This window comes from Ovis aries, chromosome 9 (assembly GCF_016772045.2).
Source record: "Ovis aries strain OAR_USU_Benz2616 breed Rambouillet chromosome 9, ARS-UI_Ramb_v3.0, whole genome shotgun sequence".
Classification (NCBI taxonomy): Eukaryota; Metazoa; Chordata; class Mammalia; order Artiodactyla; family Bovidae; genus Ovis; species Ovis aries.
This window is the reverse complement of record NC_056062.1, coordinates 93783502-93855235: the sequence shown is the minus strand read 5'-3', so window position 1 is coordinate 93855235 and position 71734 is coordinate 93783502. Positions and strand designations below refer to the sequence as shown.

The following is a 71734-nucleotide window of genomic DNA, read 5'->3' as shown; positions in this document are numbered from 1 at the left end:
TTTTCTCCCTCTACCCCATACATATTAAAAAGCAGAGACATTACTTTTCCTACAAAGATCCGTCTAGTCAAGGCTGTGGTTTTTCCAGTGGTCATGTATGGGTGTGAGAGTTGGACTGTGAAGAAGGCTGAGCGCCGAAGAATTGATGCTTTTGAACTGTGGTGTTGGAGAAGACTCTTGAGAGTCCCTTGGACTGCAAGGAGATCCAACCAGTCCATTCTAAAGGAGGTCAGTCCTGAGTGTTCATTGGAAGGACTGATGCTTAAGCTGAAACTCCAGTACTTTGGCCACCTCATGCGGAGAGTTGACTCATTGGAAAAGACTCTGATGCTGGGAGGGATTGGGGGCAGGAGGAGAAGGGGACGACCAAGGATGAGATGGCTGGATGGCATCACTGACTCGATGGACGTGAGTCTGAGTGAACTCCGGGAGTTGGTGATGGACAGGGAGGCCTGGCGTGCTGCGATTCATGGGGTTGCAGAGAGTCGGACACGACTGAGTGACTGAACTGAACTGAACTGTGTTCCCAGTACATAGAAACAGAATGCTGTTGAATGCCTGCATGACAGGATGGATGAATCTGAGCTCTCTAAGATTTCTACCACCCATTTTCTGCTGGAGGCTACCTACTTGTTGCCCATCCCTGCATCTGTCAATAGACGGCTCCTTGTTAAATGTCCACAGCAACTAGTCCTGATCGCTCACACACCCGCCCGTACTCTGTGCCTCTTCCCGCCACCAGCATCCCTCTTTCACTCAACCCAGTCTCTCTTTCCAGCTTGCTGGTGAGAACAAGCTTTGCACGTAACCATTTAAGGTTATGCCTCACAGTCCCCAGCTCCTCCCTGGAGTTTTGTGCTAACAGAAACCTTTTCCAAATCTCATTATTATGATTAAGTGCACACTTTTTCCTACCGAATGTCTAAAATATATTTCGAGCCACATGGAACCATTTTTAAACCCAATGTTTTCTCAAGAAGCCCTGATTCCCCTTCATGTTACCAGTCTCCAGAACTTGCTTTATAAGAAATCAAAGGAAAAGGAAAATTTATGTAGATATGTCAACCAGTTTTAGGCTAAAAATAGTTATAGTTACTTCTAGAAGCCTATAGATTTTAAAACCAGGCTATTCCACATCAAGAAATCTCACTTATTATTTCTGAGCTCTAGATAACCTCCATTTTCCTAATAAACTGTAGCAGGATGGAAGTCAGATGGCGTCTGGGCCGCCTGACAGTTCAGTGGTCAAGCATCCTCCTGCTAACACAGGGGACGTAGGTTCGATCCCCTGGAGGAGGAAATGGCAACCCACTCCAGTATTCTCGCCTGGGAAATTCTGTGGACAGAGGAGCCTGGCAGGCTGTGGTCCATGGGGACGCAAAGGGACACGACTTAGCGACTGAACATCAACTAGATGGCTTCCACGGACAGACACAGAGTATCCACTCTGCAGAGCTCAGGTTAACTATGAGACTGGCTTTCCTTGGGTGAAAGATAGCTGATAGGCAGTCGAGCTCCCTGGGCCCATGTCAGAATGGAGGAGTTTTGAGCTGATTCAAGATAGAAAAATGCATTTAGCCAGTTTCCGTAGGAATTATTGTCAAAAGACTTAGAGGAGAGTTATTTGAGCTTGGACCCTCTAAGTATCTCTTCTCTGGTTCTCTAGAAGCAGGAACTGGTGTGACCAATAAAGGTGATTTACTGAAGGAGCACCTTTCAGGAAGATCCTATTAAAAAAAGACAAAAAAAAAAAACAAGGGAAGAAGGAAGGAGCCAAGATAAACTCTCAGGGTATTAATAAAGTCTAGTCTTGGGGCCCGCAGGGCCCACAGAACATCAGAGACTCCGTAGTAAAGCCAAGGTCAGTCTTTTGTACTTGTGTGTCAACCAGGAAGATGTGTACCTTCCCGGACAGATGACTTTCCTTGCCTGAGTTGGGGAAAGGCAGCTGTGAGCTCCCGACAGTGAATACTCAGAGCAGTGGGGCAGGGGTACACAGGAAAAGAGAAACCAATGTGTTTTGACCACCTTCTACCAGGCACCCCACTAGGTGCTTCGCATATGTGGTCTTGTGAAATCTTCCTAAAGCTACTATATCCCCATTCTACAAATAGTTGGCTGAGGCTCACATTTATTCTTGGCTCTGTAGTGGATCTCGTTGTCTGGTCACCAAGGTGTGTCTGACTCTTCGAGACCCCATGGACTGCAGCATGCCATGTCCCCGTCCATCACCATCTCCCAGAGTTTACTCAAGTTCATGTCCGTTGAGTCGGTGATACCATACAACATCTCATCCTCTGTCGCCCTCTTCTCCTTCTGTCCTCAATCTTTCCCAGCATCAGGGTCGTGGACACAGTGGGTGACCACAACCCGAATTCATGTTCTGTTATCTTTGACTGGGTTCAAAGCCATTTGGGTCAGAAATAGAGTCAATATATTGAGAATATGTCCCCAACGTATCATGAGAGGTACAACATTAACTGGAAATCTAAAACCTGTAAATAGCAAAACTTCTAGACTTTCTATAATGTTGTTATATTATTTTTTGACATCTGTCTTTAAAGCCTTCATTCTGTATTTACTACGTGCATGATCTTTGCCAAGTTACCTAACTATTGGCAGTCTGGGTTTCTTGATCTGTGAAATAGGACTTCTGATAACATTACCCTATTAAGGTCATTATGCAGCATTATTTATTATCTTATTTAGATAGTATATATGTAAAGAACTTTTTAAACTAAATATCATGCTCTAAATAATAGTTTTACTGAAAATGAAATTTTGTGTTCATAGAGCTTTGCAAATATTTTTTATATTTCATAGTGCTCATATTTATTCTGTCTAAATGCCCAAACTCTACTAAACTGATATAGTGCAAGGCGTTGAGGATGTGGATTTAAGTGATTTGAATTAAGTCACCCAGGAAGTATTGGCACTTAAGGATCTGAACGTGGTTCTCTTTGACCTCAAAGCTTATGTGATTCATGTAATAATGTCTAGAAATGGAAATTGCTGATGTGTTTATCCAAAGTCTCACAAGGAAAATTAAAAATGAAAGTCAACTCTGCAAGGATAGGGCATTGCTGGCTTTAATCTAAGTGTCCATGTTCTCGGCTAAGGAAAGAAAGGTGTGTAGACGTGTGTATGTGTACGTGTGTGCATTGAGTGTAGGAAAGAAACGTGTATAAAAATAAGTTCTTCCGTGGAGCGGATGACCAAGGAGAAAGGGACAAAGTGCAGTTCTCGTTCTGGAATCAAGTCTTCAGACAGCTGTAACTCAACATTTAAGGAGCCTCCCCTTTGACAGATAAGAAGGGCTGCTGGCTTGTTCACGCCAGGGCTGGTCCAGCGCTCAGCTGGGCTGCATGGCTGGTGATGTGGAACCCCTTTGAAATGAGATTTGTTCCCCTTCAACTGTTATTCTATTATTCTTACGAATTCTTTTCTTCCCCGGAAAGCCACAGCCTTGGGTTTTGCTTCAATCATACAGACCGACGTGGCAACGGAAGAGGGCAGACTATGGCTACAGATTCAGTAGGAAACGGTTATAGAAAGGCTCCAGACCTCTGGGAGGACGACCTTTCACTTTGGTCTGTTCTCCAAAGAGAAAGAAAATGCCATCTCCTCGGAATGGGGGATGTGAGATGTATTTCCCTTCTCTGGATTGTGCTCAGAAACCGTGGGGCAGCCTTTCGCTCGCCAGACGCCCGGTGTTGCCAGAGCAGGGTGCCCAGGGCCGCGTGGCAGCTTCTGCCTTGCCACCCGTCTGCTTTACAGCCTGCCACGTGGCCCACTTCCACCCTCTTTTCTCAAACGAGTGATAAAGTGAACATGACCAGTAACGGGGCAGTTTGAAATCACGTGCAATGAGAAGACCTCAGCATCTCACCTGGGCTAAGCCTATCCCAGGTGGAAACTTGGCCCTAATCACAAGGACACAGTATTGTGCCCAATTGCTCGGTCGTGTCCAACTCAGTGATGCCACGGACCGTAGCCCGCCAGGCTCCTCCGTCCATGGGGTTCTCCAGGCAAGAATACTGGAGTGGGTTGCCATTTCCTTCTCCTGGGGATCTTCCCGACCCGGGGATCGAACCAAGGTCTCCCGCATTGCAGGCAGACGCTTTGCCATCTAAGCTGCCAGGGAAGCCCTTTCGCTTAGGTTTGCCGTATCCAATAGCTCTCCAGGCAGGGTTACTAACGTAATGTGGGTATACCTGGACACGAATGTGCTCATTTTCCTCAGAGGTGAAAAGTGAAAGTGTTAGTTGCTCTTGTCTGGCTCGGCGACCCCATGAACTGTAGCCTGCCAGGTTCCTCAGTCCATGGAATTCTTGGGACTTCCCTGGTGGCTCAGATGGTGAAGAATCTGCCTGCAACGCAGGAAACCTGAGTTGGATCCCTGGTTAGGAGGATCTCCTGGAGAAGGGAATGCAACCCACTCCAGTGTTCTTGCCTGGAGAATCCCACGGCCTGAGGAACCGGGCATGTGACAGGGCATGGGGTCCCGAAGAGCTGGACGCGACTGGCACTTCCACCTGGGGCTTCCCTGGTGGCTCAGATGGTAACAAATCTGCCTGCAGTGCAGGAGACCCAGGTTCAATCCCTGGGCCAGGAAGATCCCCTGGAGAAGGGCATGGCTACCCCACTCCAGTGTTCTTGCCTGGGGCATTTCCATGGACAGAGGCTGCAGTCCACGGGGTCCCAAAGAGTCGGACGCGACTGAGTGACCAATGTTTTCTGCAGATGAGGTAACTTAATCCCAGATGGTCTGAACAAGTTTCCCAAGAACACATTTTCCAGATTTCTGGCCCCAGTGACACCTAAGCCCAGGGTCCTTTCTCCGTCAGATTTGTCTCTTCCCCAGACCCCCATTCCTGTCATGCCAATGACGTGTGAAAAGGGTCTCTAAGTTAGCTCTTTTCCATGACCTTTTTTTCCAGCTAAATTTCCCCCGTCAGTGGCTTACGGACTTGGCAGGCCCCCAGGGGGTTCTTCTGTGGGGCTGGAGGTGTGGGTGTTGGTGACTCCAGGGTGCGCGGGTTAACTCTTTGGATGCACTGTTGAACAGGCTCTTTGGATAACAGCAGTCTTTGGCCTCAGGAGCTTCCAAGCAAAGGAAGGAAAAGGCATGAGTTTCAGAACGAGCTGCTGCACAGAATGGGTGCCCCAGGTACCGACTGTTTATTAGGACTTTAATAGTTGTAAACTAATCTCAAACAGACATGGAGGCCAAGACTACGGGGACAGCCTGCTTTCACCCTAGTTTCCTGGAGTTTAGGACATTTTCCAGTTTTGGTGCTCAGAAGTTTGGGATCAGTCTAGAGGTTACGGTTATTTTCAAAGCTTTAAGCAGACCCTAGCCTGTCCTTGGGTCTTTCCCTTGATCAAGTTAGTGTTATTTTATTTATGTCTCATATGTTTTATTCGTTTTGGCTTTAAATTCATTTTCCTACTCTTATCTTTTTTAAAAGGCAACTTAACTGGGGTATCGTTTACATATAATAAATGCACCATTAAAGTGCAGTTTGATGAGACTTTAGTACACACCCATGTAGCCATCACCTCGGTTAAGACACAGGGTATTTTCACTCACCCAGAAAGTTCTCTTATATTCTTTTGCAGTCATTCCCTCCCTATAGTGAGGGGCACTCACTATAAAATTTCTATCACCATTACTTTTGCCTGTTCTCAAAGTTGATATGAATAGAATCACACATTATGAACTCTAAGGTCTATTTTCTTTTACTCATAATTTCTTTTGAGACCCATCCATATTTTCACGTCTGGCAGCAGTTATTATTCTTTTCCTAACTTCAATATAATATTTTAAAAATGAAGTATAGCTGGCTTACAATGTTGCGTTAGTTTCTGTGTACAGCAAAGTGGTTCAGTCTTATCTACTTCTCTTTTATATGCTTTTCCACTGTGGTTTATCACAGGATACGGAAGCTGGTTCCTTGTGCCGGACAGGAGGGCCTGTTGCATCTCCACTCTGCGGTCAGCGATCCGCCTCTGTTAACCCCAGTCTCCTACTTGGCCCCTCCCCAGCCGTCCTCTCCCTCGGCACCCACAAGTCTGATCTGTGTCTGTATGACAGAACTTAATTCTAAGTTTATATAATTTATTAAATGCTGAAATAATTTATACTTGTTGGGAGTTGGTAAAAATATTACTTCCAGGTTCTTCTTATATTAACATCTGGGAAATAAATGAATTTCTGCTAACCCGTATGTACACACATCTCTGCTCATGTCTGAATCGATCAGTCTGTATGTGTGTGTACACACAGACATGAGTAGATACGCAGATTCTAAGGTGCACACACATTGGGAGAAACCTGAGGTCACGTGGCGTCTCTGATTCCAACCCGGTGGTCTCACAGGGCTCATTCTAACATCTCGCCTTTGTTAACTTGCAGCTTCTTTTCTGTGACAGTGAGAAACCTGTCTCTCACCATCGACAGTTTATTGACTAAACTGTTCAGTCTCAGTCTACATGTAAAGTTGTTTCGGAATGGTTATTCATATCCCTGCAAGAAACGAAAATTTCAACCAGAGTACAGAGTGCAGTTTCCCCTACATGCCGTATATGTCAAAACAGTTTCTTTTCCTACAGGTGTGTTGAGAAGTGATTCCTCCCAGACCGACTTTTTGACAAAGATATTTAGGCCAGTTTATTTCTTCCCCTTCCCCTCCAGTTGGGTTATGCCATTCATCTGTAATAAAGTTAAATTCACTTGTTGCAGCCTGCATTTAATCTTCCTTCCTCCCCACTGTCCTGGTTGAGTGTTTCCATTTTGCATGTGGTAAAAACGAGTCTCTACTGGTCTAGTGCGTCGAGTTGTTAAAAGTGTAGTCATGTGCCCACCACCACAGTACTGTCATCTCAGCAGTGATGTCACACTAGCAGGCCACTGTTTTTCAGTAATATTCCATTGAAAAAATCTACCATAATTTATCTATTTAGAGAAATTTATTTACCCATTTAGAGATGGTTAGATGGCATCACCAACTCAAAGGCTGTGAGTCTGAGCAACCTCTGGGAGACAGGGAAGAACAGGGGAGCTTGGCGTGCTGCAGTCCGTGGGGTCACAGAGGAACGCGACTCAGTGGCCGAACAACAACAGTCTCACCCTTTACTTCTTGCTGGACACCTGGTTTGTCCCCCCCAGCTTGGCCCTTCCAGACATAGTTGCAGTAAACTTCTGATGCAAGCCTTTTTGTGGACACAAGCTTTTGTTTATTTTGGTTAGAGTCCTAGAAGCGGAGTTGCCAGAATATAAGGAAAGACGATGTCTACTTAAAAAAAAAAAAAACTTTTCCAAAGTGCTTGTGCAATTCCATATTGACTAGTGATGATGGACGAACATTCCAGCTGCTCCACATCACCACCATTCTGCTCCAGAAGGGTTATTCTCAGCCATTCTCAGACCAGAACGCTCTGCCACACGGCTTTAGCTTGTACGTCCTGCTGGCTGGCGATGTCGCGCACACTCTGATGGCTGCTGGCCTGTGCCCACCGTCACACCTACAGAGCCAGCCGTCATTCACACGTTGAGAAGAGACACGCAGCTTGCGGAGGTAGGGCGTGGGCGTCGCTGAGAGCCCGTGACTCTGCTTGCACAAGTGGTATGGACGTGCCGGAGTGTGCTAACCACGCGCTTGTTAAAGGGCATCTGGGCTGTTTCTCGCTCAATTATGTGTAAAGTGTGAACATCTGGGCGCTGCTTTCTGTTTTATGCTCATGTTTTCGTTTCTCTGGGGTAAATGGATAGAAGTGCCATTACTGGTTTTTTGACCCATTGGATATTCAAGAGTGTGTTCAATTTCATCGTATATTAGGTCTCATGTTAGGTAGTTTACTCTGCCGCAGGCTGATGTAACTGTTCTGAGCACATTTAAGGCAGGCTAGGCCGAGCTTTGATGTTCAGTAGGTGTATTCAATCCATTTTGGCTCAAGTATTTTCAGTTTATGATTGTTTACAGGGATGTGACCCCGTCAGCTGGTGCTGGTGGTAAAGAATCCGCCTGCCAACAGAGGAGACGCAGGTTCGACCCCTGGGTCGGGAAGCTCCCCGGAGGAGGGCACAGCCACGCACTCCAGTATTGCTGCCTGGAGACTCCCGTGGGCAGAGGAGCCCAGTGGGCTGCCGTCCCCAGGGTCGCAGTTGGACGGGACTGAAGTGAAGGCACACGGGCCCCATCGGGTGCCACAGAAGATCTGCATTTTGCTCTTTTACCTACATACCAAGCTCTGTACTTAAACGACCTTTATTTCATTCCTAAAAGTTGTCTTGTTCTTTTCCCCAAGTATATCCGCTCATTATCTGTGTACATTTTACCCTGGTTTCCCAGGTGGCTCTGGTGGTGAAGAACCTGCCTGCCGGTGCAGGAGATATGAGAGACGCGGGATCCGTCTGTGGGTCGGGAAGGTCCCCTCGTGGAGGGCGTGGCAATCCGCTCCAGGATTCTTGCCTGGAGAATCCCATGGACAGAGGAGCCTAGCAGGCTACAGTCGTGGGGTGGCAGAGTCGGACGTGACTGAAGTGACTAAGTATGCAACTTTCACCCTAGCTGTATTTAAACAGTTTACATCTAGCTATTTTGTTTCTTGTGTCTGACAGTTCTGAGATCTGAGGTCCTAAGGTGTCTAAATTTTTGCTTCCTGCAATTTTCACTGGTGGTGGCTTATCCCGTGTTTGGTGACTTTTGACTATAAACTCACAGATGGTTGATTTTAACCTGTGGGCACTCCAACGTCTAAGTTAAGAATGCTGTCCTTCAGAGAAGATTCCCATTTGTTCAGCCACTCTACCCTCTCTCGTGGTCTTTGGTAAATGCAGATTCTAAGGCCCACCTTCCCTATCCTCCTGTTCCAAAGCTAGTCTTCTGATTCATTGAACACGTTGAATGCAATGTATGGAATACGCGGGAGATATATCCTTAAGAAAGCCTCAGGATTTACTGGTTAGTCCCTCAACCATCACAGCTCTTTTTAAACAGAGACCTGGGGATTTCTTCTTCCACTTAGAAAGCACATTCTTACGCAGGGTTGACTGTTTTGTCTGGAACAGGCCGTCAATAGTGGAAACGTACCCACCGTTCCTTTACATTTTCTCGGTATATGCTCTTCCTAAATTGGCTTATTCAGGACTTCCCCGCCAGTCCAGTCACTGAGACTCCAAGCTCCCAGAGCAAGGGGCATGGATTTGATCCCTGGTCATCGAACTAAGATCCCATAAGCCGCACAGCATGGCCAACTACTTCTACTGCTACTAAGTCGTTTCAGTCGTGTCCGACTCTGTGCGACCCCATGGACGGCAGCCTACCAGGCTCCTCTGTCCGTGGGATTTTCCAGGCAAGAGTACGGAGTGGGGTGCCACTGCCTCCTCTGCAGCATGGCCCACCCCCCACCCCCCACCCCTAAACTGGCTTTCTCCTCCCCTAAGTCCAGCGAAGCCCTCCCCCTAAGTCCGGCGACTGGCCCCAGTTGTTTCCAAGTGCCTGCACTGCTGCTTTTTTTGCAGACTTATTCTTCTGCTCTGTTACTTCTGTAAAATGCCCAAAGGTACTTTTTGTCACCTTAGGTTATAAATAGACAAACGAGCTATGTACCACCTCTTAGTTACTTTCCCCTACCTATGTACACCTCAGCACAGTGCCTGCCTCCTAATAAATGCTGGTTGAAAATGTTCTATCTTCGATATTTTCTGTCAAACTGGTTTGTGTAGAGTTGGAGATAATGTTTTGTTTAGTGAAGAATTTGCTGGAGGTAGAGGGAAAATGGGGAGTTGAGTTTTCTTAGCAAACATTCCAAATATGACTGTTGGCGGAAGGATTTCTGAGTGGCAGGCAGAATGGAGATAAGGGGTAGGAAGTTTAAATGTTAATTTTCTTTCAAAAGGCATGCATAGCTAAACAAACAACCGTGGGTCATAAAGAGATTTTTGTTTTCAAAACTGGCTTTTGCCCTGAGGTTAATCACGGCACAGCGAATAACGTGAACGTAACTATGATGCCCCCTAGTGGCCATTTTCTGCCAGCGCAGAGGACAGAGTGGAGGGGGTCTTCAGCAAATAGACACGCCGGGAATTCTGAAATGTAGATATTCTGTTCTTTAAGCCAAATTTATCCACTCAGAAATCTAAAAAAGATTTCACTTTCTCCAGAAAGCAGTCACTCATAAAAGAACAAACTATGGCTGAACAAAACCCATTCTCTTGAAAAATAATTAATACATACCAATTTTTTTTCCCCACCAAAATATTGACATTTACTGCTTCACAGTCAGAAAACTGACTGACTCAGGATCCTTGCTCCCAAAGAGCTCAGAGTATTGTGGGGATACAGATATACAAACAAAAACTCTTACTTACTGAGACAAATTCAATATGGGTTTGCATACAATCCGAAAGAAGAGGTGAGCCAAAGACAGGGCAGACAGGCAGTGACCTTTGGCTTATGTTTTGGAGGTTGAGTCTGGTAGGCGGGGGAATTCCAGGCAGATGGAGCTTGGGTGGGAAGCCTCCTCTGGCACTTTCTGGTGGTGGCTTGATCGCAGGTTGCCTGTGGGGCTTCGGCCAAAAGCAGCTGGAAGGGGCGAGTCCAACAGTGCAAGGATGCGGGCATCAGTGAGGGATTGGGGTTTGCGTGTTGGAAGTGACGGATCAGAGAGAAATTTAATCTGGTGAGTGGTGGTGGTGGCGGTTTACTTGCTACGTCGTGTTTGACTTGCAACTGTAGCTGCAGCCCACCAGGCTCCTCTGACCGTGAGATTCCCCAGGCCAGAACACTGGAGTGGGCTTCCACCTTCCACCTCCTCCTCCAGGGACCTTCCTGACCTAGGGATGGAACCCGGGTCTCCTGCACTGCAGGCGGCTTCTTTACTGACTGAGCCACAGGGAAGCCCAGGTGTGTGTTACATGGGCTTCCACCGCAGGATCCTTGCCTGGGGAGAGACTGGATCTGAGAACATGCTTTTTTGGGCTGCGCTGGGTCTCCGTTGCAGCACGCAGGCCCCTCTGTCGCTGCGGGCAGGCGTCTCTCTAGTGGGCCTCACTGCCTCACAGCAGGGGGATCTCACCTGGGTCTCAGTCGAGGAGGCAGGCTCCTCTGTCACTGCGGGCAGGCGTCTCTCTGGTTGTGGACTTGGCTGCCCCACAGCAGGGGGATCTTGGCTCCCTGAAGAGGGCTTGAACCCGAGTCCCCTGAATTGCAAGGGGGTGGAGATTCTTAACCACCGGACCATCACAGGAGTCCTTTTTTTTTTTTTTTCATATTTATGTGAGTGATTAGATTTTAAGTGAGAGATCTGGGTGTTAGCGTGGAGGAGAGACTGGAGGGGGCTCTAGTGACTCAAGACTACTGCAGTAATTCCAGAGGTAACTGCCCAGGTGTCGCAGGAGACGCGGAACTGGAGAAAATTCCAGAGAGACTTCCGGATACATCTGCACACAGCTGGTGGCCAGCTGCGTGTAGGAGGTGAGAGGCACGGGAGGGTAAAAATATCACCTGTCTGCCTGGGTAAAATACTATTAACTAAGAGAAAAAATGTAAGCAGAGGAACAGATGGGAGCAGGGATTGAGTTTATTTGGAGACACGCTCGGTATGAGACATCTGCAACACACTGAGAGGGATTTCACTCGGCCTCTGGAAGCATGAGTCTGGAGCTCGGGAGAGAGAATTCTAGAATGATGCTATCTATTCGCGGAATTCCCCAGCCTTTGAGTGTGGCTGACTTAAAGAGCCGCATCCATTAAACAGAAAAGAAAGGAAGTGATAGGGATACTTCAGGGACTGGGTTACAAGAGGCACAGCCGTTTCCTGCTTGCCTCCGCTCTCGGTTCACTTCCGGGGGAAGGCAGGCGCCAGGCGCTGAGGACACTCAGCCTCGAAGATGGAGAGGAAGGCAACCCTCCCGCCGCCAGACAGCAGGAGCTGCCACCAGCAGCCGCATGCACGAGACTGAGGAGGCGCTTCAGCCCCCGTCGGACTCTGAGACACTGCAGCTCCGGTCGAGTCTCGACTGCAAGCTCGCGGAAGACCCTCGGGGCAGGATGCTGGCCAAGGCGCCGGGGCTCCTGACGCTAGGACTGTGGCATAATAAGCAGGCCCCACCGGACGCTACCAGGCCCGGGGACAACGCGTTCTGTGCAACAGGAAAGCGACACACGCGGCCCCACGCAGGCGCGAGAACGGCGTCTCTGGCTCAGCGGGCTCTCCTCTGCTCTCACTGCGGCCACTGTCCACTTAAAACAAAAGCGCGGCCCTGGAGCGGGGAGCGGCGCGGCGAGTTCTGTTTGGTGGCGTCACTGGAGCGGCATGGTAATATGAAATGTGAACAGGAAGGGTCGGGTGAGATATAAACAGGATGACCAGATAGTTCTTATGTCCAAACCCGAAGTAAAATCACACAGCGATCAGCTCGCTTCTTTCCGTAGCAGCTAGGAATCACCGCCTTCAGAGCGCCCACTCTTCCTCTGCTTGCTTTTGGATTGCCCCCTATTTGACAGGCTCCATGTGGGGTGCCACACTGATGAAGAGAGCAAGGTTTTCTGCTCCAGGCAGTATTCATTATATGCTTCTTACAAATTTAATGTACTATGGCTTTTGAAACTAAAAAAAACTTTTTCCAAAAAGTTAACTGTCTCATTAGGAATGCATATACACAGAAACAGTGAGTCATAATTTCACAGGCTCATAAATACTTAGAAACTCGAAACTGCTACCTATTTGCAGTTGATGTGATAACCTGTCTCACCAACTGCCTGTGAACTTTCCCAGAGGACATCCTTACCACACAGACATTTTTAAAACAATGGACTATTTCATCCACTCTTGCACACCTACTCTTAGTAAAACACAGAACAAGCTGTAGTTTTTAAATATGGACGCTGAAAGCAATTTACACCAATCATATTGTTCAAGTGAAACAGAAGTCCTGAATTTTGTAATACCGTGAGTGCATCAGAAACCTGGAGAGGCGCAACCGTGACTGAATGTGTGAAGCTGTCAGAGTTAATCTTCATCATCCCTTTGAAGAGGTATGATCTGAATTTCTCTGGCTATCCTTTCTGCTAATGTTTTACTGCTTGAAGCAATTACTCTTCGTGACATCAAATCAAATGGTCCACCTAAAATCAAATATGGAAAATGGTTATATCTTGTAAAAAATAATTCCTATAGAACAAGCATAGCAGTATGTACTATGGTTGATCATAACATTTAATATTTTCTATTATCTTGAAAACACACTACACTGTGTCATAAGCACAATGTTTAAGCTTCGCTAATACGTAATGAGTCTCTAAGCATCCTTTAGAGACCCGTTTTGAAGGGAGCGGGGTCTGAGCCCTGCCGTCCTCCTCTCCCCTTTGATGGAACCTATCGACAGAAAACCCGAGGCCAGGGATTCGCACACTGCTCTCCTGCCCAGCTCCTTCATTCTTTGCTGCTTTTCTCCCAGACTGCTGGTAAACTGTTTTAACCCAGGTTCACTCTTTACTTTTAAACATGTCGTCATCAGTGCAGAGAAAGCATGTAACCCCCACAGGGCCAAGGCAGAAAGTGAGGGTGGAGGAAGCCCATACTCAGCTGCCGCCGCAGTCACCACTCAGAGGGACCTTGGTACGGCCTCAGATCCGGTGCCTTTCCAGGCTTTTCCTATAGCCTCTCAAGAGTTCCTGGTACTCATAGTTGAAGAGGCTTGAAAGTGAGAGTGCAAGTCGCCCAGCTGTGTGTGACTCTTTGTGACCCCATGGACTATACAGTCCTTGGAATCCTCCAGGCCAGAATACTGGGGTGAGCAGCTTTTCCCTTCCCTAGGGGAATCTTCCCCACCCACAGATTGAACCCGGGTCTCCTGCATTGCAGGCAGATTTTTTACCAGCTGAGCCACCAGGGAAGCCCTGAAGAGGTTTAGCCATTTATTATTATTAATTGTACACTACCATTAGCTTCTCATTTTTGCCTCTGTCTCCCAATATCTGCTATTTTGATTCTGCAGAAAATTACATGGTTTGTGTTGCCTGATGAGCTGAAGTGTAAACATCAAAAAAAATAGTAAAGGGAAACATTTAAAGATACATCTAAAAAAAAATGCCATATTTGGAGTACAGTCCCATAGGTATGGGAAGAAAACAAAGCCTTCCTGTTCCGCAGTTTTACCTGTGACATCCAGGAGCACTCCGCCAGCTTCAGTCACGATGATGCCGGCACCCGCAACATCCCAGCAGTGGATCCCCATTTCATAATAAGCGTCCGCAGCCCCAGAGGCCACCAGGCACATGTTCAGAGCTGCTGTTCCAACACCCCGGATCCTAACAGACAAGACGGGAAAACATAAATCTTCAAAGAAGGCATTCCTCCTTAGCTGCAGTTTCAAGTGGGGACTGAGATCACTTGAACCAATCTACAGACTGTTAAAAAAAAAGGGTGGTACTTAATTTTAAAATCAAAATACGTAAAACCTAATTATCATGATACACTACATAAATGACAGAATGAAGCCTAACAAAGCAATCATGTGTAAGAAAAACATTAAAATGATGATACTTTGGGAAGAAAACCACTGAAGAAAATGCACTAATTCCGCCACCGTGGCATGCATGCTTTGTCACTGTGGTCTACATCTGGGGACGAGCGCCCCACAATACAAGCCGTCTGCAGGAGTTTCATGCAAGTGTGCCCCTGGCCACCCCCAGCAGCGCAGGCATCGGCGTGTGTGCCCAGGAGGTGACGGCCCCACTGGGCTCTGCTGACACTGAGGCCTGCCCACGAGGCCTGCTTCAGGTCTGCCTTCTCACTGAACCTTGTCCTTGGAAATACACCAAGTTAGGGTAAGTATAGACATCACTTTATTAGCCATTATAGTAATAACTGATTCAGGAAAGAATCATCAATAAATGCTAAAACGACTGATATTTACACATCAAAGTATCTCCCTATAAGATACATAATAATTACGACGGGAAGGATGGCAAGATCACTACCAAGTGATCAAAGTTAGCATCCAGTAATGGGACAAAGGGCATCCCTGGTGGCTCAGCTGGTAAAGAATCTGCCTGCAATGCAGGAGACCTGGGTTCATCCCAGGGTTGGGGGATTCCCTGGAGGAGGGCATGACAACCCGCTGCAGTATTCTTGCCTGGAGAATTCCACGGACAGAGAAGCCTGGTGGGCCACAGTCCGTGGGGTCACAAAGAGTTGGACACGACTGAGCCACACACACACACACACACATACACACACACACGCCTGGTGGGCTACAGTCCATGGGGTCACAAAGAGTTGGACACGACTGAGCCACACACACACACACACACACACACACACGCCTGGTGGGCTACAGTCCATGGGGTCACAAAGAGTTGGACACGACTGAGCCACACACACACACACACACACACACACACACACGCCTGGTGGGCTACAGTCCATGGGGTCACAAAGAGTTGGACACGACTGAGACACACACACACCCACACACACCCACACCCGCACACCCACCCACACACACCCACACACCCACACACACCCACCCCAGAACAAAGGTACCCTGTGTCTCCTGACAAAATGGACTGAGAAGGAGGACATAACAGAGCTTCGGCTGCATTCCTGCCAAAAGTGCCTAACCCAAATCTAATCAAGAGGAAATCCAACAAACTCAAATCAGAAGGCATGCTGTAAAGCAGCTGCCCTACATTTTTCAAAAACGTCAAGGTCATAAAAGATAGAGGCTAAGCAACTGTTCCAGATTAAAAGGCATTGATGAGGGCTTCCCTGGTGGCTCAATGGTAAAGAATCTGCCTGCCAATGCAGGGATACAGGTTCGATCCTTGGTCCGGGAAGACCCCACGTGCCAAGGAGCAACTAAGCCTAAGCGCCGCAGCCCCTGAGCCAGGCTCTAGAGCCTGGGAGCTGCAACTCCTTCACCCGTGCAGGGCTGTGCGTCCGGACCAGAGGAGGCCCCGCAGGGAGGGGCCCTGCACCCCTGTGGAGAGCAGCCCCCTCGCCACAGCCAAGACCCAGCACAGCCGAATCCTATGAATCTCAAAAAAAAAGCTTGATGAGAATGACACTTAGAGTGCAGCATATGATTCTGGCTTGGACCTTGGATTAGAATTCTTTCAAAATTTAATTGTCACTGTATTAGCCAATGGATCAAAGCTAATTTCCTGATCTTTATAACTGTGCTGTGGTTATCTCAGTGTATGTCCTTTATCAAAAATACACACACGGAAGTATTTAAGAAAAAGGAGTCGCCATGTGTGTAAATTGACTACTTTCAAATGGTTTTTACTACAACCTCTTTTTTTAATTGTTTGAAAATGAAAGTGAAAATCACTTAGTCATGTCTGTCTGACTCTCCATGGAATTCTCCAGGCCAGAATACTGGAATGGGTTGCCATTTCCTTCTCCAGGGGATCTTCCCAACCCAGGGATCAAACCTAGGTCTGCCGCATTGCAGGCAGATGCTTTACCCTCTAAGCCACCAGGAAGTCCTCTGAAAATAAAGCAGTCAGGATTGTTCACTGAGACCCTTCATTATTTTTTTAAAAATAAGAGGATTTTACATGTCAGTAATATTGTATGATACATGGAATCTAATTTAAAAAAATTGAGACAAATGAACTTATTCACAAAACAGAAACAGACAGATACTGAAAGCAAGCTTATGGTCCACAGGGGAAACATGGGGGAGGCATCAATCAGGGCTGAGATGAACACACACCACTGTATGTAAGACAGACAACCAACAAGGGCCTACTGTCTAGCACAGCGAAGTCTACTCAATCTTCTGGGATAACCCATGTGAGAAAAGAACCTAAACAAGAATGAATATGAATGTGTGTAACTGAATCACTTTGCTATACCCCTGAAACGAAATTAACTATACTCCAATACAATTAAAATTAAAAAAGAAATAATGTGGTATCTGTTTTGTATCTAAAAAATAAACGTAAACTAGTACTGTGCCTAGTACATCCTTCATGCCAGTACAATTTAACAACAAAAAAGGACCAGAATTACATGATGCCCTTGATTTTCAAATACATTTTACTGCCTACAGTTTTATTATATATCAAAATTAAGAACTAGCAACTCCAAAAATGTCCATAGATATATAAACCCAAATCAACATTATGGCTTTTTTCAGTTATCAAGAATGGTGCACTTGCCCCACTTTCTCAGGGGAAATGTGATAGTTCATATCTCACATCATAGAAAGAAAATACCAAGGTCTTCCACAAATCATCTCTCGGCATTCTATTCAGACACAGAACCTTGGGCTGGAAGACCAACGCTTCTGCCTACTTCTGATGAATCTCAACAGCTCTCTGGCAAGACGTCTTTTGATCAGTAAGTATAATCTTTTATGGGTAAGTATTACTAAAGATAGTACTTAATTGCCAAACAATTGAGGCTGTGGCCTAGATTTTGCAAATGTGTTCTGTCTGAATCCTATGTTAGTCTGATCCTTCTTTACAGTTAGGATGGTATAGAGCTAAAAAGAATCTATCCATCTTCAGAATCACAAAGATTTGAGTTTGCTCCCCTGCTCAGTGGCTTAAAAGCTGTAATTTTGAAAGAAGTTTCTTCTTCAAGTTTTACTCTTGTCATCGGAATGGGGATAACTGACTTGGCTATGGCTGCAATGACTAGAAACAACAGAAGCAAAGTGGCCAGCAGATTCGAGGGCCTCAAAAGAGGAGCCATGTCATGATCAAGTCACTCCCTAAAGTAACACACAAGAAACATCACTGAAGTAAAAAATATAGTGCATTTCGTTAAATGAACCCCCAAAAAGTTAATAAAAGGAAACTGATCCATAATGATTTACTCTGCCTCATAAATCTCACTGACAATTAATATACAGTTATACTTCAATTTGCCAACATCCTCTGGATCATGGAAAAAGCAAGAGAGTTCCAGAAAAACATCTATTTCTGCTTTATTGACTATGCCAAAGCCTTTGACTGTGGATCACAATAAACTGTGGAAAATTCTAAGAGAGATGGGAATACCAGACCACCTGACCTGCCTCTTGAGAAATCTGTATGCAGGTCAGGAAGCAATAGTTAGAACTGGATGGAACAACAGATTGGTTCCAAATAGGAAAAGGAGTACGTCAAGGCTGTATATTGTCACCCTGCTTATTTAACTTCTATGCAGAGTACATCATGAGAAACGCTGGATTGGAAGAAACACAAGCTGGAATCAAGATTGCCGGGAGAAATCTCAATAACCTCAGATATGCAGATGACGCCACCCTTATGGCAGAATGTGAAGAGAAACTCAAAAGCCTCTTGATGAAAGTGAAAGAGGAGAGTGAAAAAGTTGGCTTAAAGCTCAACATTGAGAAAATGAAGATCATGGCATCCGGTCCCATCACTTCATGGGAAATAGATGGGAAACAGTGTCAGACTTTATTTTTTGGGGGGCTCCAAAATCACTGCAGATGGTGACTGCAGCCATGAAATTAAAAGACGCTTACTCTTTGGAAGAAAGGTTATGAGCAACCTAGATAGCATATTCAAAAGCAGAGACATTACTTTGCCAACTAAGGTCCGTCTAGTCAAGGCTATGGTTTTTCCTGTGGTCATGTATGGATGTGAGAGTTGGACTGTGAAGGAGGCTGAGCACCAAAGAATTGATGCTTTTGAACTGTGGTGTTGGAGAAGACTCTTTGAGTCCCTTGGACAGCAAAGAGATCCAACCAGTCCATTCTGAAGGAGATCAGCCCTGGGGTTTCTTTGGAAGGAATGATGCTAAAGCTGAAACTCCAGTACTTTGGCCACCTCATGTGAAGGGTTTACTCATTGGAAAAGACTCTGATGCTGGGAGGGATTGGGGGCAGGAGGAGAAGGGGACGACCGAGGATGAGATGGCTGGATGGCATCACCGACTTGATGGACGTGAGCCTGAGTGAACTCTAGGAGTTGGTGATGGACAGGGAGGCCTGGCGTGCTGCGATTCATGGGGTCTCAAAGAGTCGGACACGACTGAGCAACTGAACTGAACTGAACTGATACTTCAATTTAAAATAAAGGAGGTGGTGAGCTTCCCTGATGATCTAGTGGTAAAGAATCCACCTGCCAATACAGGGGATGCGGGTTCAATCCCTGGTCTGGGAAGACCCCACATGCCATGGAGCAACTAAGCCTGGAAACCACCATGACTGACTCACGTTCCAGAGCCCAAGAGCCACAACTACTGAAGCCCATGAGCCCCAGCCCCTGAGCCCGGGTGCCGTAAAGCCCGTATGCCACAGCCCCTGAGCCCGTGTGCCCCAGAGCCTGTGGCCCGCCGTGGAGAGCAGCCCCGCTCGTCACAACTAGAGAAAGCCTGAGCACGGCAATGAAGACCCAGCACCGCCAGAAATAAATGAATAAGTCTTTAAAAAGTAAAAGAAATGAAAAATCCTGAGAAATGAAAGAGAAAATGACATGCCAATCCCCGCCTCCTACACCTGACAGAGATTCGTAACAGAAACTACACAAAACAGAGCTAATGAAGAAAGAACCAGGAACCCAGATCCCAAAGTGAACAGAGACGGGAAGAAGGAGACACAGCTGCACGCAACTACAGTGAGACACCAACCACCCTAGTAATAAAGTGTGTGGGCTTTTCCGGCTGATAGAGTTGCTCTGCCAAAGGAAAAGTAAGCCCAGAAGTGAATGAAATAAAAGGAGAAAATAATATAAGAGATAATAGAACTCAGAAATGAAGGGGAGTGAAAAAAGACAAAACTTTATCAAAAATTAAGACTGAATCACAAGGTACCCTTAAAGAGAACAGATGCAAATGAAAACTTGAAAAAGAGCAGTGAGAAAAAACTAAAAGAAAGTAAAAAGGGCCAGAGAGAAAGTAACAGAAGAGAGGATACAAAGGAGGCTGAATGCTCCTGCTGGGGTCTTTGAAGAAGAAAAAGAAAACAGTATAAGTGAACTAATATTTAAAATTCAAGAAACTTGCCAGAAAAAAAGAAAAGAGACATTAATCTACCGATTAAAGGGAGAAAACCATCCCACAACAAGCAACTCTAAGAACTCCAAGATATACCCTTATAAAAGTGCCAGCCATGAAAGATTAAAAGGAAAAAAAAAATGTCTCAGAGACTCCAAACAAAACATGAAATAATTTAAAAGCCAATAAAATCAGACTGGCACCAGATTTCTCAAAAACAACATACAAAGCAAAGCAACAGTGAAACAGCATTTTTGAAGAAATATTCTTCATACTTTCTTTCAGTAAGGATGTTCTACCCAGCCAAGCTGTCCTTGGAGTTTCAAGACCATAGGAAAACAGGTTGGAATATGCCAGACATCATGGCATTCCGTGCACAGGAGCCCCTCCCAAGGAATCTACTCGAGGATGAGCTTCACCAATCCAAAGGTGACAGGTGTTAGAGCAAAAAGCAGAGACCAGTCTTGAAAATTCCCGGAGCGGACCAAATCAGCTTAGTCATGAAAACAAAGCTTAATTTAGCACATTTTGCAAAAGTAACTAGACCTGGATCATCTCTTGCTTATGCTTCTGAAAATTACAAGCAAACCTCAAATTGTTTCTCAAGGTAGATATGAGTTAACCGCTAATCAATTCCCTATCATTTAAGGAAACTCTATTATAGCCAATCGTTTTGAAGAATAAGTTGTCACTGCCTTCTCACCGTATAAGCTGCTTTATAACAATACATGGCTGAGCCTCATCCCATGTTTTGGTCTGGGTGTTCCTGGTTTGCAAAGTGACTTTTTGGTGTGTGCACAATAAATATTGAATTCAGTGATTCAATGGTTTCTGAACTTCTGACACCAGGAAGACTCCAGAGGACAGTGACCATTTTATAAAGGAAAAACTAAGACCACAGGATGGGACTATGGGTGAGACAATACGTAGTAACAGCACGCCCAACAAACTGGAAAGACTGCAACTTAAAAAAAAAAAAAAAAACAAGCTAGACTAAGAGGGAGAGAAAAAGAGAGAAGCAGAGTAAAATCACTGGATGTCATACAGGCAACAGGCGGCAGCCAAGCAGTTCTGGAGTCTTTACAGAACTAACGGAACGGTTACATAAGAAAAAAGAACATTAAGGGCACTATAAAGAGCTTTAATACAAAAGAAACCCATGAGAATAAAATGGAATCTCTTATAAACAGAAAAAGAGAAAAAAAAGAGGATACACTAAATAAGTACAGAGTACTTAATATACAACATAACATAATATACAAATCACAATACAACAGAAGATAACACAAAATTGAGACCAAACAAAATGGTCATATAAATAAATGAACAAGCCTAACTTTTTTATTAAAAAGAAAAGATTTTCAAATTGATTATAGAGCAAAACTCCACCCTATGGTGTATTCAAGAGGTGTACTTAAAATGCACTGATTTCAAAACCACTAAAAATAAAGGTGGACAAAGATTAACCAGACAAATGGAAACAATGAGAAGAGCAGGGACTGCGATTCTGATGTCAAAGTAGATTTCAAGTCCAAACATCAAAGTACAAAGTGCACTTTTTTCCAGTGCATACAGAAGTTCCACAAAAACTGATCATATACTGGGCACAAAGGAAACATAAAGCTCCATGAAATATATTTATTACAATGTAATAAAACTACAAATTAAAAAGCAAAACTAAGAAAGCACAAAAAGCATTTCCCCATGGAAGTTTAAGAATACAACTCTTGGGTAAAAGGGGAAATACAAACAGAAGTTACCAGAAAAATAATTGCAATGAAAACACATCAGAATCTGTGAGATACATTTAAAGCAGCAATCAGATAAAAACTCACAGCCTAAATACTCACCTCAATAAAAATCAAAGCATAAAAATAAATTCTCTACTTAAAAAGGAAAAAAAAAAACAGGAAACAACAAAATGAACGACAAGAAAGCACAATGATGAAGATACTAAAGCAGGGAGGATAAAGACAGCAGACCAGATTAATAGTCAAAATCCTGGTTCTTTCTTTGAAAAAAAACTGACAAACTGCCAAGTAATTTAAGCAAGATTTTTAAAAAAGAAGAACAAGTAACATAAAATAAGAAATGATAAGGGGGGGAAGAAAACTACTGATAAAGACAGGCCAGAAATAAACTATAAGAGTCTACCTAGCATACCTTGTGCAAATAACTTGAAAACTTAGAGAAAGTGGGTAATGCTTAGGCTACGGAAGTGTTCCAGATTAAAGGCAGTGAAATAGACATGACAACCAAAGGTAAAGCTAACCCTAGACTGAATCTTGCCCTGGAGGAAAAAAAAAAATGCCATAGAAGACATAGTTAGATATCAACTGACAAAACTAAGTATGTGTGGATAGATAAAACTATGAAGCCAATAGTTGTGGTTATGGAAGAGAATATCCCTATTCTTAGGAAATAACAAACTGAATTACTTAGGGATAAAGAGCCACACACTAAGTAATTTACCATGAAATAGTTGAGGGGACAAAAAGAATATTTACACACACACACACACATACACAAAGAAAGGGAAAAGAAGGAATGAGAAAATGATAAAGCAATGGGCACAATGTTAACAATAGCTGAGTTGTTCTTATAGGTTTTTAACTGCATACTGCTGTTTCTTATAGGTTTTTATTTCTGCAAATTTTTTAAAATTTCAAATTATTTTCAAATAAAAGTTTTAAAAATCACACTTTAAAATTAGAATTATGGTACTTACTCCATGTCTATTAATTAAAAGTTCATTTCTAAATAAAAATTCATTCCTTAGAATGTCAAATTATCTATAGCATTAATATAATAGAATGTTCAACTTTAGGGATAAAGTGAAAAGAGCTTACCCATGGATGGGAAGGCAAAGAAGCCTTTCCATATTAGAAAGAATAATTCTCACAGTCTCTGGTGTTCTGGAAGAGCCCAACTCTGTCACCAAGAGAGATTTGGTAACATCTAAAAGAAAAAGTTTCAAATAATTACTACAGTTTATAAATAAGAACCTGATAAAAAAGTTTGACACTTGTAGCTCAACAAATTGGACATTTTTATCCTTCTTCCTAGTTGAATCATATTTCTTTCTAAGACTTTAAATATTTATGAATTTTTCTTCTCTTCTAGTCATTTTATCATCATTTTTATAATCATCAAAAGGCGTCTAGCTTCTTAGACTACCTCCCCCAAAATGCAGAATATAACCAGTTTGCCTACATGCATGATACATTTAGCCACCAAATGCCTAATATATTTTTTTAAAAAGTAGAATTTATAAATAATTTATATATAGATTTGAAATAAAACAAAAATTAAAACTAAATTGTACCACTGTTAAGTGAAGAAGAACTAAAGAGCCTCTTGATGAAAGTGAAAGAGAAGAGTGAAAAAGTTGGCTTAAAACTCAACATTCAGAAAACGAAGGTCATGGCATCCGGTCCCATCACTTCATGGCAAATAGATGGGGGAACAATGGAAACTGAGACTTTATTTTTTGGGGCTCCAAAATCACTGCAGATGGTGACTGCAGCTATGAAATTAAAAGACGTTTGCTCCCTGGAAGAAAAGCTATGACAAACCTAGATAGCATATTAAAAAGCAGAGATATCACTTTGCCAACAAAGGTCCATCTAGTCAAGGCTATGGTTTTTCCAGTAGTCATGTATGGATGTGAGAGCTGGACTATAAAGAAAGCTGAGCACTTAAGAATTGATGCTTTTGAACTGTGGTGTTGGAGAAGACTGTTGAGAGTCCCTTGGACAGCAAGGAGATCCAACCAGTCCATCCTAAAGGAGATCAGTCCTGAATATTCATTGGAAGGACTGATGCTGAAGCTGAAACTCCAATACTTTGACCACCTGATATGGAGAACTGACTCATTTGAAAAGATTCTGATGCTGGGAAAGATTGAAGGTGGGAGGAGAAGGGGATGACAAAGCATGAGATGGTTGGATGGCTTCACCAACTCAATGGACATGAGTTTGAGTAAGCTCCGGGAGTTGGTGATGAACAGGGAGGCCTGGCGTGCTGCAGTCCATGGGGTCGCAAAGAGCTGGACACGACTGAGTGAATGAACTGACTGACTGACTGATTGTTGGTAGAAATGTAAACAGGTGTAACCACTATGGAAAACAGTACGGAGGTTCCTCAGAATACCAAAAATGGAGTTGTCATATGATCTAGCTGGACATATATCCACACAAAACTGCAATTCGAAAAGACACATGCACGCCTACATCGGCTGCCGCACTGTTCACAACAGCCACGACATGGACGCGACCTCAGCGCCCGTCAGCAGGCGGGCGGGCAGAGAGGATGCGGGGCACGCGCACAGTGGAGTGCTGCTCGACCACGAGATGCTGCCGTTCGCAGCTAGTGGGTGAGCCTGGAGGCTATTGTACTGAGAGAAGTGAGAGAGAAGGGCAGACATCATACAGCGTCGCCTGCACGTGGAGTCTAAAACATGACCCACGAACATGCCTGTGGAGCAGAAGCAGGCAGAGAACCGCCTGGGGGTCGCCCGAGGGGAGAAGGCGGGCAGGGAAGACTGGGAGTTTGGGATTGGAGAACGCTAGCTACTACCTATAGAACAGATAAACAGGCCCTACTGCACAGCAGAGGGAGCCATGCCCGACATCCTGTGATCAGCCACAACGGAAAAGGAGGTGGAAAAGAACGCAGTGGCAGTGGCGCCGCTTTGCTGTACAGTGGAGATGAACACACTGTAAGTCGACTATGCTTCAATAAAATCAAAATAAATCATCTGACCTTCATTCACTAACTTGACAAATTATCCTGCATTTTCCATTTTCTCTTGGAAACATCGTGACCAAAGCTCACGAAGCACTCAACCTTCCTGGCTCACAGGCTACTCTTGGGACACCTCACACTTCATCTGCACCCACAGCTGAGATGTACGCCCACCAGCTTGTTCTGACCCTTGTTTATAACTGTGAACTCTTCTAACGATCACATAACCCGTTTAAGTGAGATAAATAACAGAAAAGGGGAATGAGTTCTTTCTATAAAAGCTGCCACATTCCTTCAATTCTAAAATGCACATTTTTTTCACATTAACATCTCAAAAATTAGGATGTATCTTCTAATCTCTGGGGCCTTAGAGTTCAATGAAAAGAAAACAAATTCAAAATCTGCCCTCAAATTAAGTGCCTGAGGAGAAAAATTACAAAAGCGGAGGAGGATTCTAAAGTTTTTGCTGCACATAAAAGAATCTTAGAAAGAAAAAGAAAAGAAAAGAAACGAATCTGCAAGTGTAAACTGTGGAAAATGTTGGGATTGCTTTAGGGAAGATAAGTGCCTCCAAAACACAGTGAGCTGTCCCAGAGAAAGCAGACTTAAAAAGGCCGATCACTAAGCTCACTACAAAAAGCGTTACGCCTCATTTAAAAAAACATATTGAAGTACAGTTGACTTACTATGTTGTGTTAGTCTCTGTTGTACAGCAAAGTGATTCAGTTATAGCTTCACATATATGTGTCTAGTATTCTTTTCCATCATGGTTTACCATGGGACCCTGAATATAGTTCCCTGCGCTATACAGTAGAAAGATGCTGTTTACCCATCCTACATATATAATAGCTTTATGTCTCATTTTAAATGATTCCAACTTGAAGGGCCTTTTCCCTTTCAATTTACTAATAACTAGTCCCAGTGGCAGAGGAATTCTAGAAAGAATCTGAGACACAGGGGCTGAAGCAATGACCCGATAGCGCCGTGAGGGTGGGAGGCACTCTCGCTCCGCCAAGGGCCCCTGGCAAAGCCGGAGTCATCTGCTCCACTGCCCTTGCCTTCCCCGCTTCCACGACCGCATCCACAACTGTGGTCACGATGAGAAAGTACAGAGGAAACAGACACACGTATGAGTCAGGTAACACTTGGAGAACTCTAAGGTTACCATACCAGTACATGGTATGAATCACACCAAAAATTAGAGGGTAAACCTACCTTCTTGGCGTGAAACCTGTAGTTTTTGACCATTACAAAAGGCACCTTTTCCTTTCCGGCCAGTGTACATCTTATCCTCCAGGCAACTGTACACAATTCCAAACTCCATCTGTGGAAGGAATGCAAGCTTTCTTTACAAAACCTGAGTATTTTTCTTCATTCAATCAATACTTTTTCTCAGAAAGCAAAAAGAATATCTGGTATGTTAATGTTTTTAAATGGGTAGACCATGGGCTCTGTAAAATGCTAATTCCCAGCTGAGTTGAGGAAGAGCTCATCAGGTCTGAACCCTGACTCCCCTCCCATCAATTTCCAAATTCGGGGCCTATGTTTTGACCTCTTTCCTTCCCAGCTCAGACGAAGGCAATCTTCGCTGTTTTCTAAGGTGAATCCTTCCCTGAAACACTGCTCCATCAACGGCTCCCTGCCTCTTGAGCTTTGGTTCTGGTACTTTCTCGCCACACTGGCCCTCCCTCACCAAGCCTTCATTACCTTCTCCTCCTCTCTTCTTTGCCACACAGTGGTCGAGACTTTGCGTCTCTCATTCTCTTTCTACATTACAATCTGGCTTCTGCTCTGATCATGCATCTCTTGAAACTCCCTGCAAAGAGATTGTGAATGGACTCTTACAGACCAAACGTCTTCTCTGAAGACCTGGAGGCTGTGGACCACCAACAGTTAACCCCATACTCTGTGTTCCTGGTGGTGTCCTCCTACCTCCGATCTCTCTTGGGGTCACTTTTTCTTCTGACATTCTTCTCTGCCTAACCCCCAACAGTTGTGTGTCTCAGGGGTTTTCATTCTTCCTTTTCTTCCAATTCCCTTTTAGCTCTCTCGATTCTTACAGGTTTTTCTTTCTGGTCCGCAAAACCAACTATCCCTCTATGTGTGGCTCCCACCAACCCCATCAACACAGGTTGAGTCGTGCTTCAGAACATAGGCTTGCAGAACTTCAGCCAAAGAGATCACACTCACTCGCTACCTGATCACGCACGCTTCAGTCCTTCCCCATGAGTCAATTTTATCTTGAAAACACTTCCTGATTTTGGCCATTTCCTCAGTTATTCTCACCACCTCCATCTCAGTTCAGAACTGCCCACCCCCCTGGTGTGACCTCTAATGTTGCTGGAATTATTGGCACCCTGCACTGCAAAACCTCTCCTGGTTTCCGACCACCTCGAAGCCACTAAGTGTTCCGGCACTGACAGACCACAGTGCCTCATGGCCTGACCACAGCAAGCTCACCTCACCAGTTCTGCTTCAACCATTTCCAGAGTTTCACGTACAATGAACATCTCACTGTCGCCCATACACATCCCGCTCGTCCCCAAACTGTTCTTTCTGATTAAAATGCTTTCCTTTTCTTCTTTACCTGGAAAATTCCTAATATGACCCAACTCACATGACCAAATTCCAAGATCCCTTCTATTTATTATGAAGATTTCCTCAAACCACTGATGGCAGGATATGTTATACCCTCTTCATGTTCTTAGAGTACTTTTAAAAAATTTTTTCATAGTTCGACATGTAACTTTTGCACTGAACTGGGAATTCAACAGCCCAGAACTGATGATAAGAGAAATGCTCGCTTATCTCCTTTTGAAGGTTCTCATTGATTAATACAATCATTTCTCACTGATTAATACAAAGATTTCATTTGCACTAATATATGTTTTTATTTTCAGGGTTTTCTTAACTCTTTTGTGTACATGTTGATCAAATACATCGCAAACTCCTTGAAAACAGTTATGTAAGGTGTTAGTAAACATCATTCTTTTTATTAATCAAATACTCAAATAGCATGGAAACGCAATAGGTGTAGAGCATACTCTACTGGGCTTTAGATATAGCAAGTATTTAGGTTCCTGAATATACTCTATATTTTCTCAGAATACTTGGCCCCTACCACTATCCTGGTCTTTCCCCTCACTAAATGTCTACTAAAGCATTCCTAGCTTAGCACCCAACTTTTCCATTAAACATTTCAGATCCTACATCAATTCCTATCATATTCACATATATAACGGTGATTAAATACTGAATCGTATTTCAGTTACTTGTGCATATTTTTTCCTTGTAAAATCTTCTCAGAAGACACTACATTTTCTTCACTGGAAAAAACTATCACAACAAGTTTAGCAGGTGTGTATTTTATTTCAAAATAATGCTCTGCATATATTGAATAGAGACAAACCTAAATTTATTATGGAGACTCGTTTACTCTTTCTCAGAAAATGAGAGCAAGGCATTTTACCAACCATAAATTTAAACAACATACCTTTTTATTTACCACAAAGCCAATTGAAACAGCTACAAAAGGAAATCTTAAAAAAAAAAACACACACACAAATTTACCAAGATAGAACTTATTTTCAACAAACTTTTTTCATAATATAACTGCTTACAATTTTTTTCCTGTGAACAGTCTCATCCCTCCCGAGAACTGTGTATACAGCGTTCAGCTCTCTGTGTAAGTGCGGGGGTGGAGGCTTGGCGGGGAGAATACACAGATGCATACACGCATAATGCTTCTCCAGGCACGAGACATCTCTCAAAGGATTCATAAGAAACGGGTAACAATAGATGCCTCCAGAAATGGGTTCTGAGAAGCTGGGGTCAGAAGTGGGAAGGCCACGTGGCACCGCATGCCTTTCTATACTTTTGAATGCCAAGTTCCACGAATATAGCTTAAATGTCAACAAAAATGGGATCATACTGTCCACTGTTCTATAATCTTCTGTATGTTACCTCATATCATGAGCATCTTTCTGCAGTAACATTCCATGATATATAGATCTTACCTCTTAGCTTTATGGCTTTAACAGTTCTATTCGTAAAGATACATACAGCCATGTACGGAAACTTCAAATATAACAATTATGTGTCATCCCACCAAACTCGGCTACTTGTTGAAACTCTTAATTCCATCAGGCTTTCTTCTATGTATTTGGACTTATACACTTAATTTGTATACATATATATATATTTTCAACATATTCTTCTCAGCATATACTGAATTACATACTTACTTTGTGCCAGGCACTATATTAAGTTTTTATATAAATGTACAACTCATTAGGTCCCATCAACAATCTTATGAGGCAGGTACCATCAATGTGCCCATTTTAGAGAATGAAAAAAATAAAACTAAGGCTTAAAAAGATTAAGTAACTTGCCCAAGATCACAAGGTCACACATTCTAAACCCATATTCTTTTACAGTTTCTTCTCCTGGATTAAATGCATTCTATAAAGGCACACTCTAGGACTGAGTTAGTCAGTTCCTTAATTGATTTCAAAGCAGCAATGTTGCTTGCATACATTTTTATGTGGTTTCTACAATGAGAACAAGAATGGTGAACAGGGCACTTGACTGCACATGTCTATAACATTAATCGCTCATTACCTCATCCAAGCTGATGAAAATTATGCATAACATATTTTACAATCACAGAATTCTCTAAAGTATATGTGATTATGAAAACCATACTGAACAGTCCATTCAGTTAATATACAAACAGTAATTACAATATTAAAAATTTAAAAACATACCCATGTACAAAGTTAGTTGTTCCATCAATAGGGTCAATGATCCACGTAGGGTTGTCGGTTAAGATACTTTTTTCCCCAGCTGCCACAGATTCCTCACCGATGAAACTAAAAGCAAATATGACAAATTCTGAATCTTTACACTGTTTTCAATAATTTTCAAACCCTTAGTCTACTATGAAGTGAAAGTGAAAGTGAAGTCGCTCAGTCGTGTCCGACTCTTAGTGACTCCATGGACTGCAGCCTACCAGGCTCCTCCGTCCATGGGATTCTCCAGGCAGGAGCACTGGAGCGGCTGCCACTGTATAAAACATAACAAAAGTCTACACAACTACACTTTTCTATTGCTGTTCCTTCAGACAGATGGAAGTGAGAAAACTTTATTTCCCCCAAAACAAGCTATGTGAAAGATGACAGAATTCAAAATTCTCAAATGTATTACCAAGATAAGGAAAGACACATGCTAATAACTTACTAAGGAAATGTGGAGGTTTAAGTCTACCAATTCTCTCGTAACCCTCTCTTCAAGAGGTGGAGGTTAATGTCCCTTGCCTTGAGTGTGAATTTGGACTTAGTGACTCATTTCTAGCCAGAAGAACAAAGTGTACGTGACAGCATGCAATTCTGAAGACTCTCTGACAAAACGACACTGAGGTTTCCGTATTATTCACTCTATTTCTCCTCCTTCCCCTTCCCTCTGCTTCCTAGGCGAAGCCGCTCACCACACTGTGAGCCGCTCTGTGGAGGGGCCCGCGTGGTGAGGAAACTGAAGGAAGCTGCCAGCAGACAAGCCACGAGGAACTGAGGTCACCAACAACCACAAGCGAATGGGTGCTTTAGCCTCAGCTGAGCCTTGAGGAGACTGACTCTATGAGACCCTTGCCAGAACCACGCATTCCAGCTACTCCCATATTCCTGATCCTAGAAAACTCTATGATATCTAGAGCTGTTAAGTTTTTAAAGAGTAACTTGCTATGCGGCAACAGATAATACAGAGAACATGAAATAAGTTAGAGAAAGAAAATCACCCACCAAAATTACTGTATCAATATGCATTCCTAAAACATACTACATAGTAAATGTCAGGCGAACTCTGTAAATGGTGTCTGAATTCATTGGATTTCTTCTTTCCTTTCCTACTTTCTTTGTTATTTATGTCCTTTATTCAAAGCTGAAAAGTCCTAATAATCATTACCATGAATTTCTTTTATTTCTTTTTCTCTTAGCTATAAATCCTTTTACTGAGAGAAAGCATATGCAGCTTTAATTTTTTTTTCTCCTCAGTGGCTGAAATACCAGGAAAGGCCGATGGCATGATCAAGACGAACTGGCAAATGACAATGTTAAAACTTAAAAATGATGACAATATTTTAGTTGTATTTCTGTGCCCGTAAGAGAGACAGATTTTAGTATTTTCTCTCAAACTCAAAGCTACCACCCCTTTAGCACCTAAAAATGTTTGCAATATAGAGAATAAAACTGAACTTTCAAATCTTCTCTATGACAGATATTTGTCACACTAACTTCCCAGCATCCAACACTCCTCTTTCTAAAAAGGAATCCAAATATCCCCTGTTCACCGCTCCCTGGAAGTTTGAGCTTAGGGGAAAAAACCCTAAGTTCAGCAAGTGATGTTTTTGCCCACGATTTGTAACCTTGAGCTAATGGGGTAAGACATCTAAAGAGAGCATTCAGGAGTGAGGCTATCAGCAAGCTTCTGAACGATGGCACCTAACCCTGACCCAACCCCAACCCAACCCTACAGCTCTGCCTTCCTCCCTGGGTGCTCAGTCCTACTCTCAGGGATTCTGACACCCTCCAAATAAACTCCAGTTCAGCTTAAATTAAGCACAGTCAGTTTCTGAGTCTAAAGTCAAAATCTTGGACACCAACCTAGATTTCATTTTTATCACATGAAAATGACATAAGCAATACCTGTGAGATGGATACTTTTCCTTTATGGATGAGATAAGCATTTTTTCAACTTTTTGGTCAGTAGCAGTTACCAAATCAGCCGGAGAACTTTTAACCATAATATTCATTTCATTCTTGAGCGCTTCACGAACCACCTAAAAAGATTTTTTTGGTAAGCAAATAAGAAAAGCATATAAGTCATTTTAAACCAAATTAAAAGATGAATAATAGAAATGATTTGAAACAATCAATCTTTATGGAATGGTATTCTTAAATGTTTCTTACCACAATGTATATAAAATAAACCCTTAGTGGTTACAACTTTCTACGTAGAAAACCATAGAGTCTTATAGCCAATTTTAGATATACAACTGTTATTATAAAATGTTTAATGACATAAAATGGAAGTATTCACCCATTAAGTAAATTGAAAACAAATCCAGATCAATAAAAATACATGTTTTGTTTAAGAAGGCAACCACACACTGCCCACATCCATCACATCATGGCGGAGCTTTCAGTTCGTACCTCTCCAGCTTGTCCTGCGAGGGTTACTGCATAATCCATGCATTCCTGCCAAGGGTCAGCCATCTTCTCAACAGATGGAACACATACAGAGACAAAGCAGTTACACATTGCTTAAAAAGTCTTAATTACAGAAGTCTGTTCACAAAAACATCTCAATTTGCAAAATACTTCCATTCAGGATTCACCCTCCTCCTGATTCTAGAATTCATTTTTTTTCAATATTCATCACAGGTTCATTAAGAAACATTTTTAACCTAGCTTCATTCACTTCTATTGTAGAAACATTTTCATAACAAAAAGTATTCAATGAAAGTGTTTCTCAAAGGGCCCATACCATATCACACTTTAAAAAACAACAATCATTTGAGGAATGGAGAATAAATGACATAAGAAATATTCTAAAACATAGATGCATATTTGGGTTTAAGAAAAAAGTAAAAATCAGAAAAAGAATACAAGGAACAGTCAGCCCTCAGTATCGCAGTTTTGGCATCCATGGATTCAACTGACCATGGATGGAAATTAAAGAAGTTTTAGAGGGAAGGGGGAGAAAGCACTAATTGAGTATCAGGCAGTATGGTGCTTTGTACATGTAAAATTATTTTTAAAGAGATTGTAAAGATGAAGAACTTAAAGCTCAGTGAATATAACTAATTTGCCCAAGATTTTATAGACAGATGACACAACCAGAATTTGAACTTGATTCTGAATTGAAAGCCCACTGCTTTTTCCACTGTGACATTCTGAGGGAAGAAAATTCTAGGACTAAAAAAAATGTATAAAGCTAGAAAGGAACTGCTGCAGGTTTCAGAGAGGGCAAAAAATAAAACAGTTTTGTCTTCCGAACTGTCCAACTTTCCACTGACTTTTGCAGAGAAGATTAAAATAACTCACCACAGGCTTAACCACACTCTAAAATCTGTACCTAGGACAATGAAGCTTTTTAAGAGGTCAGACTCAGAAATGTGTGGCATCATTTATAAAGCAACCCTAATTGTGTAATCTTTACAGTTGAGAAGAACTGACAGAGTTTTAGACCCGAGACTGGTCTGAAATCCCAATCATGGTGCTCACAGTATCCGAATGGGGAGGAGAGGGGATGGGGGTGGGGGCAAATGACAGATCAGTTTAGTTCAGTTGTTCAGTTGTGTCTGACTCTTTGCGACCCCATGAATCGCAGCATGCCAGGCCTCTCTGTCCATCACCAACTCCTAGAGTTCACTCAGACTCATGTCCATCAAGTCAGTGATGCCATCCAGCCATCTCATCCTCTGTCGTCCCCTTCTCCTCCTGCCCCCAATCCCTCCCAGCATCAGAGTCTTTCCCAATGGGTCAACTCTTCGCATGAGGTGGCCAAATTACAGGAGTTTCAGCTTTAGCATCATTCCTTCCAAAGAACACCCAGGACTGATCTTCAGAATGGACTGGTTGGATCTCCTTGCAGTCCAAGGGACTCTCAAGAGTCTTCTCCAACACCACATTTGAAAAGCATCAATTCTTCGGCAGATACTTTGAGCTGTTTCTGCTAGCTGTTTCTTTTTAATATATATATATTTTATGCGTGCGTGCTCAGTTGTGTCCGACTCTTTGCAACCCCATGGACTGTAGCCCGCCAGGCTCCTCTGTCCATGGGGTTCTCCAGGCAAGAGTACTGGAGTGGGGTGCCATTTCCTTCTCCAGGGGATCTTCCCAATCCAGGGATCAATCCAGGGTCTGCTGCAACTCCTGCCTGGGCAGGCGGATTGTTTTACCACTGAGCCACATGGGAAGCCTGTTTCTTAATATAAGCATTTACATGATTTTAGAAGGAAGCCACTTTTTGAATTCCTCAGAGCAGTTCAAGAATTGTTTCTAAGATCTTTCTTCTTTTCATTCTTACTCCTGTTCCCTTCTATTAGTCTTCAACAGAACTGGATTTTCTCACGGTGAATCTGCTTTCTAGTGGGAAACTGTGCTTAAGCCACTCATATCTCCCCCTTCTCACAGCACTGATATGTGTAATTCCTACCAATTCTTCCAGGATCATTTCAACAGTTACCCTTTCTTTTGGGGATTCTCCACCCAGAGGCTGTACTTGTGTAATCATTCGAGAGCTACGCATTGAGTATTTATTCAATGAGAAGCATCTAACAGGAGAACACTGACCTGGTCTTAGGTACCAGATATCCTTTCCCTAAGAACACGATTCAACCAAGATTTGAAGGACTAACTCAACTGCAGGACTCCTGGTAAGTGAAGAGGAACCAAAAGGCCTAAGTGACAGCTCAGAGATTAAGAGGAACAGGAAGAGGGATGTGGCTGGGGGTCCTGTCATGATGATCACCCCTTAGAGGCATGATTTCGATTTGAGAGCCATGAGGAATCATTACATGGGGGCTGCAGGACAAGACGGACGCGGGGGTGGAGGGAGGAATGGACGGTAGGGAAACCGCTCTGGGAGGAAAAGGTGAGGGCACTCGGCAATAAAGTGGATATGGAGCTTGAGGGAGGGGGAGAGTTTAATGAGGCCCAGATTTCCCACTTAGGCAAATGAATGGATAACGTGACATTAACCGAAACTTGGAACGATAGAAGAGAGTCAAATCTGAGATCTGGTTAGGAGGTGGGGGGATCAAAAGTTTAATTAGAAGAGCGTGAGGAGCCTTTGTGAAGCCAAAAGGAGAGGTCCATTAGGCCGCTGAACACACGATCCTGACCTCAAAAGAGAGGTACGGCCTGCAGACACAAACACGTAAGTTACGTGAGCAGGCAGCCACTGAGCGCCGCCTCTGACGGACACTCTGAGGAGGCCGGCCCGCCTGGAAGCCCACGGGCCGCCGTCCGTCACCCCTGGCGCACTCGGGGGTCTTTCCTACACTGTGCTCAGCTGTGTGCGCGCCTTCGCCTTCAACCAGTCTTACAACAAGCCCAAAGGAAGCACCTTAGTCCGCCTTCGCCTGCTCGGAGACTAACCCCTGAGGCCCGTGGACGTCTCTGCCCCGCTCGCCGCCTCCTGCCGCCCGTCCACGCGGTCGAGGGCAGGCGGGGACCACCCGCCCTGGACACGGACCGGGCCTCCGGGACCGGCAGGACGAGAGCCAGTGGGTCACCCCGCTCCCGCCGCTCAGAGGCCCCGCGGCGCGGGGGCCGTCCCGGACCCTCAGCCCCTCGACCGAGGCCTCCGCGCCGGGTGCCCCCGGCCGAGCCCACCCCCTCGACCCGCTGTGCGGGGCCGCAGGCGCCAGCCGACCCCACGCCCGCCCAAATGCAGCGGGGAGACCGGGCTCACCTCAGAGCGGCGGGCGCACCAGCCTGTCAGACGCGCGGCGCTTCCGCAGCGAGAGGGCAGCGGGAGGGGAGCCAGAGCGTCCGCCCGACAGGAAGTCCCGCCCCGCCGCCCGCCCACGGGCGGGGCCTGCGCATGCCCCGCCCACACCGCGCACCGCTGCACCCTGCACCCAGCCCCCAGCCCCGCGGCTGAGCGGCCGGAGCCGCCCCGCCCTGCCTAGGCCTTCGGGGTCTGCACCTTCTTTCATCTGTGCTTCTTTCTCCTGCCCATACATTTGTCTGTAATTAAAAGAAAATTCCTCTCCTCTGTTTTGCCATTTCTCACGTTTTTCATTCCTTCCAGTCTTCCTATTTCCATTTCTTTCTCCCTGTCTTTTATTCCAGACTACTCTTTTGACAAAACACAAACTGGAGGTATGTCTCTAGCTTTGCAATTTTCATTTGTTAAACCTATGCTGCATGAAGGCAGTGGCAGCCCACTCCAGTACCCTCGCCTGGAAAATCCCATGGATGGAGGAGCCTGGTAGGCTGCAGTCCATGGGGTCGCTAAGAGTCAGACGCGACTGAGCGACTTCACTTTCACTTTCATGCACTGGAAAAGGAAATGGCAACTCACTCTAGTATTCTTCCCTGGAGAATCCCAGGGACAGGGGAGCCTGGTGGGCTGCTGTCTATGGGGTCGGACAGAGTCGGACACGACTGAAGCGACTTAGCAGCAGCAGCAGCATGCTGCGTGAAAGTGAAAGAGGAGAGTGAAAACGTTGGCCTAAAACTCAACATTCAGAGAAGGAAGATAAGGGCATCTGGTCCCATCACTTCATGGCAAATAGATGGCGGAACAGTGGAAACAGTGAGAGACTTTATGCTTTGGGGCTCCCAAATCACTGCAGATGGTGACTGCAGCCATGAAATTAAAAGACGCTTACTCCTTGGAAGAAAAGCTATGACCAATCTAGACAGCATATTTAAAAGCAGAGACATCACTTTGCCGACAAAGGTCCATCTAGTCAAGGCTTTGGTTTTTCCAGTGGTCATGTATGGATGTGAGAGTGGGACTACAAAGAAGCTGAGCCCCGAAGAATTGATGCTTTTGAACTGTGGTGTTGGAGACTATTGAGAGTCCCTTGGACTGCAAGGAGATAACCAGTCAATCCTAAAGGAAATCAGTCCCGAATATTCATTAGAAGGACTGATGCTGAAGCGCCAATACATTGGCCACCTGATGCGAAGAACTGACTCATTTGAAAAGACCCTAATGCTGGGAAAGATTGAAAGCCAGAGGAGAAGGGGATGACAGAGGATGAGATGGTTGGATGGCATCACCAACTCAGTGGACATGAGTTTGAGTAAGCTCTGCGAGTTGGTGATGGACAGGGAAGCCCGGCATGCTGCAGTCCATGGGATCACAAAGACTCGGACACGACTGAGTGACTAAACTGAACTGATGCTGTGTAAACGTACACCGTATGTTTGCATGTTACAGGGGTTCATAAGGAGCCTCTTCCAAATGTTCCACTTTTGCAAGAGGATTATTTTGAGCTAAAGGCAACTGAGACCTGGTGAATGCAAGAGAAATTACTGTCCCTCCCTTAACCACCTAGAAGAATTTAAATTGGGGGGTTTTCTCAGAAAACAGTTTATTACTGGAGATGCACTTTATCTAAAGGGCCCATCTATATGGTAGGGCAAATATCTAATCACCAAACATCTGCTTTTCTTATCATTCTCCTATCCTTGGAAGCTGTCAGGACCCGTCCCATTCCTTAGCTCAGGATGGTGTATCAGTTCAGTTCAGTCGCTCAGTGGTGTCTGACTGTGACCCCATGAACCTCAGCATGCCAGGCCTCCCTGTCCATCACCAGCTCCTGGAGCTTACCCAAACGCATGTCCATTGAGTCGGTGATGCCATCCAACCATCTCATCCTCTGTCATCCCCTTCTCCTCTCGCTTTCAATCTTTCCCAGCATTAGGGTCTTTTCAAATGGGTCAGTTCTTCACATCAGGTGGCCAAAGTATTGGAGTTTCCACTTCAACACCAGTCCTTCCAATGGACACCCAGGACTGACCTCCTTGAGGATGGTATAGAGCCCTCATTTTACTTTTCTGCCTCTGACCCTCTCCTGGGGTCTCTGGCTCTCTTATGTTTGTGGAATTCTCACAAGCATAAAATTAAACTTGATTTTCTCCTGTTGCCTCTGTCTCATGTCATCTTAGGGCTTCCCTTGTGGCTCAGCTGGTAAAGAATCCGCCTGCAATGCAGGAGACCTGGGTTTGATCCCTGGGTTGGGAAGATCCCCTGGAGAAGGGAAAGGCTGCCCACTCCAGGATTCTGGCCTGGAGAGTTCTGTGGACTGTATGGTCCATGGGGTTGCAAAGAGCCAGACATGACTGAGCAACTGTCACTTTCACGTCAATTTAATTCTTAGTCCAGTCAGAAGAATTTAGAAGGTTCCCTAGAGGCAAGTTTTCTTTCTTCCGACCAATATAGACTATAGTTAACCCATGATTAATAGATAGTTGATAGACAGATAGATAGATAGATAGATAGGTATTTGTTGGCCAGAACCAACTGCCCCTATTAAGAATTATTTTGGTTTCTTACCATTTACTGAGGACTTACCATGCTTCAGGCACTTGTTTTCACATGCGTTACTTTACTTGAATATCGAGACAGTTCCATGAGAAGATATAATCAGCTGCATCATACGGAGGAGGAAACTGAGGCTCAGGGAGTTTATCCATCCTCAAGTCCCACAGCAAGAGCAAAGCATAGAAAGCAGTGACTCCGAAGTCCACACTCAGGGAATGTGGTGTTGGCATGACGAGGTTGCATCGCACGAGGTGCAAGGACTAGTCTACAGTCCTTAAAATGTTTCCTGTTCTTGAAGTAACACATCTGGCATCATACAGTCTTACCATTATAACACAAATAGCACAGACGTAAGATGTCACAACAGGATCAAGGAAGCAGGTTATTTGGCTTTTTGTATTTGCAGTGATTTCTTCTCTTAGCTTCAGCAGAAGATGGGATATTGTCACCAATGTATTGCAAATGAGAATTCTCAAAGGTGAATGACATGAAGCGTGGGATCAATTCTCAAACCTCACAAAGAGCCAGAACGTTGTCTCCTTTGAAAGAATGATGCTGTATCTGATTTGATGACCTTGATTTGTCTAATAAAAGCTGCTTTTGTTTTATTGATAAAAAAAAAAACCACTTCAGAAATTAATTTTTGGTTCTTCATCGTCAGTTATCTTAAAATAATAATCTTGCCAACTACGTGATGACAAGTGTTGGGTTTTAACCAAATAAAATTTTCCAGGCATTTGCAGAAATGTCATGAGTCCTCTTTAAACCTCATTTAAATAAACATGGTCCCACTGCTTTGGCAAAGCTGCTAAAATCAGAGTACTGGAAGTGAAATAAGATGGATGGACTATTTCACTCCTTGAAATTAAAAACTATTTCAAGCTCTCTACCTCCAATGAGTGGAAAGTACAGCCTTTTTCTAGTGGCCTCAGCTGATAGTTTACCACTGTCCTCAAGTAACTTGGAAATTTCTCAGTCCAAGGAAGCTGTTCTGCTTTCAGATGCCTGACCGAAAGTGAAATGAAGAGTCCTCTAGTGCTCAGAGAGGTCTAGTGCTCAGACCTGGTTTTGGCGGTGTTGCACACTGGTTCCCCACTATCCACAAGGCTTTTGTCCAGTGCTGAGCGGTTCAGATGGCTGCGGAGACCTGGTGCCTGGTGCGCTGCCCTTGGCTTCCCAAAGGGGTAATTTTTAAAGTTACAGTCGCGCCTGCAGACTTTGTTCCCAATCCGCGACTGTGTGCTGTGCCAGAGTGCTTGGGGGCTATAGAGGGTTCAGCTTCCACTGCCTCAGGACAGAATCTGCTCCCTGGCATGATGTCCAGGTCACCATTCCAGGTTTCCCTAATAAGGAGATCCCTCTTAGGGGCTGTTGATACCTTTTCCTACTAGCTGACTTCCATCCATGAGAACCTGGAGGGGAGGTGAGATCCAGTGCCGTTAACACCTCCTGAGACCTGAGTGTTCATGGAGAGGTGCTGGGAAGGATTTCCTTTGTCAAGCAGAGTGCTCGGTAGTCACCTGCCTGAGTGATGGCCATCCAGCTGCATTGTATTTGTGTAATAAAGAGTGACCTTCAACGTGATTCCTCTCCTGGCAGTCCTGGGTATCTTGCTAACTCTGTTTAGTCTCTGGAGTGGATTTCTTTTAAATGGAATCTCCTTTCTCTCTGTCTTTCTCTCTCTCTCACAAACACACACACACACATACACACACAGAATCTGATTCTACATACCAAGATTTTCTTAATAATTAATTGTTAGTGGACTTTGATTAAAAATGATAAGAATTTATACACACAAAATGGGGGCCTTCATGAGTGGAATCTTCAGGATACCTAACAAGGTTTCATGTTTTGACATAACATAGGCTGAAATTGCCGACAATTTTTAGTAGCTATATATATATATATATATATATATATCATAGAATCATCTCTATTAAAGATTGGAATGAAACTTTTTTTCAAACATGACATCCCTTTACCCCTGGATCTTTTGTCTAACCAATGTGAAAAGAAACATGTGAAAGGAAAATCAAGATGGAGCTCATAGTCAGGATGCCATTGAGGAAGTGTGATTTATGTCTCAGCCCAAATACACCTTAATATCTTAACACATGCATCCAGAACATCTACCCAGTGTTCCAGAAACTCAAGATATTACTGAGCCCTTAACCTAAAATGACTCACGACAGCCTGTCCCTTGAGGACAATTATTTCCTTTCTTGAATCAAGGTTAGTCAAAATTTGTGAACATCCTTGTAACTTTCACCTGTATAAGCTCCTGACTCTTCTTCTCCCCTAAGATAGACACTCTTTTGGGTTTACCAAAATCTGTGTCTCTTGAACTGCAGTTCTTAAAACCTCAAATAAATCTCTTTGTTCTCTGCAGCTTTGATACTGATTATTGCTGGACAAGTTGTTGGTCTGAACTCAAGCAATTAGGTAGCCTGCTTTATGTCTCTCATTCTTAAAGAACAAATAAGTAGCTTGAATAACTTCATCCCCGTCTAAATTAAACAAACTTTCTCATGTAAAATTTCGGTCTTTCCCTGATACATCTGTAAGATAAATGAAATACATTTCAAGTTCCATTCATACACATTTGTCTGCTTTTAGGTGCAAGATCAAACATGCATAGAGTAACCATAATAATTAGAGTTTACTGTGTGTTAGGCATTATTCTGAGGATCTTACTAATGTTAATTAATTTACTTCTCAAGAAAATACCATTAGGTATATATTATCATTATCCCCACTTTCCACATCAATTTAGGCACAGAGAGATTAAGTAGCTTGACCAATGTCACCCAGCTGGTGATAGAGCTGGAAATGAAGACCCAGGCATAACCTGGCCCCTGAGTATATGGCAACCCACTCCAGTACTCTTGCCTGAAAAATCCCATGGACAGAGAAGCCTGGTAGGCTACAGTCCATGGGGTTGCAAAGAGTCGGACACGACTGAGCAACTTCACTTCACTTCTTTACAGACATTAATGATTAACTAACTCAGTGTTTTCTGAGCACCAACATGATTAAAGGCATTGGTTAAAAACTACGAGGAATTCGAAGAATAAATAATATGTGGTCTCTGCCTTCAGGAAACTATTTTGGTTTTTGCCTCCAGTAGAAAGCAGCTGCTGTGGGTGGTTATTATTGTCAACCTGAATTCATCACCATCTATGGTGTTAATGACCCAGAGTTTCATGCCAGAATTACAGGCGTAGGAATTGAGCAATATCTTAAACTTCAACTGAATCTCTTCCTTTTACAAATTTGAAAACTGAACTGCAGAGAAAATGTCTTGTTTGAAGCCACAAAGTTAAGGATAAAGTACAACTAGAAAGGCAATTTCTTATCTCCCGATCAGTAAAATATGTTCATGAAAATATGTAAAAGTCAAATGCATGCAAGCTTAATTACAATATAAGGCCCTAAGTGGAGATTTCTGTTTTAATGGAGTCAATAGTAAAGTGTTTCATGTAGGCAATTATCATTTTATAAAATGAATAATAACCATCCACCAACCATGCCAAACCAGGGCTTTCATAAATCTTGGTATTCAAATACTGGATTTGGTAAAATAAGAAAAAAAGAACTATAGTTGTCAGTTCGCAAACGGAACAAAAGTTCCCTAATACTGTAAGATGGGGAATCACACTGATAGGGAAATGTTCAAAATTTTAGCCTCCACACTAAAGTTATCAGATTGGTATTTCAAAACAATAGTAGGTACACTAGGGTCAAAAGTTTGAAGTGTGGTAAAAGAATTACAGCAGCTAACACTTGAGGAGCATGTACCCTGTTCTAAGCACACTGTCCATAAGATCTCAGTTAACTCCTATGACAATTTGATGGCGTTGACACTATCATTTCAGTTTTTTAGACGAGCAAATGGTACTACAGAGTGATTAAGTAATTTGCCTACAACTGCACGCTTGTGAAATGTGGGAAGCAGGTTCATTTAGAGTGACTTCTCTTTCTTGATGCCCACACTCTCTCTGGAGTAAAGTGAAAACTGAAACTAGATACTAAAACCTGCCTTTAAAAACTCAATGTTAGTATAAAAACAAGCATACTATTCATTTGGGCCCTAGTTTGTGCTTCAACACTTTATTTGAATCAGCACATAGGAAATGTGCTAGACATTATGTAAAGTATCAAAATAAATATTATTTGCATTATCATATTCTAGTTTATATTATACTATTTATGCTATTACATAAACTTATCATATTGCATGGTTTACATGTTATGTCTATAAAACACATGTTCAAAGACTTATAGCAAAATAGGGAGGATACAACAGCAACACAAAGAACTGTAACACAAGCCAGGCTGGCTAAATACTATGGATGTAGAAAACTGTGATGAGAATCTAGAGGAAACTTCAATTCCCGGTAGCTAACAGGGATTAGTCAAAGCTTGTGTTTCAGCCAGGTCTGTGAGAGTGGTCCGCGTTTAGACAGAGATGATGTGGGCCCCTCAGGTTGCAGGGACAATGTGAACAAAAGCACAGTCATGAGTGACCCAGTCATCTGCTGACTGGAACAAAGCCTGCATGTAAAAAGTGGGAGAGGAGATAAAACCGGAAAGCTAAGAGAGTAGGAAATGCCTCACTAGGAATACAGACTTTATTCAAGAGATGACAAGGCTTTGCAGCAGGGAAAGCACATGACCAAAGTTAAGTTTAGGGACATTTATCTGCCAGTGTACTGGAGAGTAGACAGAGAGGCCAAAAGCTGGGGAAGAAACGTTTAGGGGGCAGCACAAAAGCGGGTCTGAGAATGGAGAGGAGGCCAACAGAGAGGCATTACAGGAGATGGTCTGTAGGAAACAGTTCTACTGTAACGAGGGAAAGAGGAGGGAAGAAGTGAGAAGAGTGGGGAGAGAGGACCCTGTGCCCCAGGGCAAATGGCGGCGTCTCAGGTGGAGACAATGCAAGGGACACCGAGGAGACCAGAGATGCTGCATTGAAGATGGACTGATTTCAAATAGGAATTGACATGTCCGTTCACTGTGTGTGTGATTACCAAATGCCTATTGTGGAAGGGCAGCCCTCCTGTAAATACTTGGGATACATCATAATAAGGTATTATATTCCATTCCAATGCTATAGTAGTCTCCTTCTGAATTCCTGCACATTTAACAGTCTGGACTGTCCACTGGGTGTTAGGCACATATGACTGTCTTTCTCCCCTAATGTCATGTTTTCAATCAGATCATAAGTGAGTTGAGAGCAGGAATCATCTCAGATATTCTTTGCATCTCCCACAGTAACTAATTCAGAGTAGGAAAATTCAGGAAAGCTTTAACCGTTAGACTGGGGGATTTTTCATTCTTTTTTCTTCTGTGTTAAGGACACACCTTTTCTTAGCCTTGTAGAACAGAAGGATCAGTAACATTTCACATGCAGAACACATGGCCACTGTAAATGGAGCCACAGATGCCAAGTCTGCATCAGACTGTGAAAAGGAAAGCTGAATAATGGCAAGGGCTAAGAAACTATTCAGCACCCCACCTTCAATAGCAACAGTTTTACAAACAGGAAGAGGGAGCATAGAAATTTTAGCAAAAAAGTACCCGAACGACAAACCCAAAGCAGGAACTGAGACACCCAACAGAAGCACGTCCAGGTTCATTGCTTTCAGAAACACCAATCCCATGCTGAAAGTCAAATAAATCCCTACACACATTAAAATAAAACTCAGAGGCCTAATGATCCTCTCCAAGAACTTGGCTTTGTCAGGCAGTCTACGCTTGATGGCTATTCCCACTGACATCGGTGTGAGGATGAAAAGGAGGGTTGACATAATTTTAGAAATAGGGATATGCAGTGTGCCCGATAACCCTAAGATTCTACTGTATATGTATGAATTGGTAGGCATCGTGACCAGGGCCAGAAACGTTGACGTACAGGTCATCAGAATGGCCAAAGTGACATCTCCTTCTAGAAGCAGGGCGAAGAGGTAGCCCCCACCCCCACCTGGGCACGTGCAGGTGACTATAAACCCAAACGCCTGAGCCTCAGGCAAGGCCAAAATCTGCGTCAGAAGGAATCCGCAAAACGGCAGAAGAAAAAACTGTATGACCACCCCAAGAACTACGGGCAAAGGTCTCTTCCACACTGTTTCAAACACCTGGAACTCAATCTTGCACCCAAACGCACATTTATTTAACAGTATCATTGGCAGAAACAGCATTAGGATGTTTCTGTTGAGGAGGTCTGGTGCCTGGGAAGGACTGTCATGTCTCTGTCTGAGCACGCTAACTCGGACATTCTGGATCTCTTCAATGAGCCTTTGGCCCCTACCTTCCGAATCCCACAGCTGAACGGTCAGATTCGTCTCTCCGTCTCCACCCATCACCAGGTTTATGGTAAAGTTGGTCACGTCCGATAAGGTCTTGGTCACATTCGCCACCTGGAGTATTCTATCGTCTCCCAGTTGTACAAGGAGATAGCTGGAGTTGGGCTGTTTATCTCTGTAAGTTGACCTCACAACGACAGCTTCTTCCGTCTTTGTGAAAAACAGAACTTCAGTCTTTTCCATGTTCAGGAAACTGAGAAAGGATTTCCTGGCTTCTCCAAGAGTCACAGATGACAAAAGCAGGGCAATAAAAAGTTTTCTAATCATTTTAAAAGTTTAAAAGAAATCACGTACGCAAAGCTAGTTAAACTGAAGAACATTCTTCATACAGGTGTTCCGGTGATGGTCTGAAGTTGTTAGGTAACAGTTGTTTCTGCTGGATCAAAGTTCAGTAGGAGGGACTGTTGTACTGTTCAAACAAGTACAGAGCTGTCTAAGGAGTGACACAACCGGTTTAACCCAGTTATGAAACGCAAAAGACACAGCATTTAACAGGTTCAGTTCATCACCATTGAAACCTAGCTCTTTCCCGCCCCTCCACTTCCTCATTTCTGCCACTGGAAAAACAGCCTCCTGTTTACCTGAATTTAACACCTTAGTGTCATCGTCTTTTGAGTTCTGTTCCCTCCTATGCTAAAAGCAGACAGGACCCAAAAATTTAAATAGATGTTGAGGAGGCCTAAAGTTGAGTACTATTATTTTATTCATTCAGGTCAAAATCAAATAAAAATTTACTAAATGCATGTGCTGGGGGCCTGGGCTAGGAGCAGGGTACACCACAGTAGCCAAGCCAGCTGACTCTTCCCTCCTGGAGCTTAGTCCTGGTGGCTCTTAATCATTTCTTAGGAAACTGCAGAGCGCATAAACTGGCCTTGCAGCAACCTTAGGTTAATAAGTTTTTCCACAACTCTAAACAGTGATCCTATCAGTGAGGCAAAAACTGAAACTGTCTGTGGTGTCTTTCGGTAGAAAAACAATTCCCTGGGTGGTTACTAGATAGCTTGGCAACCTAGAGAAGCACATAGCTGTATCCACGGCTGAAGAAACAGTCTGGTTACTGGACCGCTGCTGCTGGGCACTGGGACTCTGACCAATGGGGCAACGGAAGGCCACTGGGACTAACTCTGAACTCTTCTTCCTTCCTTGTAACACTACTCCTAGTTCACAGCGAGGGCAAAGATATTCAATTGACCCAACTTAGGTCATATGCTTGAGGGCTGCCAGAAACAAGGAAAAGTATCAGGCTTTTTGGACTTCAATCCACAGACTCACAAATGCTTTCAATTACCCAAACGAGAGGAGGGGTTTGTGATGCTAAGCAGAAAAAAAAAAAAAAAGAGAGAGACAAAACAACAGAAAACCCTTTACAGTCATCTACTACCGAGCCTGTAGGCCCACTAGCCTCTGATCATCCAACCGTTTCAGCAGACCCTTCATGTAATCACGACACTGTGTCTCATCCAGCAATGACAGCTATGTATTGAGTATTTTAGATCACAAAACGTTTGCTCTTCAAAAACTGTCCAAGCAATTTTTATTGGACATTTTTACACGTTTTTGAAAATCTGATTTATGTAGGTTAATATTTCAAATGCAATACATTTTAGTTCATAAGTTTTATTTCCATGTATTACATTAAGAAAAATAAGATACAGTGTACCAATCAGTGTGAATTCTCAGGGAACTTCCCTGGTTTAAAAAGATGAGGAAGACAAACAGGAAGGACTTGAAGCCAAAGCTGCCGTTATGTTATGTGACCAAACATCTTATTCACAATTATTGTGTCCCAGGTCAAAGAGGTGCGAAATGTAAACTTTACTTTCCTCAGATTCTTCCATCTGCAGCCTTTCCCCTTTTCCTTAAGAATCATCCAGGATAAAATCTGACAAATCTGGGGAAAATCAGTAGTTTATCATTCACATGTCTTTACTGGCTACTTACATGACAACTCATTTCTGTCATCATGTACGTTAAATATTTATCTGAGTTTAAAACTTCTTTCAATTTGCGGGCTTTCTCCTTTTAGTTCTAGTTGCCTGTGGGCAGTGAAAAGATTCTAAAGGGGCAGGTGGGTACAGTCAATCTTAGAATTATATTAAGCAGACACAAGCCTTAAAAGAAAGCCTAAGAAAGAGGTAGGATTTCAAGAGTCATTTGGAAATGAGACCCTTGAGGGACCTCCTCTCCTGCCCACAATGCATCTGGATCCACAGCGCCTCCAAGAATGCTGGCACCTGTGCCTCTTCCAACTAGTCCACTCAACTATCCGAGATCAGATTTCTGATGATTTAAGTAAGTCCTTCCCTCCAAGCTGCTTTCTTTTCTAATCATGACAGGACCTGTTCTTTGGTCTCCTTAAATTAAGCTCAATCTCTGCAGCCGTACTTTCTCTCTTTTCAACCCCCACTGGTATTTTTTCTGGTATATTTAGCTTTTGTTCAATTCATGAGACGTATTTGTCAGCTTACTATGTGCAAGTAATTATGACAGATGCTAAGGTATTAGCTGGTATTAAACCTTCTGGTCTCTGGAATATGTTTAAGGATTATTTTTACTTCTGGTCTTCTGGTTTCTGATAAAAGAGTTATTAGAGCATAATGGCACTTACTACATATTCATTTGGCACTAGCCATACTGCTTTGTATTATAGTTCTAATTAAGTATGCATTTCTTCACTGTATCCACCATGGCAGTTAGAATCAAATCCTATCATTTAGAAGGTACTTGAAAAACTTGGTTAATAAATGAATGTTCAAGCTGCTGATAGAATCAGAAGTTATCTCCATTCACTGCATGAAAAGAGTATGAAGAAAGAATTAGAGATGAAATAAACATTCTGAGTTTATTCCCTTAATTAAACCTAAAGCCACTACCCCTGTCTATTGCAAAGTAGGAAAGGGACAGATAACAAACAGAAGTAACTTCCATCCCTTCTCTATGGTGGTACTTTGTGGAGTGTAGATGGAAGACATCAGTCAGGAGCATTAATTTTAATGTGTTGGTACAGGTTGTTACTTTTGGCATGTGTTGCGCTTGGGTATATATAAAGGGCCTTAACTTCAGCATCCCATCTTCCTTTTTATTGTAATATCTCCATACTGACAAAGTGATGAAGTCACCGGAGGGGTTTTTATCAGAGAGATGCCCCGAACCACTTAGGTGGCAACAAAAAAATAACTTCTTCTTCCTAGGCCTGAGATTCCTCATCTACAAACTTTATAGAGTGATTGAGATGACCTCTAAGTTTCTATGATTCATGTATACACACCAATTGACCCATCATAATGGAGGCAGATACTAAGGCTATCCTTCCCCGCCCCATGAGGCTAGGCCTGGTCATGTGTCTTGCTTAAAGCGAAAGGTCATGCATCTTATCTTCTAAGAGCCATTTCTTCTTCCTACCATAAGAATGGCAGTGTCCCCGAAAAGGGTCATTGCTTCATCTTAGATTCTGGAGTAAAGATAGCGTAGAGCAGAGTCACGGCCCATCAGAGCTCACATTAACCAAATGGGAAATACATCTTTGTTGTTGTAATTACAGCAAGAACTAATAAAAGTTAATTAGATACAAGCATTTGTTTAACTGGATGTCAGTTCATGGTTACACTTGAAAAGACAAAAATTCAAATTCAATTTAATAGAAGACTAATAATATAAATTATGACATAATGCATTCAAAAGCAACTTAAGAAAAAAAAATATATATACACATATAGTATTTGTAGTAAAAGAAGTTGACTAACGATGAATTTTCCTCGTGATTTCTGGCTTGAGTCCCTGCATGGCTATTCCAAGTAAGAATCAACATTTTTTAAAAACTGTTCTTCATCACTCAGATATTCCAAGATAATATTTCCACCATTGTACAAAGGACAATCCTCCTTAGCAATCCAGGTTTCCAAAATATGATCCAAGGGTAAGGCCTCTCCTGAGACACTGTGACACAACCTCAATTTCTGTTAAGACAGAAATACATCATATGCAGTACATAAACATGCTTCATAGAGTATTCTAAAACTCTCAGGGAAAGTTCTGCCCTGTTGTTACCTTAGCTGTTGGTCTGTTGTTGTCATTTTTAAGGCTGGCTAAAGAAGCAGCGCAGTCTGTGGCCCTTCCAATGCTCCACCCTCGGCAGAAGAACATGGCTCTCCTCTTTTCTTTGCCCCCCTTAGGTAAGAAAACCTGAAAGTAAACTCTTTCCGTCTGTAAAGATAAAAGTTAAAATGCAGGTTACATACACGAGGGAGACATCTGGTTCTGTCTGGTGACATCGCTTCCTTGCCTCTCCAGGCCAGAGAAGGACTGGCCTCTGATGAGACACCTTTGAGCGGGAAGACAATCATAGACCCCAGTGTCCACCTAAACGCGTGGGCACGTTTGAGTGGGAAGACAATCATAGACCCCAGTGCCCACCTAAATGCGTGGGCAGAGGACCCAAGTCCCTAGTCTGGATGATCTGTGCCAAATAGGCCTGTGCCCTGAATCAGGCTAGTCATTTCCTGGGATTGTGCATTCAAACCCTGGGGGTAGGGAGGAGCAACATTTTTTTCAGAGGTGTTTTTTTTTAAAAGTCTTGCTAAATTACATCCAAAGGTTTCTACAGTTATCCCCCGTGCCTCTCAGCCACTCCTGAACCAATGTAGACAAGTTTCTTCAAAGGAAAAACAGTGAGTCTAACACATGTAAAATCCCATGGACGGAGGAGCCTGGAGGGCTGCAGTCCATGGGGTCGCTGAGAGTCGGACACGACTGAGTGACTTCACTTTCACTTTTCACTTTCATGCACTGGAAAAGGAAATGGCAACCTACTCCAGTGTTCTTGCCTGGAGAATCCCAGGGACGGGGGAGCCTGGTGGGCTGCCATCTCTGGGGTCACAGAGTCGGACACGACTGAAGCGACTTAGCAGCAGCAGCAACAACACACATAAAGAGAGAAGTCAAGAAAACAGACGGCGTCTCTCAAGGGCATTTGAGTCCTGGCATTCAGTCATCCCGTGAGACCAGATCAATGCATTACTTTTCATTATACGAGAGAAGAAATGGCTAGTGAGTTTCAGTCAAGTTTCTGTCTCTTACAACTGAAAAATTCCTGATACATATACACTTCTGTTCACCTGAAAGACCTCGCTACATACTTAGAGACAGCAGGACCTTTAGAAAAAAAGAGACTGTAAAAATCAGAAAAGTACCATGTCAACAAAAGAGAAAGACTCAGAAATTCAGAGATGGCTCCGCTAGTATTCTATACCCTATATGCTTCCTTTATATTGCATTTTCTTGCAAAATTATAAATGTAAGAAACAAGAATAGAAGCAAGGGTATTTAGCTTCTGAGCTACCCTTCTTTCCTAAAATCACTTTTAAAAAGTGCTGGCTTTATAGACCAATTCCTGCTATAATAAATATGTTGGCATAACTGGAAGGTCTCTTAGTTATAGGGAAAGATCACAATTATTTTAAGAAATACTAGATTCAACACAATTTCCATCTCAGCACTAAGAAATTTAGATTTGTTAAAGACCAGTGGAATGCGTTATTACATATAACAGGAAAATAAGAAATTATGGGAAATTCCAGCTTTGGGACAACTCTGTAACCTTACAGTTCTTGCTCCAGAAACATGGCAATAAAAGCATACAAATGAAAAGAGAAATTTTAAAAGATATACCCTTAAAGTAAAAAAATAACTATGTGTCTGAGTATCCAAAATGGAACAGAAACGCAGAGTAACAGCAGGAGGGCTGAGCCACAGGCCCCAGGGCTCAGAAGAGGCAGGTTAACGGAAAAAGCAAGGCCACATGGCGAGGGGCCCCTGCCTCTGGCTGACTGCCTGGAGGCAGAGGCCGGTTTGGGATGGGGCCCCCAGCAGAGGAGGCTGAGGAAGTCACTGCTGCAGGCCGACTTAGGCTGCTGCTCACAAAGCTGCCATTCAGGGAGGCACAAGAGCACAGATACAGCCTCCTGCGAGGGAACAAAGCCAAAGCCTTCCAGCTCAGTAGTGGATCTGCAGCAGGCTGAAAAGCTCCGCAGAGCAGAAGCACCAACTGTCAGTCTCAGACCTGGGTTTGGAACAGAGGGTGTGGGTAGGCGGGCCTGTGGAAGAAAAGGCGACACTCGGGGAGAGGCGAGTGAGACAGTCAGGAGAGGCACAGAAAGAAACGCCTCCTCAACGCGGACACGCAGAAGCTAGAAGCCGGAACTTGGGAACACGGCAGAGCTCAGCTTACTATGGGCAGGAGAAACTAAACTTGAGAAAGACATTAAAAGAGTTATTCAGGATATCTGTGGGTCCTCAGTCACTCAGTGTCTCTTTCAGGATATCTGTGGGTCCTCAGTCACGCAGCTGTGTCTCTTTGTGACCCCAAGGACTGCAGCCCGCTGGGCTCCTCTGTCCATGGGATTTTCCAGGCAATATTGGAGTGGATTGTCATTTCTTCCTCCAGGGAAGCTTCCTGACCCAGGGATGGAACTGGCATTTCTTGTGTCCCCTGAATTGGCAAACAGATTCCTTCACCACTGAGCTACCTGGGAAGCCCCTATTTAGGACGAACAATGAGAAAAATTAAAGAATAATATTCATAGAAACAGAACAAACAGTTATAAAACCAAAACAGGCAGAAATGAAACATGAAAAGCTATGAAGAACCAATTAGAAATTAAAAAAAAAAACTTAAAAATACAGTTTGTGAAATAAGAAACTTAAACAATAAATTTCTATAATAGTCAATAAAAAGGTTTAATTAATTGAAAGATGGATGTGAGGCAGTCATCTAGAAGGCAACACAAACAGACATCTATAGAAATTATAAATCCCCGAAACATGCCCAGTAAGAATTTCAGAAAAGAAGAGAAGGAAGCAATGTTCAGAAAGAAAACAACAATAATTTTCTAAGGGTAAGGGATCAATAGCTAAAATGTACTTCAAGGGTCAAGCTGTGTAATTGAAACAAATCATACCTAGAAATCCTGCACTGAAACTGCAAATATCATAGACAAAAATCTTCAGTTACAAAAAAAAGGTATAGATCACCCACAGAGCAACAAGAGCAAGATCTGCAGCACATACTTCCCAAACAATAAACAAAAGAGGCCAATGAACAGTCTATTAGAAGAGCTGAGAGAGGCAGACAGACAATCCAGCTCAAGCGAGGGAAAATAAGGGCAGTTTCAGACAAAAAAGATTTAAGTTTACCACAATGACCCTTGATGAATGAACTACTAAAGAATGTGCTTGAGCCAAAATAAAAGTGAGTCTTAAGAAAAAAAGGAACTCAAAAAATATATTGGCAAATTTAAATAGCAACTGACTTAAAAACAATCATGTGTAGACAAACTCAATGAAATGGGAGATACTCAACTGCAGAAAACATGTCAAACTCTGTCTTATTCCAGAGGATACAATCTCAAGTAACTTTAGATTTTGAGAGAAGAATTGGTATTTAATCATATATGTTAAAAATTGTAAATATAAGCACATGCCTCTTATCACCATTACTATAAAACATTATATTGGAGATTATATATAATATAGTACAAGAAAATGAACTAATTATTGAAAGGTGAAAACTAAAGCTGTTTGTCAATGGGATGTAATTGTATACCTAGGAAATCAAAGGCAAAAACAAAACAACTTCTAAAATAAATAAAAGAATTTGATGATTTGATGCTGTGATTGAATACAATGAATATACAGAAATCAAGACCTTTTCTCCTTCTATGTGAACAGCAAGTTCTGGAAACAGGTACAGGGAAATATTCTGTTCACCAAAGAAAGCAAATCCGTAAGATAATTAGAGATGTTTATATGTGTATGCTCAGTGGCTTCAGTCGTGTCTGACTTCCTGTGACCCTATGGACGGCAGCCCACCAGGCTCCTCTGCCCATGCAAGTCTCCAGGCAAGAATACTGGAGAGGGTTGCCCCTCCTCCAGGGGATCTTCCAAACTCACACTTCCTGCATTGCAGGCAGATTCAACAAGGAATAAGACTTAGATGAAGAAAAACATATAAAATGTTACAGAAGGCAATAAAATATCTAAATAAAAGAGAAGACATAAAGTTCGTAGACAGGAAGATAATGTTATAAAAATGTCATTTCTCTCAAAATTAATATATATCATGTAAAGCAAAATCAGAGAAACCCTCAGGAATGATCCTCAGTCAGGACTCGTTAATAGATGCTGCTGGGAAACTTTGCAGAAATCACTTGATAATACAAAGGAGGTCTTGTATCAGTCACTTACACCTGGTGGGTAGGGAGGGAGCCAGAATCCCCAGCACAAAGAGGACGAAGCCAACAGGGTGAGAGATCCTCCTGAGAAGGCAATCTGGCTTCTGCAGGCACCGTTATTCACAGCCTACATCCTTGTGGGAAACAGTGACAGATAAACTACATTCTAAGATCAAGCTGTGTTCGTTTTTGCTTTTCATAATGATTTCTCTCCGTTTCTCCATTTTGGCTTTTAAAGAGCCTACATCCTTCAACAGTATCTTCTGGAGTCTGTCACTGACAACCTTGTCCCATTATGACAACCATAGAGATCCCAAGATGGATTAAAAAAAAACAGTGTATATAATAATCGTAAGGTTCATATGGATGAATAAACCAAAAGAAAAAAGAAGAACTGCTAAGGCAAAATATGGGAAAGTATGGACGGGACTTACATGGTCATATGCTAGAACATTCTATGAAGTTACTACATGAAGTCAACTTGGTATTAACATACAAGTAAAAAACAGATAAAGGGTTAGAATAGGAAATCCAAAAACAAACCTAGTAAAAAGTACATCTCGAATTTAACATGAAGGTGATAGTTGGTATTTCAATTTAATACGACAAAAATGATTTATTTAATAATTAGTGGGCAAAACTAGCTAAACAACTGGAAGAAAATGTCCTTAGCTCATATAATATGTTAAAATAAAATTCCAGACCAATTAAAGACAGGTGAAAAAAAATTAAAACCCTAAGAAAACCAAATGAGATATGAAAGAAAAGACAGACCCTAGAAAAATTTAGAACAATGATATGTCAATAAGGTATATAAGTAAAATCAAGATTATTTGATAAATTTTGAAAAAAAGTTGCCAAAGCAGACTGATTACAGGTAAAGGATCAATATCGATTCTGTTCCGAGAATTTCCACGGTTGACCAAGCAAAACAAAAGTGAAATAAAAGTAACAATGTAAAAGAAAAATGATCACAGGATATGCACAGGCAGTTCAGGGAAGAGCATTCATGCCTGGCCAATGAACATAACGAAAAGATACTTTAAACTGAACGATACTTTGGCTACTGAACACAAGGACCCAAAGAGCCGACTTATTGGAAAAGACCTTGATGCTGGGAAAGACTGAGGGCAGGAGGAGAAGGGGGCGACAGAGGATGAGATGGCTGGATGGCATCCCCAACTCAATGGACGTGAGTTTGAGCAGACTCTGGGAGACAGTGAAGGGCAGGGAAGCCTGGTGTGCAGCAGTCCATGTGGTCACGAAGAGTCGGACTCGATTTAGCAACTGAACAACAACAACAAACTCAACAACGGTCAAGGAAACCTGAAATCAAACAATTAGAAGATATATTTCCACAGCCCTTAGACTGGAATACATTTAAAAAGATTATCTAAACAGTTACTGGACACCACGGGAGGGGAGAGGTATGCTCATGTGTGACCAAAAGAGGCAGTGTACTACACAGGGCAGACGGCAGGTTCTGACCAGGTGAGTGATCTTAACACTTCAGATTACTCATCTGTGAAATGAGGATAATGATATATCACGGGATAGCCGTGAGTATTAAGGGAGGTAAAAAACCCAGAGCCACAAGACAATGCTTGGGATAACACAGCCAGTAAAAGTTCACTACCCTAATTACTGATGGTAGAAGTGTGAATTCTTGTAACTTCTTTGTAAAGCAGCTTGACAACGTCTATAAGGATTTAAAATAGACAGACCCTTGGACTTGGCAAACATGCTCCAGGGAATCTATCTCATAGACACAGGAAATCAAAAATAGGAAACCAGTCACCAAAACGGGAAACAAAGTGAATGTTCATTAATAGGAAAAAGGCAACAAAACTCAGGATACCTTGGATTATCCATCTTTCGAAGAAAATGACTTCAAACCATGCTAGTTCCCTTGGAGGAACTGCTGTTAGAAACCTCTAGAGGAATATACAGAGCTGAAAGAATATATTATCTATTTGAAACCTGCTTTATTTTTATTTATAGGCTTTATCACTATCTGAAAATTGTAGTATACATTAAATAACCATCTCCTCCTACTGGAATATAAACTCTATATGTGCAGGGACTTTAACAATTTACTGTCATATCCCCAGGGCCCAATTTATAGCAGGTATTCAAAAAAAGTGTTGACTAAATGAATATGATGCCCTTTTTATGAAATAATGATCCTAAAGCACTCTTCATATCTTTGCATACATATACCAGTACACACTTTGCTTTATGTAAAATATATATACATATATTAATATATACAGGGGTGTGGATATATATATAAATAACTTATGTCAGTACATACATACACGTATGCTGCTACTGCTAAGTCGCTTCAGTCGTGTCCGACTGTGTGACCCCAGAGACGGCAGCCCACCAGGCTCCCCCGTCCCTGGGATTCTCCAGGCAAGAACAGTGCAGTGGGTTGCTATTTCCTTCTCACATACATGTACACACACACACAAATCTTAATGAGGCGGGGGGAAATTTCTATCTACAGACCTGCGTGCTCTGTGGTAAAGTGTTGAGTGTGCTGAGAACCTGCTTTCTGAGCCAGTCTGCCTGATTTCAGTTTGCAGTTCTCCACTTAATTAGCTGTGTTACTACCAAGTTACTTAACATTTTTGTGCCTCAATTATCTCATCTATTAGGCAGAGAGAATAGTATATATTTCAAAGCTGCTGCAAGGATTAAACGTGTTAGAAGAGGGCCTGGAACAAAGTAAGTGCTACAGAAATTTCTGCTACTATGTCTTAAGTCATAAAAGAACTGTACAGTAATGGGAATGATAGTACTGGACACGCTAGAGCAGGCCTCTCAGTTACGCCGCTGCTGACGCCATGTGCTGGACAGTGAGTGCTTTCCTGCAGGCGCTGTCCCATGCTGAGAGCACCCCTGGCCTCTGCCTACTGTGCCAGTAGCGTCCCCATGCCCAGGGGCGACAACCGGAACTGTCTGCAGACACTGTCAGGCCTCCCCAAGGGGCACAACCACCCTCACTTGACAACCACTGCTTTAGTGGGATGAACGTGGACGCAGGAGGGTGTGTTTGGCTTTTTCCCTTACACAGCTTTTTAAGTTACCCTTGTTAAAAGTATGTAGTATTTCTATAACTTAAAAATAAGGAAGGCTTCAAAAAAGAAACATTAAAAAAATTATTAGAAGAAGTTTATAATCAATGGTTTCTAGACCAGCAGAATAAAAGAGAATACAGAAAATTCAATCAATACGAAAGATGACTGGAAGGAAATAAATAACAATAGCAAGAGGATGATCAGCAAAAAAACATAAGATAGAAAAAATATATTTAAATGCTTGTGATCATAATAAATATAAATGGGTTCAACTCACCTATAAGAGATATTATCAGATTGGATTAAAAAAACGAAGTCCAGCTACATACAGCTTACAAGAAACACTCTAAAAATAAAACAACACAGAAAATTTGAATACAAAGGAATACACACAGAGTAGTAACTATTCACCAAAAGAAACGTAGCGAAACATCATCATAATTCAAAACAGATTTAAGGCAAAAAATTCATACTGAAGACATAATGATGTACCTGATAATATAGAACTCAGCAAAACTATTAGAATTATACGGAAAAAAACTGACAAAACCACAGCTACAGTGAGAGATTTCATTTAATACCGTCTGTTTCAGAACCTGACAGATCAAGCTGACTAGAAGTCAGTAAGCACACGCACGCACGCGCACGCACACGCACGCACACACACACTCGCATACGCCCGCACACACACACATGCACACACACACGCACACACACGCACACACACGCACACACGCACACACACACACACACGCGCACGCACGCGCGCACACACACGCACATACACCCGCACACACACATGCACACACACATGCACACGCGCGCACACACACACGCACACACGCGCATACGCCCACACACACACACATGCACACACACATGCACACACGCGCACACACACACGCACACACGCGCATACGCCCGCACACACACACGCACGCGCGCACACACACACACACACGCCCGCCCGCGCACACACACACACGTGGACAAATAGAGGGAAATAACAAACAGGACAAAATGCCAGCAACGGGAACACCGGGGTAACCAGCATGGAGCATTCTTTGTACTATTCTAGAACTTTTCTGGATTTGAAATTGTATTAAAATAAAGTTGCATGCATGTGTGCTAAGTCACTTCAGTCGTGTCCAGCTCTTTGTGACCTCATAGACTGTAGCCCGCCAGGCTCCTCTGTCCACGGAATTTCCCAGGCAAGAACGCTGGAGTGGGTTGCCATGCCCTCCTCCAGGGGATCTTCCCGACCCGGGGGTTGAGCCCACATCTCTTATGTCTCCTCCAGTGGCAGGCGGAGTCTTTACCACTAGTGCCACACGGGAAACCCAAAATAAAGTTACCTCCCCTAGAAAAAAACACCTAAATAAGTAGGTTGAAAAAGTAAGCTCACCATCCAATGTGAGAAGTTAGAAGAACAACATTAGAGACAATCTAAGCAAATCAGAAAAAGGAAATAATAATATAAAAACAAAATCAGTAAAGCAGGAAGCAAAGAAACATTAGAGAAGTCAATAAAACCAAAACACAATTCTTTGAAAAAACTAAAATGCAAATTGAAAAAGTAAACACAAACCTCTAGCAAGACCATTCAAAGGGAAATCAAAGTACAAGTGAAAAATATTAAGAATGACTAATGAAAGACACAACAGAGATGTGGGTAAGTAACAATAAGCTGAAAAATCTGTATTAAACAAAAATTTTTAAGAAAAATGTTATTACCAACATATATTTCAGAAGACATAGATTATCCAAATAAACCAAGGAACTATTTAACAGATTAATTAGTATTCAAAATCCTCCCCCTACAAAACGCAATAAATTTGAAGGTTGTAACAACCATTGCCAAACCTTCAAGAACAATATGCCTCTATTTCAAAGAATAGAAGAGGAAAGCTACTCAACTAGTTTTTTTTGTTACTAATGTCATGACAAAACAGTAAATAATGTATTAGTGAATCAGTTTAGCAGTACATTTCAGAAGAATTATATACCAGAGTCAAGTGGTTTATCTGAGAATATGTGGGTGATTCACAACAGAAGATGATCAATGTAATTCATTACATTAATAAGGAAAAAAAATATATAATCATCTTACTGCTGCTGCTGCTGCTAAGTCACTTCAGTCATGTCCGACTCTGTGCAACCCCACAGATGGCAGCCCACCATGCTCCCCCGTCCCTGGGATTCTCCAGGCAAGAACACTGGAGTGGGATGCCGTTTCCTTCTCCAATGCATGACAGTGAAAAGGAAGTCGCTCAATTGTGTCCCACTCTTCGCAACCCCATGGACCAGCCTACCAGGCTCCTCCATCCACGGGATTTTCCAGGCAAGAGTACTGGAGTGGGTTGCCATTGCCTTCTCCAGATAATCATCTTACCAGATGGAGGAAAAAAATTATAGCAATATTTAATACCCATTCCTGATATAAATTCCTAGAAAACTAGGAATAGAAAAATATTATTAACCCAAGGAAGGCTACTATCAAAAATCCAAAGCAAATATAATATTTAGTGATGAAACTTTAGAGTCATTTGCACTGAAGTCAGAAACAGGACAGAGACCCCCGCTATCACTTACGTGATCGGACGCTGTGGCGGGGGTTTCAGCCAATACAGCGACACAGAGTAGTGAGAAGGGGGAAGAGTGATAGAACAGAAAATTTGAAAACAAAAACCACACAAAACCATCATTTGCAGAAGATGTGACCGCACAGAAAACTAGACAGGAAATCTACAAAATATGGGAACTATCAGAGTTTATTTGCTGGATAGAAAGACATTATACAACAACCACCAATAACCAAATTAGGAAAATGTTAATTTAAAAAAATTACCATTTATAATGGCAGCAAAAATTATGAAGAGCCAAATAAACTTAAGACATCTAAATATGTATGGTAGGCATTATAGAATGACATAAATAAAGACCTAAACAGAGTTGGGATAGACTATGGAGGTGAATAGGAGGAAGGAAATTTTAAAGACGTCCACTGTCTCTCACTTAAAATTTAGCACAATTTCTATCAAAATCACCATTTCACAGAACAGGATGAAGTGATCCTAAAATTTTTACAAAAGAATAAATGGCCAAGAATAGACACAGTTGGAAGCCAAGAATGAGGTGGACAGCCTTCTCCTACTTACTACTGTAAAAGCTACTACGATTAACACAGTATGATAGTGATGCCGAGAGTCAGACCAAAGGAACAGAACTGAGATCCCCAGATGAGTCTCACATTTACAGAACAATCTGGTGTGTAACAGAAGCGACATTACAAGGGAGAACTCTTCACTTTCTTAGGTTATGACAAGTAACCCGCTGGGTGAGAGGGGGAGGAATAAATCCCTGCCTCTGCTTACTTACAATTAAGTTCCAGATGGAATAAAAAGCTAAGCAAAAAAAATGCAATATAACTTTTAAAGGAAAATGTAAGTAAAAAACTCATTTTAAGATTTATAATTCTAAAGAAATAATTAATAGATTTGAGTGTGTTAAAATTTTTAAAGTCTGGATCACTAAAAAGATCAAAAACAAAATAAACACAAGCTATAGACTGAGAGAAGATACGTGCAACGTATTTAATCAAGAAAAGATCAGAACTTAGAATATACAGACCCTTATAGACCTTTTTAAAAGTTCCAAACAACCCAGCAGAAGATACGCAGTTCACAAGAGAAAGTCAAATAGCCAATAAACACATGCAAAGGAGCTGAGCCTCACTGTCACAGGGAAATTCAACTTTAAGCCTCAGTGCTGCGTCATTTCAACCTGTCAGATCGGTAATAATGAGCAATACCAACACTGGCAGGAAACTCTGCAAGAAGGAGATAAATCAGCACAATTACTAACAATAAAAAACTGACAACATCTAATAAAGCCAAAGATGAGCAAACTCCATTCTCCAGTTTTCTGTTTCTAGGTATGTTCCCTGGAATATCATTTTTCGAATTGATGGTCTCAACCCTTCAGGGGCTATAAAGCCAACAGTCTTTAAATAGAACAAAAAATGCCAGAGCAGATACATATCCTCACAGGCCTTACTACACCTGTGCATGTATGTAGGCACATGTGTGCTGGGTGGTTACAGAAAATGTAGTTGATAATGTGGAGCTTGAGAGAAACTGCCTTAGAGAAGTGTTCCATGTGTACACAGGGTGTTCACTGTGAACAGTTTATAACAGTAAACAGCTTGGAAAAGGAATCTGAATCGTGTTCACTAAGAGAATAGATAAACTGTGGTACATACATACTACAGAAAAATGTGAGCTACCAAAATGAATGAAAGAGGCTAAACATATCGGCACGGATATATGTTTAAAAACATGATACCAAGGGTAGAAGAGAAAGGTTGAAGGATACATACGGCTTCCTGCCATTTCTATAACACACAAAAAACTCCTAAGACTATTATTTATGCAGGCTTATACCTTGTAATATCAGAAATGATTCACATCAAGTTCAGGTTTAGTCGGTTCTAATGAAAGGGAAGAGCACAAAGGGGGCTCCAACCGTATCTGGAACTTTTTGTTTCCTAAATATCTGAAACCAACCTGTGGCAATGATTTGTCTCCAGCAGCATGCATCTTTAATTTCATCAGCGCTACCTTTGCAGCTGTTTCACTATTCTTTGCACCTTTCCGTCGCTTACTTGTCTCTCCTGTCTTGGAATCTAAGAAGCAAGCATAAGGATATAAGCAAACGGGAACTTGCCCATTTTCCAGAGTTTTATTAACTGTGGCCTTGAAACATATATGAATTACATATACTAGAGATATACGGAGACCACATTCATTCTATAGATATTATATTTACAAGAACAATGGAAAACCACTGAGTGGACGTTAAGTGAGCTGCACATTAAAAAACGTGAGTTACATGTGCTTCTTTCCAACTTAAATCTATTTAATCCAAAGCAATCACTAACGCTTCTACAGAGAAGGGTTACAGAAGATTTTTTACTTAATAGAATTTAATTTAAATTACTACCCTTAATATAAAATGAAAATTCAGTTGAGTATGTTGGCAGTGACAGTGGTCAACATCACAAATATATTCTTTCCTCACACATCAGATTATCAGCAGCATTCAGAGGACAACTGACTCGGCTTAGTCCTTTTTTTTAAAAGGGATCTTTTTCTTTCATTTTCTTAAAGGTTTGTTTTTTTTATAGTTCTACATTTTATTTTTTCATTTAATTTTTACTTATTTGTTTTTGGCCGTGCTGGGTTTTCGCTGCAGCATGAGGGCTTTCTCTCTTTGTGGCGAATGAGGCTCCTCTCTAGTCGCGGTGTTCAGGCTTCTTTTGAGGAACACAGACTCCAGGGCACACGGGCTTGGCTGCCCCACAGCATGTGGGATCTTCTCGTGTCAGGGATTAAACCCCTGTCCCCTGCATTGGCAGGTGGATTCTTAACCACTGGACCATCAGGAAGTCCTAACTTTAGTCTTTGAAGAACGTAAACCACTACTTTAGCGTCATGAACGTAATTTCTAGCCAAGATGGTTAACCAGCTGATAAGTGGTCCAGCAAAAGAGAACACCTGCCGGATATTTCGATGGAATTTCCACATTTCCACTGGCTAGGTAAGACTTGTGAAAAATACTGTCACAAGAATGTCCTCAAAATCTAAAGCAAGTTATAACCATCAGGGCTGCTAATAGCACCTTCTATAACTGGCAAGCTGACAGAAGCAGGGCTCTGGAATTCACGAGTATACGGCATTAAGTAAACAACAAACACGCTTTCCAGATACTTGCCAATAATGTCTTTAACGAGTTTCTGAGTGGCAGCCATACGAGGCTTAGGGATTTCCAGTTTTTCACATTCATGATCTGACTGGTGACGGTGTCTGTGAGCGACAGAAGAGGGACAGTAGTTCATGTGCTTGCATGTGACTTAAACAGATACACAGTTTGAACGGTCTTAGTGGTCACCTCAGGCAAAAGTTCTTCTCACAGTAAGGACACATAAGGGGCACAAGCCCTCTCTCAGCACAGCCCCTGAAGGAGCACGGGTGAGATGCACGGGGGTCTGACTCCGGCCTCTCGTTGATTACAGTCACCTGAAAAGGTAGAAGGGGAGCATGGCGTCATATTTCACATTAAACGCAAATCAACAAATCTATTCTCGATATCCAGAGCATTTTTGCTTCAACGTGTGAAAGCAACCCACACAGTCTTGCACAGATTGTAACAGCTGTGTGCAGAACGATCACTGCGCTGACTGCCCCACATTTTCAATTTCCCTTCCGTGGCGTGTTTATCTTCTAGGTCAGGTTAAAACGACTACTCTGTTCTCCATGATTTTAGTCTACTTTGTAACGTACTACACAGCAATGTTCCAATAACAGCTCAGTTGGTGAAGAGTCCTCCTGCAATGCAGGAGACCCCAGTTCGATTCCTGGGTCAGGAAGATCTTCTGGAGAAGGGACAGGCTACCCACTCCAGCATTCTGGCCTGGAGAATCCCGTGGATTGTATATAGTCCTTGGACACAACTGAGTGACTTTCACAGACTAGGAAATCAGCCCATCACCTCAAATGACAAGTCATATCCACTTTCCACACTGATTTTAGAGGCTTAAATATACGTAAAAGAACACTTAAAATTATATTTTTCCATGATACAGTTTCCACAATGATGTAATATTCTTTGTGTGTATGCTCAGTCAGTTCTGATCTTGCAACCTCATGGACTGTGGATCGCCAGGCTCCTGTCCATTGGATTTCCCAGGCAAGATTACTGAAGTAAGTTGCCATTTCCTTTTCCAGAGAATCTTCCTAACCCAGGGGTAGAACCCACGCCTCTTCCATCTTCTGCACTGACAGGCAGATTCTTTACCACTAGCGCCGCCTACTGTATTACTAGCAATTACACCAGAGGAAAAAGATTCTATGGAAAAAAAAAAATCCAGATCACTTAGGCTATTGTAGTACTAAGTAAACAGGTTTCTAGAGTTAAATGAACTCAGCCGACTCTTGGACAACTCAGGAGCTAGGGTACGAACTCCCCACATTGTTAAAAATCCAAGTACGTCTCCACAGTTAGCTTTCCAGAGCTGCAGTTCTGCATCTGTAGGCTCATCGCTTTGTGATGCATAGTTAGTGGAAAAAAAAAAAAAGAGCCACATCTAAGGGGACACACACACAGTTCAAACCTGTGTCATTCAAGGCCAATGGTAACTGCTTGAAATCTATGACTAAAGGTATCCTCTATAAAAATATAGTTACATCTCACTGGAAGTAATTTCTTAACCATTTTTCCAAATTTGTTTCAATGATCTAAAGGTAGAAGATTTTTATTTCACTATTTAATTAATAAGCTCTGAGAGACATTCTGAGACATTCATAGAAAGCAAATTATATCACAAGAAAAAAGCAAGCACAGAGATTTATAAGCTACGTGAGAAATAATGTTTACTATATGACTCTGAGTATTTCTCTCCAGTTAATCCTGAGTAATACCAGTATATTAATTAAAAAATTTATTTATTTTAATTGGAGGCTAATTATTTTACAATATTGTATTGGTTTTGCCATACATCAACATGAATCCGCCACAGGTATACATGTGTTCCCCATCCTGAACCCCCTCCCACCTCCCTCCCCGTACTATCCCTCTGGGTCGTCCCAGTGCACCAGCCCCAAGCATCCAGTATCATGCACTGAACCTGGGCTGGCGACTCATTTCATATATATTATACGTTTCAATGCCATTCTCCCAAATCATCCCACCCTCGCCCTCTTCCACAGAGTCCAAAACACTGTTCTATACATCTGTGTCTCTTTTGCTGTCTCACATACAGGGTTATTGTTCCCATCTTTCTAAATTCCATATATATGCATTAGTATACTGTATTGGTGTTTTTCTTTCTGGCTTACTTCACTGTGTATAATAGGTTCCAGTTTCATCCACCTCATTAGAACTGATTCAAATGTATTTTTTTTAATGGCTAATACTCCATTGTGTATACATACCACAGCTTTCTTATCCATTCATCTGCTGATGGACATCTAGGTTGCTACCAGGTTCTGGCTATTATAAACTGTGCTGCGATGAACATTGGGTTACACGTGTCTCTTTCAATTCTGGTTTCCTCTGTGTGCATGCCCAGCAGTGGCATTGCTGGGTCATATGGCAGTTCTATTTTTAAGTTCAGTTTCTTAAGGAATCTCCACACTGTTCTCCATAGTGGCTGTACTAGTTTGCATTCTCACCAACAGTGTAAGAGAGTTCCCTTTTCTCCACACCCTCTCCAGCATTTATTGCTTGCAGACTTTTAGATTGCAGCCATTCTGACTGGTGTGAAATGGTGACCTCACTGTGGTTTTGATTTGCATTTCTCTGATAATGAGTGATGTTGAGCATCCTTTTTTTTTTGCATTTCTTTTCCATGGGGATGGTCTTGATCCCTGTCTCCTGTACAATGTCACGAACCTCATTCCATAGTTCATCAGGCACTCTATCTATCAGATCTAGGCCCTTAAATCTATTTCTCACTTCCACTGTATAATCATAAGGGATTTGATTTAAGTCATACCTGAATGGTCTAGCGGTTTTCCCTACTTTCTTCAATTTGAGTCTGAATTTGGTAATAAGGAGTTCATGATCTGAGCCAGTCAGCTCCTGGTCTTGTTTTTGTTGACTGTATACAGCTTCTCCATCTTTGGCTGCAAAGAATATAATCAATCTGCTTTCGGTGTTGACCATCTGGTGATGTCCATGTGTAGTCTTCTCTTGTGTTGTTGGAAGAGGGTGTTTGCTATGACCAGTGCATTTTCTTGGCAAAACTCTATTAGTCTTTGCCCTGCTTCATTCCGCATTCCAAGGCCAAATTTGCCTGTTACTCCAGGTGTTTCTTGACTTCCTACTTTTGCATGCCAGTCCCCTATAATGGTCATGTATGGATGTGAGAGTTGGACTGTGAAGAAGGCTGAGCGCCGAAGAATTGATGCTTTTGAACTGTGGTGTTGGAGAAGACTCTTGAGAGTCCCTTGGACTGCAAGGAGATCCAACCAGTCCATTCTGAAGGAGATCAACCCTGGGATTCCTTTGGAAGGAATGATGTTGAAGCTGAAGCTCCAGTACTTTGGCCACCTCATGTGAAGAGTTGACTCATTGGAAAAGACTCTGATGCTGGGAAGGATTTGGGGCAGGAGAAGGGGACGACAGAGGATGAGATGGCTGGATGGCATCACTGACTTGATGGATGTTGAGTCTGAGTGAACTCTGGGAGATGGTGATGGACAGGGAGGCCTCGCGTGCTGCGATTCATGGGGCCGCGGAGTCGGACACGACTGAGCAATTGAACTGAACTGAACTGAGCATCTTTTCATGTGTTTGTTAGCCATCTGTATGTCTTCTTTGGAGAAACGTCTATTTAGTTCTTTGGCCCATTTTTTGATTGGGTTCTTTATTTTTCTGGGATTGAGCTGTAGGAGTTGCTTGTATATTTTTGAGATTAGTTGTTTGTCAGTTGCTTCATTTGCTATTATTTTCTCCATTCTGAAGGCTGTCTTTTCACCTTGCTTATAGTTTCCTTTGTTGTGCAGAAGCTTTTAATTAGGTCCCATTTGTTTATTTTTGCTTTTATTTCCAATATTCTGGGAGGTGGGTCATAGAGGATCCTGCTGTGATGTATGTCGCAGAGTGTTTTGCCTATGTTCTCTTCTAGGAGTTTTATAGTTTCTGGTCTTACATTTAGAGCTTTAATCCGTTTTGAGTTCATTTTTGTGTATGGTGTTAGAAAGTGTTCTAGTTTCATTCTTTTACAAGTGGTTGACCAGTTTTCCCAGGACCACTTGTTAAAGAGATTGTCTTTAATCCATTGTATATTCTTGCCTCCTTTGTCAAAGATAATGTATCCATAGGTGTGTGGATTTATCTCTGGGCTTTCTATTTTGTTCCATTGATCTATATTTCTGTCTTTGTGCCAGTACCATATTGTCTTGACGACTGTGGCTTTGTAGTAGAGCCTGAAGTCAGGCAGGTTGATTCCTCCAGTTCCATTCTTCTTTCTTAAGACTGCTTTGGCTGTTCGAGGTTTTTTTGGATTTCCATACAAATCTTGAAATTATTTGTTCTAGCTCTGTGAAGAATACCTGTTATTTAATTTTTATATCCCTCAAATCATCAAAACTTCAGAGGGCCAGATTTTGACTGAAGCTCATTTAATCTTAATTTTTATAATTCAGAGAACAGATGTAAAAATCCTTGGTAAAGTGTTTGGTAAATGGTGGGAAGGAATAAATATCAACTGCAAAATGGCAGGCAAATGCTTCTTTCCAAATGGAGTGAATTCAGTTTAACTTCTGGCCAACCTCTGACCCAAAGGAGGCGGAGCAACTTCTCTGATTACAAATTCAGGAAAATTAATTAGGCTCAGCTTTCTCTTTATTTCCTAAGAGGCCAAACCTGGGGCAGCACTGCTGTGACAGGTGGCAGATCCACCTAATTTTGGATTTTCTTTGAAGATCTTTTTGGCTCTACATTTAGCTTCATCATTCAACTTATTCTTTACCAGTCATAAAGATGATATTTTGGCTTTTATCTAACAGCTCTTTTTAATCTTTGATGTGGTCGGAATTAGGGTAGGGATTTTGCTGGGCTACAGGTTTGCTCCTGATGATCTAAGGCTGATGGAGTCAGCACAGTTTATTACCACAGAATCCTAACCCCAGGCACCAGTGAAAATGAGCACACAGTGAAGCCAACTGGAGGGAGCACATGATGAGGATGTTAATTCTGTTACATATTCATAAATATAGAGCCTGAAGCTAAACGTGGGCTACCTCCACAGAACTGTAGTGTAAAGGAATGAAAATTATAAGAATAAAAATTTATAAATACCAAGGAGAAAAGTTTATTTTTAAAACAAATTGGGAAAAAATATAAAGTAACAGTCTCTTATAAATCAGTTTAGTATGCCAAATTTTAATCAGAATCAATACTTCCCTGGCAATACAGTGGACAGGAGTTCACCTGCCAATGCAGGGGACATATGTTCGATTCTTGGTCCAGAAGATCCCACATGCCGTGGAGCAACTGAAGCCCGTGGGCCACAACTACTAGAGCCTGTGTGTTCTGGGGCCCGGGAGTCACAGTTACAGTTACCGAAGCCTACTAGCCCGAGTCTGAACACCGCACCCACCGCACCCCGGTGCCCAGAGCCCACGCTCGGCAACCAGAGAGGAGTCCCTGTGCTCTGCACCTAGAGAAGGCCCGTGAGCAGCAGGGAAGACACAGCACAACCACAATAAACAGAATCAAATTCTGAAACACAAACACGTTTCACTAGGAAATATGAACATACCTCAGGACAGCTATGGGACTCTCTGCTCCTGTGTTCAAGGCTTAAATAACAAAGAAAAGTGTTTATTTAAATGTAATCAAATAACGTACTTAAAGATACTGCAGAAATTTGAGATATTTTAATGGTTAAATCCTTAAGATTAATTACACTCACATGACATTAACAATTCTGTACACAAGAATAAGCTGAAAAGACAAACAAAAGAGCACCTATAGTCCCGTAAGTTTTAAAACCCAACTACTGTTCCACTTTAATGTGAATGCAAATAATTCACCTCTCAATTACCTTTTTACTTTGAGTGTTTTAAGGTATGTGAAAACACAGAGGCTCTTTCGATTCCTTTTATTTCTCAAAAATAACTAATAATAGTATGTCAAAGGAGTATTCTAGTTCTGAATGACTTAAAAATATGTACTATTTTTATTTACTTCTAATAAGTCTTTCTGAACTATTGTCTGAAAAGAATTTATCTTCAGTGCCCTATTAAATAAATTAAATGCCTGATACTTGAAAGTTTAATTGAAAATACATTTTCCAAAATTCTTGTTTGTTCCCAGGTTTTACATTGCATGTAATGTATATGCCAAGGCCATATAGAACCCAATTTAAGAAATATATAGGTTGGACTCTTTTCATTGTACTAGTAAAAATAAAAACTAATAATCATAATTGGATTTAAAAAATGATATTCTTTATATTCTGGATATATTATCTCCTTGTGATTAATACACATAACTGTTACATAAAACTCACACACATAACTCTAGACTAGCCACATATATGCATAAGTAATCAGAGCCCATGACTAATCTTTTTTCCTCAAGTGGTTATTCTAGTGAATATCAGATATCAATGGCTAAATGACTATTTAAATCATTCTGCTTTTTAGAAATAAATCTCATATAAACACTAAAATTACTCCTAAATCCTGCATAAAAACTTAACTTACCAAAATACTCCTGAACATCCATCACATACAAATGGAAGAAAATCTAAAATAAAGGGAAAATGTTATATGTTCTGGTCAGTACCTGATTTTGATTTAGGTTTCTTAAGTAAAAAGAATCAAGTACTGAACTGTGGTTACAGGAGAAATTTCCTTTTGAACAATATCCTAGTGCAGCAAGTAGTGGTTAAACAAAAGCTATCACAACCTCAAGTACTCTGAGAGTAACCAGATTATCAAGAGATAAATATTACCTGTAGTAACATACCAAATCAAAACAAGAAGTCCTGTGTTTTTCCCCTTATTTACCAGATGTTGCTTCAGATTTACCAGATGTTGCTTCTGAGGACCATATACCACAAAAATCCTGTATTTGAAGTGACAATCTTAGATTTCAATTTTGATTGCACTGCTTACTAATCTAGCAATGCTAGGCAAGTTACTGAACAGTAGAGCTCTGGGTTTTATATATATATATATATATATATATATATACACTAGATATATATATAGATATAGATACAGTATATGGTATTGTATATGTATACAAAATCAAAAATATATTATTAGGTAATATAGATAAAAATAGGATATAAGTACATTGCGTCTGTGTGCATATGTATATGTGTGTGTGTGTCTATCTATTGTGTGTACATATCTGTGTTATATGCCACACTTACTTCATAGGGTAATTGTAAAAACTAAATGAGATATGTAAAAGATAAGAATAGTAAGATAAGAACTGTAATTAACAAGAATAATTACAACAATTCACTTGTTTTGAATAGACTCAAACTCTGAGGAAAATCCTGGGGTGACTAGGTAGAGAGACATGTTCAAAGAAATTCCAGAAATTAAATAGATGGATTCATAGTGAAAAATTTAGTTCTGAATTGTTTCCTTCCTTGCTGTTAAGGAACAACTAAGTTAGGACTAAGCAACAATTAAGTCAGGAAATGAATTTTTGGAAAGCACACGAAAGTATCTGTTTTTAGATGTGGCAATTGACCACAAATCGCTGAATATAATCACTCATTCTCTAATCTGTTTTCAATGTATGTCATAATAAATTACAGTACACAGACAAGTGAGGCTGGATATATCTAATCACACTGCCTTTACAAAATGAAAACAGAAAGTACTGCACTTGAGAGAAAGCCACTATTACTCCAAAAGATCTCATCCTACAAGGTCTCCTAACCCATAAGAAAAAAGAGGCCCTACCCAGGGCTTCCCTGTTGGTGCTAGCGGTAAAGAGCCTGCCTGCTAATGCAGGAGATGTAAGAGACGCAGGTTCAATCCCTGGGTCAGGAAGATCCCCTGGAGGAGGACATGGCAACCTACTCCAGTATTCTTGTGTGGAGAAACCCACGGACCAAGGAGGCTGGAGCCCATAGGGTCACAAAGAATCAGACACGAAAGAAGTGACTTGACACACACGCACAGGAACCCAAAGGGACCCTTGGCTATTTGCTGCTTGTGGGACAAGAGGACTCTAATATAGTTCTTCCCTCACCCGAGAAGTGAGCTTAATGCATTGTCACTATTGTCCTGAAAGCATGGTATTGTAAGCATCTATTCCATACCAAACATGTAGATGTGTATTTGTCAAAGAGAAGAAAACTGAAATAGACATTACCCTGCAAGACTCATATGTCTCTTTAAAATGGGGAAAATGTACATGATTGCTACTTTTAGAGGCTCTGGTGACCAACTAAGTATTAGATGCAAACTAAGAGGACCCAGAGGTAAGAGTTAAGGTAATTTCCTAACACTTGACACCATTCTTCTATTCATCCAGAAGCTAAATGAAATCTAGTACTCACAATATCCTCTAAATCTTAACTGCTCTCCACTAGAGACTGCGAAAAATCTGAACTCCAAAGGAGCCAGACCCTGGCCTCATTTCAGTGCTGACATTTTAAGAGACACCTGAAGTTGGAAGGGAAGATGGACTATGTCACAGATGGTAGATATCAGGGACTTGATAATCAGGTATACCAGAATTACATCACTTACTGTCAAAACCCAATCGGCTAAGCTTCCCTATGAGAGTCTGCAAGGAAACATCGGTCCTTGCCTACTGAATGGCGGAGGATGACAGCCAGTGGTGAAAGCTATAATCAGAGTCCTGTAAGTAACAAGAACCTGGTAGGGATTGAGTCCTTTAGCCCATCGTCTACAACAGGTCATCACTGATCAACTGGAGCACTCCCACTAATTCTGGGCTAACTCCCAGAGCCCCTCTCAATACTGACAGGGTACCTGCTACCAACGACTGAAGCTGCAATGGGAGAGAAAACTTGTTTGGCCCCGAGATGTGTAACAGCACGAGCCAGACGTGATAGCACCCATTTGGAGTGCAAGCCAGGTACCAGAGACAGACGGCGTTCTGTGTGGCTCTCGGCTTCAGGACTTGCCTGCTGCACATTCCTAAGGCCTGTGCCACACGCCCACTGGCCGTGAGCTTGGACTACGTGTGTCACAAGGTCTCTCAGTTCAGCAGAGACAGAACATCACCTGACTGAAGCTCTAAAACGCAGCGAACCACCCTGAGAGCTTTTCTGTGGAAACGGCCATGTCTTAGACCCTTACGTGGGCCAGAAGCAAGGCAGGTGCTCAGTACACGTCTACTAAGTCAGAGACAGTCAGAGCCGAAGAAGACAGAGCTGCGAGCGCACAGACACGCTCCCAAGGCAAGGCTCCGGGCCTTCTCACTGGAAGTCCGTCCCCTGAGCAGCCAGCAAAAACGAGGCTCAAAGCTGACAGACAACGGAAGGGCTGCGGACGACGACCCAGGTCGCCGCGGCGGGACGGGGCACCCTCCCGCTTTCCACACCAAAACGCGCTCCTTCCCGGGTTCATCAGACAGCGGCGGGCTCGCGCTGCCGGCTGTGCTTCCAGGAATCGCGCAGGCCCCTCAGGGGGACAAGCCGCTCCCAGGCCCCAGGGCCGCCAGAAAGGCTCCGACCCGGCCAACTGCGGGGCCCGCAGGACACGCCCTGCCCCTTCTCAGCCTCCGCCCCGCGCCGCGGCCCTCACGCCCCGCCCGCCGCCCCGCAGGTAGAGCGCGGCCCGGACCCCCGAGGCCGGGGCTGGGACGCCGCATCACCTAGCCGCCTGCAGCGCTCCACCTGGCAATGCCGCCCGACGTCCAGCTCCGCCATCTCGACGCACGCGAGGGGCAGGGCGAGGGGGCGAGGCGGTGCGCGGCGGCCGCTGGGAACGGGCGGGAGGGGCGGGACCTGCCGGCGGGAGCGGGGGCGGGGCGAGGGGCGGGGCGAGGCGGGGCGCGGCGCCCGCTGGGAGGGGGCGGGGCATGAAGGTGGGGCGGGGCATGAAGGTGGGGGCGGGGCGAGGGGCTGGCGCAGAGAGGGCGGGGCGAGGCGGCGCGCGGCGCCCGCTGGGAACGGGCGGGGAGCGGGCAGGGCCTACAGATGGGGGTGTGGCCCGTGCCGAGAGGGATCGGACGCTCGGAGCGTCCGGGGCCGGATGAGGGGGTGTTGATCTGTTCGGCGTTTGTGGGAGTCCTGTCCACCAGTCCTTAGAAAAAATACCCAGTTGTCTGGCAAGTTGCGTGCTTGTGTGCCCTCTGTGCCTATCTTGCTTCCGCGAAATTGGAGTTGCGGAAGGCTTCCTCAGGGATGTGTGTGTGTGTGTGTGTGTGTGTGTGTGTGTGTGTGAATTCCTCACTCATTCTACACCAGTGTTGGAGTTGCGGAAGGCTTCCTCAGGAGTGTGTGTGTGTGTGTGTGTGTGTGTGTGTGTGTGTGAAACTGGAGTTGCGGAAGGCTTCCTCAGGAGTGTGTATGTGTGTGTGTGTGAGTGTGTGAGAAACGAGTTGCGGAAGGCTTCCTCAGGAGTGTGTGCGCGCGTGTGTGTGAATTTCTGACTCATTCTACACCAGTGTTACTTGATGATATAAGTACTCCTTGCTAGAGAATCAGGGTTTTTAAAATGTAGACGTTTGTTTGTTTAACGTTCTGGCAGAAAAAAAAGTCTTTAGC

At 42.9% G+C, this 71734-nt stretch overlaps 3 protein-coding genes and 1 long non-coding RNA gene across 10 annotated transcripts; 1 reads left to right on the top strand and 3 right to left on the bottom strand.

Moving 5' to 3' along the window:
* Window positions 1-11568: 11568 nt before the first annotated feature.
* IMPA1 (inositol monophosphatase 1) lies at window positions 11569-44493 on the bottom strand. 6 transcript variants are annotated; one of them, XM_004011864.6, is made up of 9 exons: window positions 37807-44493; window positions 31920-31982; window positions 31413-31546; window positions 29481-29585; window positions 28208-28253; window positions 25930-26038; window positions 22818-22926; window positions 14167-14318; window positions 11569-13133 (listed from the first exon to the last, which is right to left on the bottom strand). In XM_004011864.6, the coding sequence occupies exons 1-9, from the start codon at window positions 37807-37809 to the stop codon at window positions 13018-13020; spliced, it is 837 nt and encodes a 278-aa protein (XP_004011913.3). In that variant the 5' UTR covers window positions 37810-44493; the 3' UTR covers window positions 11569-13017. The 6 variants fall into 6 exon arrangements, with proteins under 6 accessions (XP_004011913.3, XP_060249526.1, XP_014953435.2 ...); XM_060393543.1 differs by having other exon boundaries at window positions 44090-44493; XM_015097949.3 differs by lacking the exon at window positions 37807-44493 and adding an exon at window positions 35188-35237.
* LOC114116409 (uncharacterized) lies at window positions 14316-30577 on the top strand. Its single transcript, XR_003590345.3, has 3 exons — window positions 14316-14837; window positions 17277-17361; window positions 30186-30577. It is a non-coding gene; the product is annotated as an uncharacterized LOC114116409 (long non-coding RNA).
* SLC10A5 (solute carrier family 10 member 5) lies at window positions 41874-44493 on the bottom strand. Its single transcript, XM_012184195.5, has one exon. It carries the CDS (start codon window positions 44409-44411, stop codon window positions 43095-43097), a length of 1317 nt encoding a protein of 438 aa, XP_012039585.2. The 5' UTR covers window positions 44412-44493; the 3' UTR covers window positions 41874-43094.
* ZFAND1 (zinc finger AN1-type containing 1) lies at window positions 43930-71064 on the bottom strand. Of its 2 annotated transcripts, none has more exons than XM_060393544.1 (8): window positions 70862-71064; window positions 67731-67773; window positions 66782-66821; window positions 61405-61532; window positions 61228-61319; window positions 60021-60139; window positions 48192-48347; window positions 43930-48100 (listed from the first exon to the last, which is right to left on the bottom strand). In XM_060393544.1, exons 1-8 carry the CDS (start codon window positions 71046-71048, stop codon window positions 47930-47932), a joined length of 936 nt encoding a protein of 311 aa, XP_060249527.1. In that variant the 5' UTR covers window positions 71049-71064; the 3' UTR covers window positions 43930-47929. The 2 variants fall into 2 exon arrangements, with proteins under 2 accessions (XP_060249527.1, XP_027829060.1); XM_027973259.3 differs by having other exon boundaries at window positions 70840-70906.
* Window positions 71065-71734: the final 670 nt, after the last annotated feature.

Excerpts from the sequence above, each read along its gene's own strand:
- ZFAND1 (XM_060393544.1), bottom strand. The coding sequence starts at position 71,048 with ATGCCCCGCCCCCTCCCAGCGGGCGCCGCGCCCCGCCTCGCCCCGCCC. Across the intron at positions 66,822-67,730 it reads GGATGTTCAGGAGTATTTTG|CCTTGAACACAGGAGCAGAG; the intron begins GTAAGTTAAGTT and ends TTGTTATTTAAG. Across the intron at positions 61,533-66,781 it reads AGTCCCATAGCTGTCCTGAG|GTGACTGTAATCAACGAGAG; the intron begins GTATGTTCATAT and ends CTACCTTTTCAG.
- IMPA1 (XM_060393540.1), bottom strand. Across the intron at positions 22,927-25,929 it reads ACAGGTTTCACGCCAAGAAG|ATGTTACCAAATCTCTCTTG; the intron begins GTAGGTTTACCC and ends TTTTTCTTTTAG. Across the intron at positions 14,319-22,817 it reads CTTTGCCTTCCCATCCATGG|GATCCGGGGTGTTGGAACAG; the intron begins GTAAGCTCTTTT and ends CTTGTCTGTTAG.
- SLC10A5 (XM_012184195.5), bottom strand. The coding sequence starts at position 44,411 with ATGATTAGAAAACTTTTTATTGCCCTGCTTTTGTCATCTGTGACTCTT.